Source organism: Centroberyx affinis, unplaced genomic scaffold (assembly GCF_046629955.1).
Source record: "Centroberyx affinis isolate AG114_WGS23_722 - 3 ecotype Tasmania unplaced genomic scaffold, CSIRO-AGI_Caff_v1 ptg004309l_1, whole genome shotgun sequence".
NCBI lineage: Eukaryota > Metazoa > Chordata > Actinopteri > Beryciformes > Berycidae > Centroberyx > Centroberyx affinis.
Genome location: NW_027282021.1, coordinates 14,251 through 85,721, shown reverse-complemented (window position 1 = coordinate 85,721; position 71,471 = coordinate 14,251). Strand labels below are relative to the sequence as shown.

Genomic DNA, 71,471 nt, shown 5'->3' with positions numbered 1-71,471 from the left:
TGAACCCCTTTCAGTTTGCCAACAGGGTAAAACAGTCAGTGGATGATGCTTTCAACATTTCAACATGCTTTCATACACTTGAAATGAGTTGACACCCCTGGCTCTGCTACAAGAATCTGTTCATTGATTTCCAGTCACATCAGAACTGCTCTTCAGCAAACTGTCCCAGCTGAATATAGCCTCTTCAATCTGTGTGTGGATATGGGACTCTCCGACAGATAAAAGGCAGATTTTTCGGCTGGGTCTCTACCTGTCTGACCCCCATGCTGCTGTTATGTGTGGGATGTGTGTGTTCTCCACTCCTCTCCTCCCTGTACACCTCCTCCTGCTATCCATCTGTCCGCCTGTCTGAGATAAACACACTTTAAAGTGTGACAATGAGGATTTTCTTCTGATAGAACCGGCCTGCTCATCACTCCATCACCAGCACTTTCTAATGCGCTGAAAACATCTACTGTTCTTCCTGCAGCAACCAAAGAAGCTTGATGTCTCACAAATCAATTTTACAAGTCAATAATCGAAAGCCTCCTCACATCACAGCCTGGTTTTCCTCCGCATCGTCCTATTTCAAGCTCCAACGCGTCGTCCCCGCTGATGAGTGGGTGTTTGGCTGTCAGATGCTGTTGATGAAGGACCCGTATAAAGTCAGGGCGGAGAAAAGGACCAGACGGGCTGCCACCGATCCCGCACACCCAGGCAACCATCTGTTCCCCAAAAACACCCGCCACCTCAACAGCTTCTTCCCAAGAAGAATAACACTCAGCACACAGCTGAAACCATATTGTCTGCCACGCTGTGTGAGTCCACATCGTGATTGAATGCTGTATGGATATTTGCGGAGTGATATATAGTCTACTCTCTATCATAAACGTCCGCTTCCGCTGTTTGTGAAGTCCCATTGACCCCTGCAGCATGTGTGTCAGCACGTAATGCGGCGCTTGATATTTCGTCAATATGTCCTTGCACCGCTCTTATCAGGACAAATTCATGTATTTATTGTGCTTGCCAAATAAATGTATTCTCATCCTGATTGAATTTTGTTTTATTGCATATTCCACAGTTATTATGTCATGTTCAGTAATGTTATTGGCTGCTACAAGGCTGGTTGAACCCATTCAGAAGTACTAAGATGACTGAAAGTGTTATTCAAATGCCTTATTCTAGGAAAGCATAAAATCTTTAGTATGCTGCAAATTTTCATTATGTATTTGGGGGAAAAAACACTTAGTTTGCCCATTGGAGAGTTCAATGGGCTGGAAAGAGATTGGTGTATATACAGTTGTCCTCTCTGTGGCTCATGCCTGTGACTGTAAGCTGTTGTCTTTATTCTGCTGTGCGTGGCAGCAGGGAGGCGAGGGAGCGGAGCGTCATGGTCTCCCTGTAGGCTCAGCTCTGACTAACTGTAACTGAGTGGCACTTCTCCTAGTTTTTTTTTTTTTATATCTGTGCCGTTTTATATTTCAACTCGTTACACTTGCATGGATTCAAATTCCAAAGCTAATAACATTACTGCAAAGCTTAGCGTACTTTAGCGTTTTCCTTAAACATTAATACATACTTAATCATGCACACACATTTGCATTTGCCTTTCCTTTTCTTGATCCCTCCTGCAGCGCTTGTTTTTTCAACCTAATCTGAGTAGCTCGCTTTGTTAAATTTGTCATATACTCTGTGGCTGTATGCCTCAGTTCCTCTGAAAGGCTGTCATAACATTATGAGAGTACACATTTCACTGTTATTTTATATTGTATACATGATAGATGTATATGTAATCTAGAGTATTGATGTTGGTTGACTGACTTTTAATTCTTGTAATGCAATTATGCACTCAATACTTAGTTGTTATTGTTATAAAGGAACACATGCAGGTTTAGGTGTTAATTACTGTGCCAATAAACTCACTACACTATGGAATCATTTACAGAGTTCGACATTAAAGATTGCCCGATGGCCCATGGCCAGTAAAACACTGACTGACAAGAGTTTCTGGTCCAACTATTTCTCAGCAGGTGATGAGCCTGTTACCTTTGTGTCTCTGCTCTGCCACTGTCCCAGTCTTCTCTCTGTTGTGTTTTTTTCTGATCAGTCAGATTGGACGCCGCCTCACACTCACAGCGAGTCAGAGATCCAGCAACTCAAAGAGTTGTGTGGAGCGAACATGGGGTTGAATTACAAAAAACTGTCAAAACAAAGTGAAAAGAAAAAATCTGTTTCTTTCATCGTGCAAGCAACAGTGTCCTGAATTGAAAATGATAAATCAGTCCCATACACTTTGTACTGTTTGGCAGCAATTTTCAAGTAAAACAGATTGAGCTGGCTCATTTTTAAAAGCACCGGCATTTACTGCAAACACACACTTGATGCCCGTGACAAGAGCCAACAGCACCCAGCCTATATGTTGGCAAAGCAGGTAGCTGACAGCCCTTTATCAGGTCCTGTTGTATTAGAAAGACAGATGAATCCAGACTAACCAGCCTCATGAATTTCACATAAACATGAAATTACACAAAAAGTACTCCTGTACACGGATTGCAAGCACTGAACCTCCTAATCCATCGACTCACACACCCATTTACTGTCTTATTCTTACAAGTGAATCCTTGAACTAACCGCTCTGGGGCAGCAGTCCGCCGTCTGGTCCAGAGACCAAATTCACAAAGATGACAAGAGATTTTAATTCTTTACAATCTTTGCCTTGTCCCATAACATTTTTATCTTATCTTGAGCCAACAGCCCAACAGAAGCAGTCAGACTTCTACTCTTGAGATAACCCAAACGATTCAGGATGCAAGAGATATTCACTTTACTTTTCCTCTAAATGTGCCTTGATATTGCAGTTTGGCACAGAGATTGTTGCTTGTTTATGAACCAGATAAGCACCTGAAATCTCTCTCAATTTAAGAATATAGGCTTCAAAAGTGAGGCGAGATAACATTTTAAGAAATTTGCAGATGGTCCTACACACGATCTACTGTTCCGCTGACAGATGACTGACTGCTTCCTAGTGCTCCTGCAGAGCCATCACATTTGGTTAGTTGGAAATCATCAAAATTCTGACACATGATTTTCTATTCTCACGCACCAGACTCATTTACCTCATGTATCACAGTCAAATGTTATCTTGGCTGTACATACTGCAGCCCTGTTAAGCTGCTTTCTATCATTAGATTTCATTTCATGTCCGCTTTGTTGCTTTTGACGCGTCACTTACAACACTTACCAGTGTACAGGAAATTAATTGTGAAGACTCAAACCTCGCTAAAGTCGCGAATGAAAGGTCAAAGCAGATAACTGTAATATGTGTCTTTTTTGTTGGAATTTAAATCTTTCTTCTGCTGATTTCACCCTATATTGTAATGAGAAAATTCAACATGTGCTACAAAACCTTTGTTGAACAGACTCTGTGCTTTGCTCCTGTTTTATTCTAGATTATAACTCTCAAATGGGATATTCTTATTGTAGAAATGCTTGTACGAATCTGTAATCGTTTTATTATGTAAACATTTAGCATTGGAATTTCAAGAGGTATCACTGCAATTATTGACTTTAGTGTTTTATTGCACCAACTGAGCCTCTTAGTGACCGCTAAAGCTATGACTGAGTGAATGAAAAGGCCACTAGCCTGGCCGCAGTTTACAGTGTGTGAGCGAAAAGTGATCAGAGTCATAGTGACTTCTACCATGATAAAACTGGGTCAATGTAACCCCCACCCCCTCCACCACAGGCAAGGCTGAAAAAGGAAAAAAGATGAGGATACCATCACCAGACTCTGTGCGTGGATATAGGCATGGGGACGCTCGAGCATGGTTTGCTTTTTCTATGGGTCGGTATCCGTGTTGTGTGGGACTGAACTCGACGTTGACGTTTGACGTTTCCTCCTCCCCCACAGTCTGTGATATATGGTTTACTGTGTTATGTCACAATCTGTCTCCCTCTATTTTCTATCTCCCAACTCTGTTTCTGTCTGCCAGTCTCTCTGTGGTCCACAGTATCTATTCCTTCCTCTCCCCCTTTTAACTTTCTGCTGCTCCACTGCCTGACAGATTCTTCATAAATACAGCGAGGCTTGAAGGAAAAATCCACCCTAAAACACTTCAACACTGTTAAAAATAGACGGCTATTGGCGATGTACCTTACATTTCTAGGACAATTTCGTTGTTTGGTGGTGTATTATTAATATTCCTGCAGATAACTGGCTAAAGATATTTCCAGCGCAGCTACAATGGAGTTTGATAGAATAAAATCTAAAACATCAACGTTAAGCATCAGGTTTTGGTGTCAGTCCCTCAGAAACAAAGAGAGAAATTCAACAATCATACAGGGAGAAATCCATCGTAGAAGACCAATTTCTCAATAGACCAGAATGCAATGCAGCCACAAGACATGTTTCGTGTTAAGTAAAGGCTGTGACTCATGCCTTTTCTCAACTGGACAAACTCGCTGTCTTGCTCATGCTATGCCACATGTATAACCCACAGCTGAGTTCACCCCCGTTCTCTGGGGGTTGGTGAACGTCATTCTGGGAAACGTAGGAAATCACTAACTGAACTAGAAGTAGACGAAGCAGGCAAGAGGGAAAATGGGTACAAAAAAATGCATAAATTACAATGCTTCATCATAAACTAAGCCCTGGAATGCACTGAGCATCACAAATTGATGATATATAACAGTGTAAGAGCATCTGGGGGTGAATTTTTCTTTTAATGATAATCTGTGTCAAAATATGCTTAATATCTGAGAGCAGTCTTATAATGAATGCAAGGTATGAATAAATGGAAATTTAAAGTCTAAAGTCCTCTTGTAAATGTGTAATTTTATTACAAAATGTATATTTATAGGCTGTGATCAGTTAATCTCTTCTTTGCTGAGCCGTGGTGAGAAGGCTTTCTCTCCAGCTGAGATGTTTGTGTGTGTATGTGGTTTTACATGGTGTTTATACCATGGCCTTGGAAAATGCTCAATTCTGATTGGCCCGAGGGTGTCAGCTAATTTAGTTTATACCTTAGGCTGCCTGAACACTCAGAACTGATTGGCTGGGGGTGGGAGGTGTTGATTCATTTCAGATAATCATACGGCCCCCAAGCATTAAATAGTCTTCAAAATGAATGCGCTGCCACATTTTAAGCCCCCCACTGAGCCATTAGCTGACATTGAGATTGACTTTGTTGTGTTTCTGCCTAGTTTTATGTGAAACTCCACAAGCTTGGCGACAAAGCAGTGCACAGACAGCAACATGACACAATGATCACACTGTCAATATACTTTTTGTTTCACATTTTTGTGTAGTTGATACAAAATTACTTTCCACATAATATGCACAATCATACATCTAGTCCCCCCAGTTCAACAAGCCTGGCGGTACTGGCTAGGGTACTGGATAGGTGTTTTGGGATTAGAAAACCCTCTCGTTTTCCATGTTGAGATTATGTTTTGCCCTATTTGCTGAAGTACTGAAGAAACTTTACATTACATTATAATGTTAACTACGGTGTGGGAGTGACTGTGTTTCAGGTACTAGTCAAACCCTCAGGTGTTAACAGGGAAACAGAGATATAGCTTGTATTAATTTGGATGCCAAACACCCAAAAATATGGATGAGCATTTTATTACTGGCAAATGGCCATGGTATAAGCTGGTTGACAGACTATGAGGTGTATGTTTAAATGGATTTGACAAAGGAAATCACCCTTGGCTTGCATCAGGTGGTTCTTGTCCACAGCGTCATCCATTCAGATCTTTCAACATACACCTCACTGGGTTTTATCCTTACATAATTTCTCCTTTCATTTGCAGCAAATGTGAAAGGAATTATGTCTGACGTGTTAACGGTCAAAACTGAGATGCAACATTGTTGGTCTTTTGGTTTTGTACAGTATGTTCTTTGTATGTTTTTGATATGCAGAAGACACCTTAAGGATGACTTACAGACATATGCAAAACATAAGAACCCATTGTTGTTGTCTATGTGTTTCTATGTATTGTTATTACTCTGGAATTTGGGTTTTACTTTACATTACATGTAGAATAATTAACATCATCCTGTTGACTTTCATAATCACATTACCTAATATACATATATATAATAATATATCAGTGCTCAAAACAATGGGTTTGCACTGTATTATGTAAATATTTTATAATTGTAAGGCAATATTCAACATGTGTGTTTGAATCAATGGAATGTAAAGTGTGCCCCACTAAATGTTTGTCATGTTTGTGACAGTAATAATTACCTGACTTCTTTCTCTCTGTCTCTCTCTCCCTCTTCACTGCACAGCTTTGCATAGACCCAGATGCCTCCCCTCCCTCTTGACGAGCGCATAGTGGTTATTCAGCGCCCTAAAAACTTGGCCCTGTGTGGGGGCTCCCCGCAAACCATCCCACAGCCCCCCAATCAGATATCAACCTCCTCAAATGGACAAGTTGCCCACCCTCCTCATCTCCACCCCTCCCAGTCCCACCCCTTTTCCCCCTCCTGTAACTCTCTGAGTCTGGAATGCAAGCGCCGATCTTCCCGCCTGCTGAAGTTCAAGGGCGACCCGGCTGTCGTCCCAGCGGGCGTCAGACACGTCCCTAGCCACTGCCACAGCAACGGCACAGTGACTCTCGGGCCGCGGCTGCCCTCCCACACGCATACTATTGACATCAAGGTGTCAGTGGACAAAGGAGTAAAAGGAGGAGGATTCAGCAACTCGTTGAGGCGCAGCGGAAGTGTCAAAGGTGGCAGAGGGAAGCGCGTCTCTTTGCATTTGGACCCAGGACAAGGTGAGAAAAAAACTGGCACCGCGGGGAGGCCGGGTGGAGCCGAGCACAACTCACAGAGGAGTCAGCTGTCAGCTTCCCCCGGTGGAATCCTACAGTTTGTCCCCGCCCAGCCGCAGCAGTACAAGTCCAGGAAAGAGAAGGAGAAGGAAAAAGCTGGCGTCGCCTCGAGTTTCCTGCACAAAAGCGAGCAGGAGGTTCCCTGTGTGGGCGGTAAGAAGAATTCCAAACTGGGAACTGTCCATCAAAACCATAATCCTCACAGCCTGTCCTACCACCACAGCTCAGTCCCCGTGCCCCATGCCGCCATCCTAAACTCCAGCTACCCCTCGCCCCCTCCCTCCCACCCCGCCCATGCCCCGGCCCCGGCCCCGTTCCAGCAGCTCAGCCAGCCTCGCCCGTCCCGCAGCAGGGATCACCGCCCTCACATCCTTCATGGTCTACCCCTCTCACCCTGCTCCTCCCACGCCGGAGGCTTCCCCAGCCCGGACCACACCTGCACCATAGATTTCACGCACCCCTTCAGTTGCGGCTGCTGGAAGCTGGTGAGATGCAGAGGGTGTAGGGGGCATTCTGCCAGCTGCCAGGGTGGCGGAGGAAGTCCGTCCTCCTCGTTTTCCTGCGTTCACAATGTCGGAGCGGTGAACAGAGGAGGCAAAACGATGGGCCTGAAAACTCTGGGCGGGTGTCTCTCCACCGCCTCCACCTCCAACACCTCGTCCTCCAACAGCACTGCGTCCGACTGCAGAGCGAGCCTATTCAAACCCCTCAGCTGCCCCTCCTGCTCCGGCGAGGCCGGCAACTTTGAGAGTCCCGCCATCCTTCGTAAAAAGCTGGTGGGGGGATGCCTGCCTTGCGCCCCGCTGTCCTCCTCCGCCCCTCTCCGAGCGTTGCAGAGCTGCGTGACCGGCTGCAACCCCAAAGCCAGTCAGACCGGCAGCTCTACCTGCAGCTACTGCAGCAGCGACCCCATAGTGGTGACTTTTAACCCGCGCCGAGGCAAGCCCCCGGGGAGAGGCGTCGGAGCAGCTCACCAAATGGGTGTATTCCAGTCCGATGACGACGACTACAGTGTGCGTACTATCTGGCCCGAGGAGCTGGCCAAAAAGATGACCCATTCTAAAGCCCAAAAGAATCACTGTGCCGGGATGGGAGTCGGAGTGGGTAAAACCTGCATGAGCAAGGGCCAAAACGGTAGCAACGGAGCGGGTCTCGTCCTCCTGGACTGTCAAAACCTCCGGGAGTTCACGCAGTCTCAGCTAACAGACCACGCAGGCCGACGCCGGCTTCAGCAAGGCAAGATGGCCGCCCTTGATTTTCTCGGTTCCGGGTCGGGGTTCGGGCGCGACGACGGCCGAAACTCCCTGAAGAGGCTCCTGAATAAAGCCGGAGATGCAGCCATGGGGGACGCCGCAGAGCAAGATGGAGATGCAGCATATCCTCACTCCCCCTCGCCCCGCTCCGCCTCGCCCCAGTCACCTATTTCCTTTTCGCCGCCGCCGTCCGCCCCCGGCACGCTCATCAAACCCAAACCCAGGCAGAGAGACAGGGAGGGAGGCCATTCTCTCCCGTCCGCTCAGTCGCTTCACCTGGTCCTAAACTCGCTCAACAGAGAGCAAGACGAGGAGAACAGCAGAGGTAAGAATCTCTTACGCTACATCACACTGAGGAAGCAAGATGCCCTCAATATGCAGTTTCAATGTGACTTTCAGTTGAATGTTATTTATTTATGATGAGCCTTATTTTTTTTAATAAACTGAATATGAGACCCTTGGTACAGCAAAAGATTTTCAGTGCTTGTAATTGGGAAAAGAAATCCTCACCCTGTGTTAAAATGTTGAAAGTTTGAATTTGCTTTCAACATAACACAATTGAGAGGATTTTTTTCCAATTTCAAGCACTGAAAAACTTGACACTTATCCCTCCCAAATGAGTCTTTTCTCCTTCCCACCCTACCAAAATATTATTTCTACACACTACCTCTATTATTTCTCTTCCATCTCAGTTCTCTACTACCTTTCAAATATAACTCAACCGGCTTCACACCATGCAGAAGACTTTTCTCACCACACTTCATCCGCATCTTGTCTTCTTCTCAGTTCACCTTTCGTTGCCGCTTTCCTCTTCGCTGCCGGCGTCTCTGTCTGACGAGAGCGTGATGACTCCTGACGCGGAGAACGCTGTGGTCAGTCCCATCCTGCCCTTCCTGTTTCTGGGGAACGAGCGAGACGCCCAGGACCTGGACCTGCTGCTGCGGCTCAACATCGGCTACGTGGTCAACGTGACCACGCACCTGCCGCTCTACCACCTCAACTCCGGACTGGTGCGCTACAAGCGGCTGCCCGCCACCGATAACAGCAAGCAGAACCTACGCCAGTATTTTGAGGAGGTTTTTGAATTCATTGGTGAGAGTCCCACCCTCACTCCCACCCCCAACTGGTGTGTGTGTGTGTGTGTGTGTGTGTGTGTGTGTGTGTGTGCGTGCGCGTGTATGTGTGTGTGTTTGATAGAGAGAAACATAAGGCCCTCCATCAGATGTGATTCAGGACAGAGGGAACAAACAGGAAATAATACACAGATCTGCAACCAGATCTGGATATATTGCATATTGCATATGGATATACTGCATATTTACAAGAAAATCTAACTAGTTTTAACTGTATAAACCTATATATTTAGCCACTGGTTTGTCTTGTGTTCTGTGAATATCAACTAGCAAAGATGTATGTCAGCGCCGGTAAAAGTAATGGCCGGATTTAAAGAGGCTGAGATTCATACATCAGGCAGTTTAGATAGCATGAGTCCTCAGCAGCAGCGTTACAAGTCTCTGGCAACAGACCTGATGGAAGTTCAATCATACTGTTTCTGGCCAAAATCTAGTTGTTGTTTCCTTTCAAAGCTGCTGAGTATTGTGTTGTGTAAAGCGAGCTGGCAGCTGAGGTGAATTCCTGCCCCTCCTCATGTTACTCTAGTAGAAGAGAGTCAGCTGTGGACAAGCTTCATTAGTGATCGGCAATTAAATGGAGTTTAAGTGCCAGCCTAACTGTAAACTAAGTAATATGTCAGCAATAGGACTTGTATTGTGTTAAAAGGGTATGCTTTCCTGAATAATACATTTTTTGTATCAACTTTGATGTTTGACTTTATTTTTCATATTTTTTCATTGGTTTTCAGAGGGAAAATTAGTTTGTGTATTACTGGCATATGAAAAGCTGAAAAGAATTCTATATTGATTTGTATTCCTGCAAATGAATAGTTTAGAAGAAGAAACTTCCAGATATGTTTTATTGACCCTTGAATGAAATAAGCGACTGTAGGTGGACACCCTACATATTGTTTGTTGAATCCTTGTATGAGGATGTAACTTTACTGTAAGAGGCCTTACTGAGTGTATGTTAGTAGTAACATGAGATGTTATGTTGTAGTAGTGACCACTTATTGATGAATTGCTTTTCTTCTCACTGTTATATTTTCATTTTCCTAGATGCTCACAGCTGGCAGGAATGCAACAGCGCTAAGCTTGTTCTCACTTGTTTACTTCAGCAAAATGAGATAAGCTGTGTAGGCAAATATATAATAATGCTTTTCTTGACGTGTTTCCTCACCCACAGAGGAGGCACATCAGAGTGGACAGGGGGTGTTGGTGCACTGCCAGGCAGGCGTGTCCCGTTCTGCCACGATCGTCATCGCCTACCTTATGAAGCACACCCTCATGACCATGACAGATGCCTACAAATACGTGCGGAGCCGTCGCCCTGTGGTGTCTCCGAACCTCAACTTCATGGGCCAGCTGCTGGAGTTTGAGAGGGACCTCAATTCTGGCGTCACTCCTCGTATCCTGATGCCTAAACTTAGCGGCCTGGAGACACAGGTGTGAGTGAGGGAGGTAAGGAGTGAAAGAGAAGAAGAGGGGTTAAGGTCACGGCGGTTCAAGGAGGAAGAAACTGACACTAAAGCTGGATTAACAGGAGTGAAATAACCCAGAAGGGGTGCAACACACATTAGAAGGGAACAAATGATGAGAAATGCTATACTGTCATTTGGAAAATGGTGGTGTATTCGGCATCTAGTGCACTTTTATTACTGTGAAACATTAAACAAATTACTGGATGGTCCAGTTGTTGAAGTAGTCTCCGTAACTCCTAGACAACTTGATCATCATCCAATATACTGTTTATAAAATAATGTGCCAATATTTTGTATAGGCCTAATGTCACTCAGATATCTCCCTTCTTTTGACTCTCTGATGCCTCTTCCTTTCTGTTCCCATAGTTTACATGCACAGCCTCTGTAGAAAACCACTGACACTGTCGCCACGAACCGCAAATGCATGCAGAACAAGTACAGACACGAACACAGAAACGGTTCAGCATTAGTATCCTACTTCATCCACAGCACTACGTATACGTTTCCGCCACATGTAGCACCAGGCAGGACATCACAATGCACTTTACTGCACATGTATTTTTTTTTAAGTTTGTTTTTGCCAATTCTCTGTCAGTTGAGGTAATGCAGTTTATTTGTTTGATCATCACTAACTAAAATGTCACATGGATGAGGAAAGTTTGTCACAAAGACCTCAGTTGCTGTTTTTGATTTAGTTTATCCTGCTGCTTTGTCGGTTGTTTTTTTTTTTTTTCATCCTCTGGGAAACGTGCAATAGAGCAGCATGGACCTAGTAGGGATGTGAGTAGCATTAACCTGGGAAAACTAATGATGAAGGGGAAAACAATGCATGGTAATGCTTTACTTTACAGTGGCCTTATTCCAGTGTAGCAACATTAGCAGATAGAAATGTATTGTAATTATACAATAATACTGTGTACGGACATAATGAAAACCTCTATATACTTTGTCCATACTTTAATAAGCAGGTAAACACACTGGAATAAGGCCATTATAAAGTGTTACCCAACTCATTTACTAAAGTGAACTGATATAACAGATTACTACTAAACAGTATTTACAGTATTTCATCTTGGGTGTTATTATACACACGACATGATTTATATATGAGAGAAAGTGTTAGTTGGCAGGTATTGTCCTGCTGTTATAATGTGTTTTATACAATGGACCTTTTCCAACTGTGCCCTGTTTATTTCTGTGGTTACTTCATACAAAAAAAGGCATTTATTTTTATTTAAATTTTGTAATGTCTGGGGTAAGTTGCGTTTTGCTTTTATTTTAAATGTAGATGTTGTGTTCAAAGTGGGCTGTCAAGGTAAGAGAGGACAGATATTTCTTATAATCAAAGTGGGCAGGGAAACTGGAGTGAATGGAGAGGACAGAGTAACAGTAGAGAGACAATCCTTAACATCTTGCTTGGCCCTTCTGGTAACAAAATTTTACCATGCAGTCCAGTAGCCACCAAATCAAAGACTACTATCAAATCCCAAAGCCAAACTATTTATTTATGTGTCAGATTGAAAAACTGTGTGAAACTAAACTAAACTAGAGAATATTACAGAGCTGTGACAGATCTGTCTTGTCTCTCTACCCTTGTTTCTCCATATCCATCCATATACATCCCAGTTGCCTTTCATTTATTTCTCTTTGATAACTGACTTTTCTAGAGCATTTGTAACCATTTACATGTGTTTTAACAACCTATGGCAGATTCCCCATCAACTCAACAAAATCTTATTTCCCAAATGTAATTTCTTTGCCAGAATGGGATTGGCCAGCAATTTGCAAAACTTATGATTTTGTGGCTTTGTGAGGCGATCCTTTTCACAAAACTTCAGTCTGGGAACGGGCAACATTGGTGTTGCTGACCTGTCGATGCATTCTAGGGGTCAAAGAAAATACAGAGAAAGGTACCACAACAAAATCATAACCTTTGCCTCCGGTCGGCCCTGCCTGCTTTAGCTGATTCCCTCTCTTACTCCTAACCTTAACTTTATTCTTTCTCCTTGTTATCCTTACTTGACGTTGCCTGTAACAGATGTTTGTAACATTGCTGTTTCTCTTACTACTATGCATTATTTTTATTATGAAGGCATTGATTTGATTAGAGAAGGTCACTTGTTTGACAGTGAACTCTTCCTCTGTATAAGGTCTAGGCATGGGTCCTGTCCAACATTTATTTCTCACTCCTGGAGCTGAATAAATTGCAAATTGCATGTATGCATCACAAGATCCACACATGCTCACAATGTGCAAATGTGTACAGTGATGTAAGCATTCACATTATAATTTGCAAATATTGTAATTTGTAATTTGTAGTTGATCCATTTCTGTTAAGACACACAGAAGTGATTTTTGTACCTAAAGGATCATTCAATTTTGTTTTTTAAATTCTGGCCGCATGTTTAATAGCTTTGTGATTGTTTTGGTACTTTCATTCAAATTACAAATTATAACTTGTGTGTTAGCTATTCATAACATGCCTGTGAACCTCACAGTAGACATTTGAACTTTGTGATACAAAATGCAATTTATACAGCTTTCAGCTGTAGGTAGATGAAGCCATTTACTGTAGAGAATCTGTGCTGAGTTGAGAATTGATAATCTGTAATCTGATGACTGTAAGGAGGAGAATTACGTTGCACATTTTGTAAACTGATGCCATGCACATTTTGTCAGATACTCTTCCTTTTAGATCACTATGAAATACTTTTCATGCATTTACTGAAGCAACAGATTTTAACATTTGGGAAAAAATACTTATTTTTTCTGAGTACCGATGGTTAACTCGTGTAATTTGTGACGTGCTTTTGATGTAACAGTTTTGAGCCTCTGAAAAAGGGCAGTTCCTCAATGCAAGGGGGGTCCATGTTCTTACAAGAGATATTTTTGAAAACTGATGTTTAAAAATTATTTGCAGTGACTTTTGAGAGAAAGATAATGATTTCCAACCAGTACCTGAAAAAAGTTCAAAACCCAAACCTCAATCTAAATGTAAACTGACAGGTACGCCCTGCCACAGAAAACCAAATCATAAGATCAGAAAAAGAAAATGGTATAAAATTGATTGACAGATGCCTTGATGGAAATCCAGTGTTTTCAATGTATTTTGAAGTTGGATTTTCAAAGATATTTTGAAGATATTTCAAAAGCTCAGTTTTGAAAGGAGAAGCTTTTATCTTGAAGAATCTTTGAAGGTTTCCAGTTGAACTGCATATAAAAACAGACCGGGGGGGGAACTACTAAAAAGATTTGACTCAAATACAACAGATCTGTATTTTCAGTGGAATAAGTGGAGTAAAAGTGTTTAAAAACTGAGTGAAACTCCACCATAAAATAGTATTTATTCCATTTAGTTGAGCATTAGACCGCCAGGAATGGGTGACTTCATTATAATTCAGTCCAACTCATCTAAATTAAACGTTGAAATGACAAATGACAAAACCACCATGTATGCAATTGGATACGAACTTTGGTACTTGAAGGATTCACAGGATTCAGGCGCCACAAAGTTTTGCTGGAAAGGTTTTTTTTGTTTTTTTGTTTTTTTTATGATATTTTAATCGACTGCCAGTTGCCCCTTCTCTATTAAAGTCATTTGATTTAAGAAAAGCCCTGCAAGAAGTTTCTAAAACCAAAATGCCTTCAGTTTATCCTTGTATAATTTGGTCCTCTATGATTTTGTAAATTGATAGTTTCTGGATTTTGCTTCTGGGATTTATTTCCTGGCGATGTGACTTAATATAAGCTATATATTTTTCTACAGTCATATTTATTCATTGTGTGCACACAGATCTAGGTATGCACATATATCTGTCTGTGTATTTACTTTTTTTTAATGAATCTTTGTTTTGTATGAAAGGCACTGTTAGGACAGTATGGCATCTTCCAACCATGTAGCGAAAACAAGGACCTTCAGCTGTGTGTAGCATTACAGCATTTTACTTTCACTCCTATCAGACCTCAGTAAACTTGGGTCGACATGCCATACTCCACTGTTTACCTCTAGCCTTTATTTCAGCTGGGGAGCTCAACCAAACATGCTGTTCACCCTTCCAATCTCTCCAGCTCAAGTCAAAGTAGGTGTAGCGTTAACCTTTGAAGAGGGCCTGTTGCTGTTGCTCCCTGATTTTTATACAAACTTTATATGCAAAGTGGCTGTCAAAGCAATTTCTTTAACTACATATTGTATGGATCTACTGTGCAGCAGTTCACTCACAGCTGACCTCAGCGGTTTGTATTTGAGAGACGCTCATCTAGGGCTGAACTTGAACATTTTCTCTCACTTCATATGAACTGGGAGGGCCGTCGTCTTGAAAAAGAAGCGCGGTGTCAGTGTGTGTCGAGGTCTTCCGTTTGTGTTTTGCACTTGAAAAGAAGAAACAGTTGAAAGTGGTTACTTTCTGTATGATAAGTTTCAAAAACATTGTATATCTGTGCATTGCTTATTTGTGGAAACTTAATTATCCCTGTTTGTATTTCATTGCTTATTTTTTAACATTGTATTATTTCCTGTACCAAATATTGAAGTCAAGGATAACGATTAATATTTGATGATGAGAATGCTGATAGTATGATTGAGAAAAATGCAGATCACCTCCTTGGTTCCTACGGGAGGTAAGAACTCTTCAGGTATGACTATCATAGTAAAGCTGTGCTGTTCCACCCTGCTGTCCCGCCTCCTTCGGAGAGCAAAAGTTCATGTTAACTTACCTGTGATGCTCTTCTATATCGTCCTCGCTTTTCATAATGGATTGTTTCTCTTAAGCAAATGTAATATTTTCATATTGTAGCAACTGGTCCTTGTATTTAGACAATGTTTTTATCTTCATGTACTAACTACCCTTCGTAAATTCTTTGTAAAAGAGGTGCACTGTGACTAATACGATGCTGCTATATCACAAAGACGTTATTTGTACGTCACGTTCAGCTGATGCAAAGTGGTGAATATCACTAAGGGTGACTGGTACAACGCGGGCTTGCATGTGGAAGCCTTGCTTACATCGTTCCGATTTAATCCAGACTTCAGTGTACTGCCTCAGTGCGGCGGCTCGTGAGGCCAGATGCATTGATCTATCTCAGTGTGACTGTGTGCACAAGCGTATGATCTGTAGCTGTTAGGTCTTCCTTACAATCATGATAGAGGAATAGAAAATAGAGAGTGTGTATGATGGTGAATAGGCAACGTTCTTAAATCTCTGTCTTATTGCTCACTGTGGGAAAATGAAACTGTGATGTTGCTGCTTTTTCTGCAACAACAGTGTTAATTTTGTCAACATAGTTTTGTTTTGTTTCAGTCCTTGTTTTCTGACTAGATACCGATTGGTTTTAGTCATATGTTAGTAAATTCATCCAAACTAGATTTAGGAATAGAACGCTTGACATTTTGGTCTAGCTTTTGACACATGTATTTTACAAATATTTTTTGTCCTGTCCAATCTAGATTGATATCAGCTCATCTGCAACTATGATGATCATATTATTTAAAACAATATGGAGCTAAAACATCAGAAACCCTGTAACTGAAAATTGAACAAAGTGCATATTTCTATATGTATCTATAAGTTACAAATGTACATCACAATGTGCATTTTGTAGTGTTGACATAGGCTATATATTATAATTTGTGAATGCACACGTTTTAATTTATAATTTGAATGCAAATAGCAAAACATCCATTATAAGGATGAAAAACTGTTAGATTATTGCTGTGTTTGTGGCTCAAATACATTTGTGGAACCACAACCTAGTAGAACCAAATTTCAACATACATATACAACCTGCTTATCTTTCAGCTGCAGGATTTTGAGTTAATTTTAACTTAATAAGAGAAAGCTATTTATCTTGATGGTTTGTTAGCTCGCCAAACATTACTGCTAGGGAACCATTCTTGCAGCAATGCTTCCACAAATTTTGTTAACTCAGACACACATTTTTGTACAAAAACATTTTACACTTTTGTGTGCCTGCCAGCAGCTGCACCTTTGTGCACCTACAAGATTTTATGTCATTCAATTTTCCTGGGATCAAGAAAGTTCAAATCTAGCAGTAGCAGTAAGCTGCTACAAGTTGGCAAACAGCGTGATTCAATTTCTGATCTAACTCTGTCTGAGAGAGAGACAGAGAGAGAGAGAGAGAGACTGTCTGTGAGCGCTGAGGCAGGGAGGCATGACACACATACTCTCTGCTTTCATCTTGCTATTAATGCTAACAAACAAAAAACAACTCATGTAGCTTCGGGACAGCAACCGTCCATCAGTCTTAATTGTCATTTTTTCACTTTTATTCATGTAAATGACAAATCATTTTGTTTGAATTTAATGGCATCTAGTTTCTGTCATGTAAAAAAGTGTTGTTGAAGAATCATTTTTGTTGACAAAATTAATACTAAACAACAATAATGCTCAAAATTGTCGATAATACAGACACAATTACAGCTATAACATTGTATGTTATAGGCCAACCCCTAAATAAGGGGAGAATGAATGAGAGGCTGGGCCTTTTTATGTTTGCTGTTGAGGTGAACTGCCTGTGGTTGAAGCTTAGGGTGAAGTGCATTTAGAATTTGAAATGTCTCACCCGGCTTAATTTGTCTCCTTATACAACAAAATACAATGTTAGCATATACGTGTGATTTGGGCTTATTAATTTTGAGAACTTTGAATTGATCTCAAGCATAAAAGTCTAAATAACTGCATCTTTAAATCTTCTTGTAGCACAAAATAACATGCAAAAAGTCAAGTGGAGTTATACCGAAATACCTTTTTTAGCAACTGTAGCGAGCTCGTCGGCCATTACTTTGTTTCCAAAACAATGTCAAGATTATCGTCCCAAAGAGACTGAGAGTTTTCGGTACAACCTGGACTTCCAAGAGAGGAATCAAGGCATGTTGGAACGAGCAGACAGGCCGGTGTGGGAAGTAACGTAGCAAGTACAAAACGTTTTGACACCAGCAGCATGTTAACATTACTTTGCTGCTGTTGCTTGTGTGCTTTGTCGCCACCTCATGGAGTTGCAAGGATGCAGGCAACATGAAAAGTGACGTGCGTGGAAATCGATCAGTGCATTGATTAAGACGAACAGTTGAACAATACCTAGGTGCACGCTAGATGCGTAAAGGTGTTTGAAAAACAAAGTCTTTCCATGTAGAAAGTCGAAGTGCTCCAGACTGTGGCTGCTCTAAATGACAAACTCAGTTCACATACATTGTACTTTCTCTTCTGTTTCTTAGATGTTTGATTAGCAGCACTTCTGAAATATCTGGTTCCCCGTGTTGGTCACATGAATGAAGAATTTCCACCAAGTGATTTAATCAATGTCTTGTCTTCTCTTTTGTTGGTTTTAGCTGAATATGATAATGTTACCATAATAGCATCCTAAAGTGTGCAGTACAAAACCTGATGGCTGGATTGTGAAGTTGTTCTCCATGTTAAATTTCTAGTAAACACACTGGAACTGGCTCTTTTAATAATAAAAAAAAGATGAATAAGAATTTGTGGGAATATTTCTTTGTTTCTTTAAATCATGTCCTCCCTGTGCAGATATATAACAGCAACACATAGGGTTACACTGGTCCCAGTTAAGTGGAGCTGCTGTGGTTGGAGTGTGTGAACGCTGTCCTGAACTCAAACATCCTCGTCAATAGAATGGTGCGCTGTGATTGGCTAAAGTACGGTCTGCTGACTGATCACCAGCACTCTCTGAATGAAGTTATTGAACAGTTACATTACCATCAATAGAACTGGCCGATTGCAATTGATGATTCAGATTATCACCCTACCCAGATCTGCCCTGGTTACCGTTACGTAAGAGCCGGTTTGGGATGCAGTTTGTAGTGCGATCAAGCTCCTGGGGGGGGGGGGGGGGGGGGGCAGATCAATGTGGTCTTTTGGTGAGGATACAACAGAGTCAAAGTGTCTGCCCAGCAATAACTAGTACAAATAAAAAGTATGGGACAGCATGATTGTATTTGTGATGTCCAGTATCCCAGGATCCTATTGAATCCTCAGTCGCTAAAATGACAAATAAGTAAGTAAATGTGGTGATCTCAAACTGTCCAATTCAAATCTAACCTGTTGGTATCCTCATTTTATTTTCAATCAAAAGTTATATCCTAGTTATGTAAATATGTGAAATATGAAAAGAAGACTTCAAAATAGGCTGGTCCAGTACAAGTTTCACTGAATTAACTCTAATATCATTATTCTTCCATCGTAACATGCTGTTGGCAAATGAAGGCTACGCACCTGCAGCTCAACTGTGGGCAAATCTGCTGTCATCTCTACTCCTTGAGTTAAATTATTATTCAATTATTCATAGCCTACATTACATTTATAAATAGGAAATCATCATTCCACGGGACAAATAAAATACAGGCACTACATGCAATAGCTAGCAATGCTGCATGATTACCTGTCATATCACCCTATGGTTGTTACTGTGGGGATCTCACAGTGATATAATTTCCAGATGGACCTTATTGAATTCTGGAGACATTTTAGATCCAGCAAATCTGTTAAAAAGCAGTGAAAAGTCTGTCCAGTCTGGGCCTTGTGCCTCTGGCCTCTAGCGCTCATGGCCAGATAATGTATCATGCATAGTGTGTTTTAACTCAACTTTTTTTTCAATATCAGCACCACAGTTACAGCTGAGCTTGAAACCCATCCAGCATTTCAATGTCTATCAGCCATCGGGTCCCATCACTGAATCAATGGCCCAAATGGGTTGAAATGAAAATCTTTGACCGACATTGTTCCAGTCTCTATTGACACCGGCACAAAACTGTGTTATCCAGCTACTGCATGGATTCAAATCAAGATATCAGCAATGTATGGTCGAGGTGTAACTGGCCTCGGTCAGGTATTATTTGAAACAGCAGTGTGTTTGAGAGAGCAATATGAATCTGACAGCATTAGTCAGGTATCAAATCAGGTTTCAGGTCTCATTCAGATCAGGCTTCCATTCATTTGATGGGACAAATCAAGCTTTCTAAGACTTAAATGCTGTCAAATCTACCTAAATATTGATTTCTACATGCTAGACAGACTGTAAAGTGTGTTCAGTAAAATTCCAGTGAGTAATGATGTAAAACAAACTGTATTCATTGAACATTTTGAACATTCAGGAACAGGTTTGAGGTTTTTCGGGCATGGAAACCCCAGTGTGCCATGACAATAATTAAGTAAGAGTTAATTATTTTTTTATTAATTTAAAATAATAATAACTCTTTAGACAATGATTAATTAAGCATGCAAATACATCTTTCTTTGTTTGAGAAATTGTTGAATCAATGCATCAATTTGCATTTTTTTGTTTTCAAAAGGGCATTTCAAGTTTAATTTATTTTTTCCATTTACCAGTTAATTTTCCAACTTTCCAAATTTCATTTGTGTATTGCTTTACCTTTTAATTTTTTTTTTTTAATTGGATAACAACAACGTTGATGACTCTTTTTTATTAGATGCCAGGCACCCAGAGTCCCACACTAATTATAATAGAACATAACCTGCAGAGATGGAACAGAGGCTCTCATGGGCCATCTGGTGATTTGGAGACATCCATTGCAATTATGTTCTGGTTTGTTTACCTACTATCAACTTGAGGATATAAGCATTGTCACTAAAGCCCTTGGCAATGGATGTTGAATGTTGCATTTACTTGTGATTATCAATTTCCTCTTCATTTCATCTGGAGATTAAAAATATTGCCCTGGTCATGGAAAGGTCATCCATTGTAAATGGATAATAGGGTAATAGTTTCTACTGTAATGTTACCTGTCTGGCTGGTTAAGTTAACCCAGTGCTAACTAGCTCACTGTTTTGTTCAGAGTTTGTGTCAGCAGCACCCAAAGGTGGATCATTTGAGCTTGATTAGAATTGTTTCCCAAATTTCTCAGGAGCAATTGGTATCCAAAGTTACAGGCAATGTTGCCAAGGACATGCCAATTCCCTGCTGAGCAACACTGTAGGCTTATTGAAACCTAGTTAGAATTAGCTGCTAATCTGCTGTATTAGCCTGTTCATATGCACTTGCAAAATCAGTTTGGAGTTGCAAGAAAAATAATTTTTAAAAGTTCACCTAAGAAAAGGTTGAAAACCTTTGAAGGTGGGTGGTGTTGCTGCCCATAAGGAAGCTACCTGCCTCTGAAGATGAATTATTTTTAACATCAGTTTGACTCCCAACAAAAACAAGTGTCAACCACATCACAGCCAGCTGTGGCAAAATGAAAAAGCAGTCACTCCGAGTTGTTGTTTGTTTTTTCTTTCTTTTTTTGCACATTGGAGATGCTTTGGGCTTGTCGCGTGCTATGAATTTGTTCAGTGTGTTCAGTGTGTTACACCCACATTTCCCACCAGTGTGGCATGGGGATACACCAGCAGAGACAAACGACACAACAGAGTGGAGAGCTCTGTGAACAAACACCTTGTGCTGTTGTGCTGTTTTGATGCTGACCGCTGTCCATGGTGCTGAAGCTGGATTGTCTGTTTGCAGCCTCGGGATCCACTGTCACACATCCCAATTTCAACTCATAGCAGACACCTTCTTCAGTTAGTTACAGATTTAATAAATAAAACTTCACAAAGTTGTGAAAAGTTGTAAATTACATTTGAAATGTATAGTGCCCCAGCATAATAAAGGATATAAATTCAACTTGAATTGATGATTTGCCTCTTCCAATTCACAGCAATGGCTTTTTCCAGTTCTTGCATGTATAATTACAGAAAATCATCCAAATGTCAGAGATTACCATTAAAATTCAACAGTCTGTTGCAGCCTGGGATACAGGGAAGGCTCACTGATTATGAACCAGATTCTCCTGATAGTTGCCATTTTTGTCCCGCCCCTGAACCCCTCAGATGGATTGATGTTCAGCTTCAACATTAGGTTTACACTTAGTTTGCAAAAAGGTAAACTCTGAAAATGACTTACAGTGAATTACCTTTGTAAAAAAAAAAATACTTGCCTTGCACAGAATACACTGAGTTATTTTCAAACCTATTAAAAAAATATAAAACAAAACCATCCAGTTTTCTAGAGACAAATTTATCGAATAAAGTTGTTGTGTTTCAGTGAACAAAATGTTTCAGTTCTGAAATTGGTCTTAATTGCAGCACAACATACTGAGGTTGATTGAAGGCATTTTCAGCAGTGATGCAGCCAAACCTGCCAGCATCCTCCAGCAGATGGAGTCGTTACACTGCAGCCTCAGCTCATGTTCACTCTCTCCTCCCCAGGCTGCCTCACTATTTAAAATTTAAGGTAATAACCAATACAATTTTTGGATGTAAGAATCTGAAGTTCATACATCCAAAAATGAGAATATGAAAATTAATTAAGTTCATGTTGTGAAATTCATGCAAAGGAGTTCCTCACTTGTTTCCACCCACGATATTAGATGCTATCCTCAACACTGTGTGTGTCACACGATGCACATGGCGCTAACAACTGCAGTAATTTGATGCAGAAGAAGCTGCATGATGACGTGTTGGCAGACTAGCTGCGCTGATGTTGGGATTTAATAATAATAGGGATAATAAGGACACTGCACAGAAATGGTTAACAAACTGTGAGAAACACCAATCCATGTATTTGTGTGTCATTACATTACATTACATCTTGATGAGGAGAGTTGGTAAAAAACCAACACAAAGAGCAGATATAGGTGAATTATCCAGACAGATTTTTAAGATAAAAAATTGTTATTGAAGTTCAATAAGGAAAAGTCAAACAGCTGACGCTTGCAAACACAAACAGTAAGTCTGGACTGTGAAACATTACAACATTAAAACCAGAGTTCTTTGAAAGCTGAATGTACAAATAACCAAAGATGTTATTAGTATGAGAGGATGAACTAACCTCATGGAGGAAGCACCACATGATTGGCCTCCATGTCTTTACCTGCCTTGAACTTTGACCTCTCAAGTGGTCTGGAGTCGGCTCTGTGAAGGTTAATGAAATGGGAATCTTAAAAGGGGAATGACAGAAACAACTGGTCTGCAGTCTGCACACCGAGATTTAACATAACTTAAATATTTAATGGACCGGCATTCTGGGCGAGCCAAGTCAAATTTATTTATCAAGTGCTTTTAAAGGTCCCATGTCATTTAGTTTTAATGAATCTATTCTCAAATACTGTGGCTCGGGGTAAGAATAATGTGCTTCACGGGGTTTTTCAAGTAGATATAGTTTAGTTAATGGACTACGTCCTATTGAATGAATTTGAAGAACAAACAACCATTACAAAAGGCCTAGGCTAGTTGCGTTACAATACAATAGAATGAATAGATGTAGCTAATGCTGGAAGAAAGAGAACTATTTAAAAAGGGATGGGGCTAAAAAAACAAAACACACATGACCAGGGTGTGATAACAATGAGTCAGTAGAATGCACAGGACAAACTTAAACAAATAGGCCTAGTAAGAGCAACTTTGTTATTCTTACATGAATTAACGTTTCAAATAATGTCTAACTTCTAGGATAAAAACATTAAAATGGGGTTTTGAATCAGACCGTTACATCTCATGAATGTGTTTTCTAGCTATAATGACTGTAGGTCTTCAAGCCCTAGCGATGCACTTACGGCAAAAACAAAGGACATTTTAAAAAAGAAAACGCGTAAACCGAAGCAGCTTTTCTCTAAATCTGAGATAATCGAAACAGGAGAACATACGCCACCAGCGGATTATGATAGAGGGACAGCATGACGCCATTAACGCCGGAACACTAGCCTAGCAAAGATGGCGTCGGCTGAGTGGGCATGTCGCCACAAAATAACATTTTTTCTACGTAACTGCTGAATAACGTTCGATAAAACCATTGTGCGTTGCGAAGGAGAAGCTCTGAATTAGGAAACAGAAGGAAAAACAACCATAATGTATTCTGAATTTCTGTTGTCGAGATGTAAGTAGTTGTAGACGCGCCTCTTCCCCGCGACTTTCCCATGATTCCTCAAGTTTGTAGACAATAAATGCGATTTGGTGCTGAGTGAGCTCTTTCATCTAAAGGCTCTTTGGTCTCTGTGGTCTGAGCGCATCATGCGAGCCGCTAGTAAAGCCAACTGCCGGCCAAAAAATAAACAGACATGTATTAATTCTCCTTAGACACTTCTTTGTTTACCATTATTACAGCAGAAATGGCATTCGGGAATTACAAATACTACCTATCTATATCTATATTTAAAGATATTGCCTGAATAGAAGAGTTCACTCATGATGTAAACTACCAAACCAGACTGCAGCAGTCCCCATAGCAACAGAGGAGAGAGGGTGGGCATCACAAATGCACGGAGGGTCACAAACACCATATGATTCTGCTTATTATAGTTACACATCCCAAACTCTATGCAGTTTTAATGCTTCAAAAAAAAATAAAAATGCCACACAACATAATCATCTTGCTCCAAAATCAGTGATTGAAACCTGACAGATTCCACTTTCCTGCCCCCAGTTTTCCAGTAAAGATGTGGTACGATCCGCCCTCATAAGAAAATGTTTCACCAATGGCTTCCCCTCCCCTCGTCTGGCAGGTACCACTCGCTGCCGAGGGGGCGATCCCATCCATGTACCACAGATCTGCTGCTCATTGTAGCAGAATTGCAGTGCACTGGACTGTACAGAGCAGGGTGCCATCAAGGCTGTTGTCTATGAGGGGTGGGGTCCAGCTACACTGATATATCACAAACACAAGCTTATAGAGGGAGAGAGAAAGAAAAAAAGAGATACAGAGAGAAGAGGGGGGAAGATTGCACCTGAAGAGGAATATAATACGGGTAAGGAGAAAAAATAAAAAGGGGGGTTTATGGAGGGAGAGGGATAAGAAAATGGGGAGAGGTCCAGAATGGTTCAAACAGATTTGGTCCTTTGCTGGGTCTGCCTCTTTTTCTTGTTGACAATCCATCTTTCTTTATCCCCTCTCTATCTGATATACATTTTTTTTTACAAGCGTATGTATATTTATTCTTTATTTTTTAAATAATTGGATGTCTGCTGTGCCTGTATTTGTTCTAAATCTGATATTTCTGTGATTTCTTGCTCATAGTGGGGGAATCTGTGTGGGCCATGGAGAATATATGTGGGCATTCGGCCCAGTTTATAGGTTTCTTATGCATTTGAAAATATGTTTTTTTTGTTTGGGCCCTTGAAAATGACTTAATATAGCAGCCGTGCCTATTCTATGACAAAATATTGATTGATATTTATACTGTATCATTGGAGATTGGCTGGCTCGATGTTTGCTTTGCAGCAAAAACTGACAACTATTTGGCTGGAAATGCTATGAATTACACATATATTGAGCATTTTGAGCATATTATACATCATATAATGGTGTTATGCTTTGTTTTGAGATAAAACTTTGTCTCATGAACTGAACTTGTTCAGTAATTCACAGACAGTTCATATCATCAACCACCTAGAAACTAATATTGGTGTTAATAAACCTAGGATTGTGAATAGTAAATGTCAACATTGTATTTACATTAAAACCACAACTCAAGAATGATTACAACGTAAAAATATAATTTATACATTTTCATCTCCTTTGAACCACATTTTCTCATGTTGTCAAAGTAAAGTATAGTATTGCTAAGGAAAAGAGGAGTGGACCAGTTCTCCCTTGGGGACTGGGTTGTGTAGAGAGAAGAATTTAATGGTACTGATTTATAAAAATACAGAAATCTTGAATGGGTTTCCATCCAATACGAATCCACGACTTTTAAATGTTATTGTATTTGTGAATTTGTCCGTCACCCATGGGTGTAGAATGAAAGGAGACACCCCAGTGAATAGCACCATGAGCGTCGGCCAAGCCAGGAAGCTGGTGGAGCAGCTGAAGATAGAAGCCAGTTTCTGCAGGATAAAGGTAAGACAGACTGAACGCTTCAAACTCAGACATGACCCATGCTATAACAAAGCCATTATCCAGACAGATATTAACAGATATTATCCAAATGTAAACAAAGCAGTGACTGGATCGCCAAAAACAAAATTGTGGATTAGAAGAATGTTTTTCAACCTCAAACTGATTGATGGGTCTTTTGATCCAAAGGCTACACATCAAAATATGTCTGTGTGACCAAAAATGTTGTCTAGACATCAGCTAAACCTTAGCTTTCAGTGTATATAAAAGCTGTAAACGGTTTGCTTATTGGTAAAGTTTCTAAATATTGAATTGTATTATAGTATATTCTACTATTACGCAATGAGTTTCAGTGTTTTAAAAACTTCCAAAAAGCCTGTTTTCCAACTACAATTGTCCAACAGGGAAATCTTTACTATATTCATGAGGCCTCTCATGTGATGCGCTCCCATGTTGCAATAGGTCAGTTACATCTCCCTAATTATTATTCATGAGTCCTATTAACCAGTTGGCATTTAGCAAAAATCTACTTTATTTTGCAGTTGCTCTGGTCTCCAGTCTGACGCTGCTGAGTGAGCAGAGGTCAAACCTAAAGGACAGAACTGCTATTTGCTTTTGGCAAAATGTCCTCACCAGTATTGGGTTGCAGAGGTAGAAAAGCACCGGTGACTTTCTCAAATACACTTTAGGTCCAGGCTATGTCTCCTGTTGGATATTTTCCAAATGTCTTTGGCTTCCACCATGTTTCTAATGGCATCAAAAACAACTTGCGGAGGCAGATTGCCTCTTGGTTTGAAAAGCATGATCTGGCAAAAGAGAAGCAGAAGATGAAAGTATTAAACATTACTTCATAACACTATTATCATGTTTTACAGGCACTATTTTCAGCTGCTGTTACCTCTGGTGGCTCAGAGGCAAAACAAAACTTCATGGAAATAAATACCAGCTTTGGGTTGAAAGTTTTGCCCTTAACAGGTGTAAGCAAAAGTCTGAACCCGCAGCTGTGTTCACTGCCTTTACGTTTCTATTTGCGTACTCTCAGCATAGAGGAAGAGGTGCTTTCTTCAACTCAGAAATACTCTTGTGTGTAATTTCCACCAAGAGAGTCTGCTTCTCTTTGCCTACAATTGACAACCACAGGACAATTCACATGCAGAAGGACAGACAAGACATTTCAGCATACATACACATACATGTTTCCTGTAAAATGAGAACAAAATCCTCTGTTAAACTTTAGAGGAGCAGCAGACAGCCTCACTGTAACATAGTATAGCTATATGTGTATGACAGTTGCAACGTATTGAATTCCATTCACTTCATTCCATACAGCTGGTTTCTCAGACATGGATTAAGTCAAATCCTAGATCTGGCCCTTTAAGGTGGACTTCTACTAACTTAAATCAGCTTTTATAGACATCATTTAAAAAATATATAGTTCTCGATTAAATCAACTGGACTACATAAAGGAAAATTAGAGGTATTCCAGGATTAAATGTGGTACATTAGGATTTTGATTAATCTGAAAATACTAAAAACAAAACATATGCAGGGCCTTCTGTAGACTGGTTAATGTGAATATAATGCACATTTGCACATCATGTACACTGCTGTAAAGTCACATAACCTCTCATTATTACATACTGAATATAGACTGATACTTTTCATAATGGTTCCAATACTTCATACTGTATACTGTACATATTGCTATTTTTTAAAATTTTAGATATTCACATATTTCATATTTAAGTACCTAACAACTCTAAGCAATTATAAAAATGTAAGTAAATCCAAATATTCATGTAATCCATACGCTTTCCCATACTTTCCACTCATTGTCTACTTAACCAGTGCTGAAATAGTCACCTTTCTATTTTTGTTGCTTATATTCTATTTTTTTCACTACTGTATCCTATTACCTTTGCTGCTGCAATGATCCAATTTCCCCACATGGATCAATAAAGTTTCATCTTATCTTATCTTATCTTATCTTATCTGATAAAATTGTTTCTAGAGACATTCAAAATTCACACTTTTTTCCAGTTTTGGTACAGAAACATTTGATCTGTTTCACTTTTCTCATTTTAATGACATGTATATCATTCATGTTGATAAGCTGTTGAGCAAATGTTGAGAAAACATCTCAGCCTGATTAGACCTTTGTTTTCTAAGCAGTGGACTAAGCCAAACTACTGAGCAGTAACTAAGCCAAATTTGAGCTGTTGTTCCTGAAAGACACTTCAGATTTAGGCTCAGGCTTACACCTGTAGACTGTCTGTAAAATCTTCCCTGTAGGATATAAATGTCCAATCTTCAGTCACATGACCTGATGAGGGACCTTAAATCCAAACTCCCACAAAGTGATGAGGCCCAGGTCAGATGTATCGATGTCCACAAGTCCACAAGAACATTTACCTGCCCCAGGAAAGTTTCATGATCCCATCAGTTAATGGATCTTAGCTCCCCTCATGTGAACACTTATCTAATGACGTGTGTGGTCACAGATAAGTATTAAATCTAGTTTTAGACTAACATGATTTTTCAGCATTAATCTCCTTTGTAAATGAATGTAGTCTGGCATGAGGCTTGAGGCCTGTAGTGCCAAACTGATACTAGACAACTTTGGATCCTCCAATTCCTGGTTAAAAAAAAAGATTCTTAAAAAAGCAGTGATCTCAAGGGAAAAAAAGCCTTTATCACATGGGCTGCAAGACAATTAAAAATGACCAACACATTGACCAAATGGTCTTCATCAGGGTCGTATAGATTAGTCAGTAAAGCCAACGTTTAAATAAACAACACCTTTACCTCCACCTACATTCCACATGTAGGAAATTACATGACATATAGAAAAACTGGTACATAGATCTGCAAGAGAGAGAAGTTAGAAGGGAAATAAAGCATCATTTAACAGCCAAATACATGTTATAGATATAGACTATACAGACCTCCAATATGCAAGAACCTATAGGAAAAGGAGAATAACCTTAACTTCATGAAGAGGGCAAGTTGTAGCTTTTAAACTGACTATCCAAAAGGTTTCCCACTGGAAAAGTCTCTTTAATCTTTTTAAAGACTTTTTAGGTGGCAAATAAATCATTTTCTAAAAGTTTTCTAGTATCAGTTTGAATCTAACTGTCCCTCCAAAGCACCCGTCTGTTCATATCATACTCAAGCAGGACTTTCTGTAGATTAACAGAATCAAAGAACAGACTATTTAATTTGGTTATTGACCTTCCTCGTAGAATGGACAACAGATAGAAATCTTATTTCTGACTCAGTTCTTGATACAGTATGATGTTCATAATCCCTGTTGAATGTGACTCTCCTCACCCTCGTCTCCAGGTGTCGAAGGCAGCAGCCGACCTGATGGCGTACTGCGACGCACACGCCTGCGACGACCCCCTCATCACCCCGGTGCCCACCTCAGAGAACCCCTTCAGGGAGAAGAAGTTCTTCTGCGCTCTTCTTTGAGAGCAAATCAGGGATTATTGTGATGAAAGTACAACTGTACAGTATGTACATGTATGTACAGTATGTACATGTACTTCAAATCTAAATAACACATCAATGTACAATAGTAACCCTTGCATAAAAGCTGCCGATGTACAGTACATACTCGACTAGAAAATGTCTTGAGCTAAATTTCACAACTGCTAGTGTCTGTCTTGATGTTAGAGGGGGAGAAATAAAAGAATATATGGGAATTCTTGACAAAACCTGACCATTACCAATAAAGAATCATTGATTATCACTATCAAGACCCAAAACAACCATGTACATCTCATGCTCAAATGCATTACAGGTAACTGCCAAAAAGGAAACACCAGCATCAAGTGTCTTAAAAGCTTGTTGTTGACCCCGCAAGACACAAAAACAGCTGCGGCGAGATTCTGCAAGCGTCTGAAACTCTAATGGGGATGCTGTGACAGTCTTAAACAAGAAATCCCTCCGTTAGATATTTGGATTATGGTGGTGCTAAACGCTGTCAGATGCTGCTCCGATAAGAAGTCGCTGTCACTCCAATAAACAGTCCATACATTTGAGATCTGGCAACTAAGACATCATCCTGTAGTCATCCTTCTTCCATCAGGATATACAGTAAATGCTTTGCTTAAAACTAGAGGTGATCATGCATAACGGCTGTTTTATTTCCATTCACCTTGTCCACCTTGTCGAGTTAAGCTAAACCTGTTTTCAATGTATTTTGTATTCCTCATTTACCAAGGTGTTTCCTCTATTTTGGCAGTTACCTGTATCCACCGAGGACAATAGCTGATTATGAGTGGAGTATAATAATTCTTTAAAGGTTTTGTTACATTTTAACATTTCAGTCATTTCTATACTGTTGCTGTAGTGTGTGTGTGTGTGTGAGTGAATGTGTGTTGTGTGTATGTATATATGTGTGTATGTATGTATGTATGTATGTATAGGTGCTACTGTGAAACTTAAGCAACAAATCTGAGCATATGGTCACTGTTTAATCCAGATTTTATAGTTCAATAGCACACAGACCCAAAACATTCCAATGGTTATGGAAGTATAACGAATCTAAGCCATTTAAGCAAAATCAGCTATTGGGTTATTATGAGTCTGTCACATTAACAGTTTTCTATTTCTTTCAGGCAAGAATAAATGCAGCTGTTATACTGTGCTTTTACAGACAGGTGTACATTGTCATTTTAACAAATTCAGGTCTAAGCGGCACTCTGGAGCAGCGGTTCCCAAAGAACAAACGGGTTCCAGGGGAGGAATAGTTTAATTTACCTATTATTTCATTTGTTTGAAGATAAGAGTGTGAGAGAATGACACGTCTGTTTTGATTAGAGGTTTCACTTTCTCCATGGTTATTTCCCCACCAATAGTACAGTTTAATTCTGTAACAAATCATATCCATCAACAAAAAAGAATATTTTCAAATAGAGTTCCCTCAAATGGGGGTTCATGGCCTAATGTGCCTCTATTTAGGGGCATCCTTGGCATATAAAAAAGTTTGGAAACCTCTGCTCTAGAGACCATTTCAAAAGCTGACCACTGTATTTCAGATTTCTTGCAAAAATCAAATTCAGAGCTTTGGCTAAAAGATAACCATGGAATATCATGCATTGAAATAAAAGCTCCTGTCACCAAAAGTTTTCATTTTATTTGACTTTATTTAATAAAAAAATGAACCTTTTAATGAACATGTGAAAAAGAAAGTCCAAATCTGACACTTGCCCTTCATAGCTTTAATAAGAGCAATATAAAAACCAAAACGCCTTCACAGTCAAACACAAACAGATCAGCCAGTGTTTCAACAAGGAGCATCTATAGGAGCCGTTACATAATTGTTGTATCTCTTTTTTTTTTTTTTATTTATGGGTGCAAGCATCAAATTTGTATGGAGGATTATGTGACATTGGGTAACCAGCCTGGACACCTGCATGCACTACTCAACAACTCAAGGTTCATTTGACTAAAATTCTGTTAAAACTAACATGCATTAAGGCATCTCACATTTAGAAAATATTACAGTCAAAGATAATACCGAGCTATTACAGATTAAAAATCAAGAAATTTATGCTAAGACTGATTTAGGCTTGATAGCGTCTAAAATACATAGAACATTGTATTCTATTTTTCATTTAAAGCCATTAGAAACTCAGCTCTGTGATTTGTTTCAAAATGTGTCGTTTTTTTATCTTTAGAGGTACAAGAAAGAAGGCATGTTTCTGTACTGAGTGAAGTAAAATCCAGGATTGGATGGGTTTTCCTTCATTCCTGTCGCTGGGTTTTTGCTTTGGGACAAATCTATTTAAGGTAATCTCAAAAATTTCGTATTTCAGGTGCATATACATCATCTATAATACAATAAAAGAGTACAACAAATAAACTGCTTTACCCATGTAACGACAATGGACAAAAAGGGTACTTATGGTCATTAGTACGCTCAAGATGGCTGCCACAGAATTTTTATGTTTTCATGTGAATGAGCATTGTTTCATGTGTGGATAGAGCATGAGACTTAAACAAAATTCTCCACTAGTGTCACTGTAATCATAAAGCAATACACATTTCCCTTATGTTATTAAAAATCTTATGGCAGCCATTTTAAGTACACCAACCAAACAACCATTCAATGGTACTGATCTAAATGGGAATGCCCATTCTATCCATTGTATTGTAATTGTTGATCCTTTAAAAGTAACGGCTACACTCAGCAGTAAGTAGTCTGACACATTTTGGGCAGTGTTTGACTATGCTGCATCCAAGTCTTTATTTGTATACTTTTGCATTCTGTTTCAAACAAGCTGCCAAACTGAGACTTCTGCTTGCTAGACCAAGGCCACTGTGCTTCTCCTTCTGTAGAACTAAGGATCTAAATGTCCAAACTCTTTTAAATCTCAGCACCTGCGCGAGGTTTTGTTTACATATATTGTATCGGATCAGTCACATCCTATACAAGCCACCTAACATTTCACACAGGTGATCCACCTCTACAAGAAAAGGTTTAAATATAGTCAGTGGACTTTTGTCACTCCAGCATTAGTTAATTGCTAACATGATTCTAAACTGTGATATGATGTGATATAAAAATACCATTTTACATCAACTTCCCATTGGCTTTAAATGAAAGAGGCAAACAGGTTAACAGTCCAAGAGTTAATAATGAGTACAAATACTTAATATTGTCTTTTGGACTGTACTGATAAATTGTCACCTTTCACAGAAAGAAATATGTGCTGAACTAAAACACATCAAAATGCTTCTGTGAGGCTAAAATGTTTAATTGTAGAACAAGCCTGCAATAGTGAGCATCACAGAGTGATATACCCAGTGAATAACTATAACAATGAATTAACTATAAAAGGAAAATCCAACACAAAACAGAAATCACGTGTGTTATTCTGATGATCTTGGACAAGTTGAGTATGGTGAACATGAACAGCTGTCTCCCAAAGCTAGAAACTAGACAAACGATTTAAATACATCTTCAAGAGCTTCTCTGAAGCTGCTCTACTGAAAGTAAGTAGGGGACGGACTTTGTGGAATTCATAGCATTGTTGTTGAGATTACCCACCCAACCCACCTATTTTATAGCAGATCTAACCGTTCTGAACAAAGAAATGTACCTGTATCCACAGAAACCTCAGGTACTCTTACAATGTCCATGAAGTCGGTTTTACATTCATTGCTCCTCAAAGTTAATCTCATGATGATATCACTCAAAATTTAGAGTCTTTAGTCTCTAGTTTCACGTTTTGGAGGGAAAAAAAGTAAATGTTAACAATCTAGCCGCACCTGTCGAAGATCATGAGAAGGGCACAGGGAGTGAATTCTGTTTTGGGTGGATTTTTGGCAACAGTTTTAAGCATACTTCAAAACAATCTGACTTTGTTAAACCCTATTACTGTGTACAGTGTCAGTTCATATACGGTGTAGCTGAGTTGATTCAAGATCACTTAAGAGGTAATGTACATTTGGGACTTCAAAAGTAGAAAACAAAACAAACAAAAAGAAAGAACTGCTTTATAGGAAGGAGTCACACCATTCTCGAAGACAGCCATAGCAGTCACCTTGCTGTTTAACATTCGCCCCGCAAGTGTCCTTCAGCCAGTCCCGGAAAAGCTCCTCATCTTTCTTTAGCACCAGAAACTGCCCAAGGACAACATAGGCCTGTGGTGGAGAGGAGAGGGAAAAAAGAGATTAACACAGCAGAACAATGAATTAAGACAGGGGTGCAAGAATTTAAGGATTCCCTTGATTAATCACCCAGTTGTCTACTATAACGAAAGAGCCGTCGTTCATTGAGCCTTGATCAGAAATAAACGGCACAGATATGTTGATTTTTCAAAGCTCCATGATATTGATCAGCATGTAGTAGCAGAATGAGTTGACAGCATTTATTGAGAACAGATTTGTGTAAGCTTGATGTTATTTTACATGGCAATTTGTTATTGCTTGGTGCATAAGGGACACCAGTGACACAGTTTAGCCCAGTAAATCATGGAGTATGGATACTTTTGCATAAGAGACTTTTATTTTATTTGAATTTTACACCTCGACATAAATTTGTCGAATTTTCCTTTCACTTTTGATAGAGAAGAGCACTTAATGTTACTATGACAAAAAATGCATTTTATGAGGCGCTACATGTGGCAATTTAACAACGATAAATCATTAGTTTAGTCAAATTACCACAAACAAACATCATCGCTGGGAAGATATGTAGCCTGTACACTGCATTTTATATTGTGTGCTTATATGATATTGTATACGTTTGTAGTGCATAAAAATATGAAACAATCAACTTTACATCACCTTGTCAAAGCCTTTTTCCTCCAGTCTTTTGCCAAGAACCTCTCCGATGCCCGCGAGAGCCATCACAGACTTCTCCCCCATGGGCTCTGCCACAAACTCCTTGTGTTTCTGGGATGTCGACGACATGGCTGCTGTGTAGGCGGTCGCAGATCACCAAATGCTGAGCTATAATGCAAAATATGTTGGAAAGCCAAGTTTAAAAAAAATTATCAAACAATATTTTCACAGAGGATGTAAAATAGTTTCACACATTAATTAAAACAACTTTACATACAAGTAACGCAAATATGACAATAAAATAGGTAAATATAAGTTATATAAAAAGTCTGACATGTTTTAAGAAGGCGACTGAAAAGATGACATTGGCTTCAAGTTGCCCACTTTTAAGTCTCTGCATGTGAACGTCATAACTCTGTTAGAATAACCCAGTTAAGCTCATACTATTATGAGAAACCCAGTTAAGATGCCTGACTCATGGCTGGTTCATTCTTCATGGAAAAACCAAATGCAATTGACTGTGCAGGGGCAAAATGACATAATGGAGCCAAATCAGAAATTTAAACGGCTGACGGCACCACAGTGACATAAACACAACTCCATCGAGGATTGGCTGAACAAAGAGAAACTGAACCCGCTGGCTGATTCTGGTGGGGGTTTCTTCTCATTGGGGGTTTGAAGAGCTGAATTTGACTACAGTGGCACAGTGTTTTCAGGCATGAGGTCACCATGAAAGCAAGAGAAGTATGAATGCCACGGTACACGGTACAAGCCACACAGCAAGCATGAACCAGGCATTACTCTGAAATGAAATGGGTTGCTGTGGCATGTGAACATTTTAATCCTTTCACTTTTAGTTTTGGCAAAGTCAGATTCGCACAGCGTTATGGATACTTTTTGATGTCAACTAACATGGCAGAGAGCAGTAGTTGGTATTAAGGGTGGGAGGATATAAGATTTTATCTTTTATCGCGATAAAAACACTCATCAACACATTTTATGTTGGTGAATTTCCATTATCGGGATAATCGTGAATATCCTCACATGAGCGTGAATATCCTCACGAGTGACTTGAAAAAGCTGTCTAGCTCACTAACGCAGTCCTATTGATTTCCTGATTTATTTTGAATTGCCATTTGCAATATTTACAACACATAACTAATTGAACCATGTGAATGCTTGGATATCAGGTTGATAGGTAGATTCTTTTTATTAATGGATTTTTTTCTCTCATTGTGATTACCTGCTGGGTGTTTGTTTTTCACTAAAAAGGATGTTCACAAAAAAAAGATATGTGTCCTATGATGCAATAAAAATATTTGTTTCTTAACAAAATGTAAGGTAAAGTGATTCAAGTATGTTTTAGTTGCAGTTTAAGCGTTTTAAGCATATTTTGATGATTATCGGGATAATATCGTGAATCGCAATTATTTTGGCCAGGATAATCGTGACATGAAATTTCCATATAGTCCCATGCCTAGTTGGTATACAATTATTATTGGGGTGACCATTTCTTTCCCCTGTGTTAGAAGTAACCTACTATTGCTCAGTCAAAGAGGGTAGCTGGCTGCTCGTTCTGTCTGTGGGTGGGACATCACATGGACAGGAATATTCTGGTTTATTCAAGGCAACAGGGAGACTAAATCGCAGGACACCAAATGTAGGCTACATGTTAACTGCTTAATTTGACCTTAACTGCAGTATGGCCAATGGCCAGGATACTCTGGAAACGCACGTGGATGCTAAAAGAACACCGACACACCAAACCCCCAAATTCACTAAGTGTGTAACATTTAAACCTCGACAGCACTACATTAATTACATTAATTAGGGACACAACTTTTACTTTTTAATTCTGAGTGACTTACTTTCACCCACAATAATAAATAGACTATTAATTTGTCATCTGTTATAACTTGTAAAGATTTGTTAATGAACTAAATATCCATATATGTATGTGTGTATACATATATATATACACACATACATACACATATAGCTACACAAACACTTAGGATATATTGTTATTATTTGACATATTTCAATCAAAGCAGAACATTAACAAGACGGAGCAAGACAGACCAGAGCCGGACCTACTTGGACGGACCCCACACACAGAGGCACAATACCGGAAATTATGTCACGCGCGAGTTGGCGGTCCCAAGTCACAATAAAAATATAAACATTTTAATAAAACAGCTGTAACGTAAACAGTTCATTTCTCACTGGTCTCAACTCCTCACAATGAATTATTGTGAACATAAAAATCGCTAACTAGCGCGCAATGGAAACTGACAGACTGTTTATTTACTTAACTAGCGTTTGCTAACGCTACCGCTACATTCAAACTGTTACATTTCACAGTTAGTCAACACCTAGACACACTACTTTAGACACACTACTTTAAGTTATCGTCCATTTAATCACACTGGCTGGCATAACACTACCCTCCAAATGTTGAATCGCGCGCGCAATACATTTGTGCTAACGTTAGCTAGTTAACAGAGCGAGCTAACGTTTGCTAGCCTGAGCTCCATATAAAGCAAATACCTTCTGCAGTTTCATATTGGGTTGTCGCTAAGTCCTGGCAGGGGCACCATTTGCCATTTTAAACCATTACTTAATGTCCAAATAACGCTCGCCATGGCGATGTGTTTGACGCTAGCATTAGGAAGCTAGGGGATATTAGCTTAGCTTCCATGCGCCTTCAAAAGTGCTTCAAACTACAGCCTGAGTTAACTTCTCGGGATCTTTGCTGCTGGCTATACTCTATATATTTTTATTGCAAAACATTGTTATGCTGACTTTTCTTGTGACATAATTTGATTTCACTATTAAAGATAAAACCGCTGTGTATCAACTTACCTTTCTAGTATCCTGTCCCGACTAGATATTGGCGAGAGAGCCTTTCGGTTCAATTCCAAGCACCGGCGACCACAATGCAACGCGGTCGCCTCCAGCTCCAGATACCACAGACGCCGACGGGCCAAGTTTGCCCTGGAATGCTGAAATGTGATTTGTAGGTTGAACAACTAGACCAGAGAGCACATATTGCTCAATCAACCGCATTGCAACGACTTGACAATAAAGCAGTTACTTAGGATTATGAAGAACCTTCTGATATTATAAGTGGCCTTGCAATATGACGTTGCCTGTATCCCGCCCTATGCCATGAATTACTCATTTTCGTGTTACTTTTATTCCCTCGCTATAATGGACAGCTTCAATAAATTTACAGGAATTTGTCTTGATAAGATTGGTGCAGAAATACAGAGAACACAACTTTCAAAATTTTACAGTATTGAATAATACATATGGTTGCCATGTATTGATGGAGGTGCATATAAACACACGTTAACAGCATCTAGCCCACTTAAGTCCTTAGTAAAGTTCAATGCCCGTAAGCTCAAATACATCCCTGTTGCCTCCTCTCATGAACCACCAGTCCAAAACTTTGAATGATAACATGATTAATCAGCAGATTTGAGTGAAAATGAAATTATTGATGCAAGCCGTTTATAACTAACGGCAAACCATTAAAAGCACAGCCCAGATAGCTGGAGAAAAATATCCATCCTCTATAAAATAAGTCAAATCATAATGTTCAGCTAGCTAAATACAAACACTAAAACAATGTGGACTCGGTGTGCAGTGGCTGAGGAGCTCCAGTTACTGAGTATGGGCATTTAGTTTGATTTGTTAGCTGTGAAATAATTGCATGTTATTTGATTGGTTTAGACCTGCAGCTGTCCACCTGATAGGCTGGTGCATGTTACTGAAGCCTACCTACAAACATTAAAGCTAAACCTTGCACATCTGCCCCTCTGTATCATGATACTGAGAAAAGGCAAAAGTGATAATCTCAGTCTTCTCTTTAATATTAGTTATGGGCCACACAAACATCAAATCATAACAGAGGCGCTCTCAGTTCAGTCAAAAGACTTCTATTGTCTAATAAAGGTTACTGCAGTGCATTTTGACTCCTGACAAAGGCCAGCAGCCTTGGAGGTGGGGTGTGACAGCCCACAAGTGATTTTCCTAAGCAACATTAGCAATTTGTTCAGTAAGCCTAAATCAAGGACATAGTTTTTATATGCAACACTTAGTCATAAAAGTGTTACCAGTTTAGTCTTTTCGGTTTGATCTTTACTATCATTTTCTTGCTTGCTTACATTGCTACTTTGAGACAAAAATATCTTAAATAGTAAGTTTATGTAGCCTAACATGGTAAACATCAATGCACAATGAGTGTTTGTCCTCTAGCACCATTCATTATATTGGTCACTGAGCTGCAGTAAGTAAGATGAACACGTAAATATGCAATATAAGACAACTAAGTGATTATTGCTTACAGGGTGAATTTTATTTACTTACACCTGACAGTATACAGAAGAGGACGTACAGTCAGCTGGAGTGCCATTCATGTCACAATTGTGCGCATTAACTACTTTTTTGTTCGTTTTCTGTTTTGACATTTGCATCCATCTGACATTTGCACCCATCTTTGGGATGAGGAGGAAGCTTGTAGGGGGCTGTGGTGGGGGTTGATAGTGCAAGAGGAGTAGAAGTAACAGTAACTCAAGGTTTGCAAGTGAGGCGTCAGTAAGCTCTGAGTAAGCCTAAAGCTCAGACAGGATGTTGGAGGCCAGGCTGCAGGTCAGGCCGGTACCATCAGGCTCCACGTTGATCTTCTTCACAACTCCATCCTCCACCAACATGGAATATCTGAAATACAGGATGAATTACACATTGATTTATAGCCATGCTCTTAGAAGTAGTTATAAAAGCCAGAAACTGAATTGATCCAGTCTGCAACTACTTTAGATAATAATATTAAAAACAATAATATTTATTTGCGGAGCACTATACTAAATACAGAATAAAACTTAAACAGATGCAAAATTGAAAGAGGCAGAAGATTTCTTTACCTCTTGGATCGCATGTTCCCAAGTACCTGCACAATCTGATCACTGTCAAGCAACAGATCGACCGCCTAAGAAGCAGAGAAAAGGAGAAGGATGTGCACACACAGCCACAACACATAAAAAAAAGGGAACTTGAATAAGTCAGATGATTCTGGTTTACCTTTGTAAATGCTCCAGTAGGATCAGCCAGCATTCGAACCTGCAAAAGAGGCAGTAAGCTCAATACTCTTGAATGATTAGTGAAATGTGATTGTGGAGATTCTCTTGGAGCCCAAAAGAGTCCAGGGTCCAGAGTCCAGTCCTCAAGTGTTTGATGAAAACAACCATCTCATTTCAACCTGTTGATCTGGTTTTTGCTGCGTCACCACAGTCTCTCAACTGTTAAGCAAGGCTACTTAGAGACTCTATGTCGCACAGAAACCAACATCCTGAGTTAATCTACTGATTATTCTCCTTTGTTGGCAGTGAAGTACTGCATTGGGTCGCCATGGCTATGTAGGCAGCGACAAAGACAACAAGAGCAGAGGAGAAACTGTGGCTCTTCTTTTGCAGGCTGGGGTGTGCCAGATTTTCATATCAGAAGCAATCACTAAGGGAGTTCAATAGATAGATAGGATAGGCAGATTAGATAGATAGGATGATAGGCAGATTAATAATACAATCAAAAACGGGGGTCCATGGACCCCTAAACCCCTTTTTTTGTATATGCCTACCACTAAGGCTGGAGACACACTACAGGATTATATAATTTCCACCAGATTTGTCTATCCTGACAATCAGGGAGGAAATCCCGATTGGAGGCTTGGGCAAAACTGATGGCCAGACAAAATGGTTTGGTAGTGTGAAGGATTTACAGATTCAGTCTTATCCACACCCACTGACTTGCAGATTGATCTGCGTTGCCCTGATAATATCAAACATGTTTGAAATGTATAACCCAACATCTGCAGGGCCATGAACAAATGTCCTGTAGTCTGCAGGGATCACAGATTCATTCTAAGAGCGGAGACAGCCAACAGCCAATAAGAGTAGAGTTTACATTGAAGTGAGATGGAAGTGTTATATTAAAGGTGTGGCATCAGTGACATTTCAGCAGTCAGCAGTATAATCTCAGTTATATTATATTGCCCGTTTGTCAAAGGATATATTGATGCTTACAAAATCTCAGACGGGGCTACCCTGCAGCACTTGAACATCTAAGATGTATGTTAAGTGTGTTTTATCCTAAGAATCTGAATTATGTGTGTGCCCTATGGCCACTGGCCATTTGTTTAGGCAAACTCATCTAATTTTTCACACGTGATGCTGATAGTCACAGAGACAGCTCATCATATGTAAACTACATTCGATACCTTGCCATCTGTTCCATGCTCCTTTCCCCAGGCAGCCATGACAAATGCGTCATTGACAGAAATGCAGGCAACCTCCTGCATACCTTTACTCCTCAAGATCTCAGCCTCCTGCACAAAACCTGGGAGATGAGTCTGAAAAACAAATGCGGGGTCAAAAGGTGCATAGAGTCATGTGCACATGACGTGGCGTGCAGGGAGATTGAACTGATTCATTAATTAAAGTTAGTGTGGACCTACCTTGGAGCAGCCAGGGGTAAAAGCCCCTGGTACAGCAAAGAGGACTCCTTTTTTCCCCTTGAACAGCTGATCCATAGCCACCTTATTCCCTGGCTCCCCCTCCTGGACCTCCACCGCTGGGAGACTTTCACCAACCTGATGTGCATTGGAATGAGAACAACATAGAGCTATAACAGAAAATACAAAAACAAAAAAGTGTCCACAGGGAATCACAGCATCAATCAGCAGCATGCATGATGCATGATTTCTGTCTGTCCCTGCTGATCTATGAATGCAGCAAACTTTCTCATTGTTTAATTCTTACGTCGAAGGTGTCAGGATACTTACAGGGCATCTGTCTACATATAGGCCGGTGCAAATATTATTTTCAAAAGAAAATGTTTTCTGCTTTGGGCTACCTTTACGGCTTGCTGTTAACAGTTAAAAGCCAAATGCTGGCTAATTCTGCATGTGCACAACAGCAACCCCACCAAGCAATATGTGATTGTGGACACAACATAATAACAGAGGCTTGAGAGAAGGTTTAAAATATCCAAAACAAACATTTTATAATTTTACATTTACCCAATTTCCTCTCAGGTATCATTAAACTTTCATCAAAACGAATCAGTCTCCAATTAATTGATGACATCACTTATTAGATCCGAGCCTATTGATTCTCTGGTTTGCAAAGAGAGAAAGATGTTTATATTCACAATATCTGGTTGAACTTCGTATGATAATGGGAACACACACAAACAAACATAAAGTGGGAAATAATAATAATGTGTACGCTTGGGCTATTGGTCACTGGAGGGCGCTGTGAACCATTGCAGATAGAAGCAGGAGGACGGCCCTCTGTATTTAAAATGGCTGAATCGCTTATCTAAATTTGAAACTGACATTGACCCGAGTTTCTCCGACAAGGTGTACGGTGTGCTGGGACGCTGTGATCCTGTTAAGTGTTTGCAAGTGACACACTGAATCACTTTGACAGCGTGAAAACTGTGTCAACTCGCGCTAATAAACAAAGACTAACCGTCACACTAAGCAGTGTCACGTCATAGAAGATTCTTTTTTTTAATACAAAATTGTAAGAATTGTAATTGTAGACGGCGACTCGTAAAGCTAAGCATGCTTATGGATGTGCGTTTTGACTATATCAACGTTATATACAGGGAGACAGTATGATGCAAATTTATTACAGGCCTCTAAAGTACTGAGATTATTTGCAACTAGTTACTGATATGGGTCAGCCAGTCGACAGCCAGTACACTCAGTACCTCATTTTGACAATTTGCCATATGTCCAAAATAGACTGAACTGCGTGTCTACCCGGTACAACGGCTGTAATAAAACAAACGCATACAACGTTAGCCAGCGGATGTCATGGCGACGGGGTCCATGGCATCGTGATAACAGTTAGCTAACACCGTAAAAACACGGATGTTATTTAATTCACAAACAACGTCAAGAAGAGCCTTAAATGCCCTTTAAACCATGTAAGCATTGTTGCGAGACATATAGAGGCATGCAGGTCTTACCGTAATGGGCATGTTTGCGACAGGAGTGGTGTGTAGCAGCCTCACGCACTGGATGACACGGGTGTTTTTGAGAGTCGCTGTGATGGAAAGCATAATAATATCTTACGTGAGTTTGTTACATGTGCCCCCTTTCGCCCTTTCGTGAGAGACAGCGAGCGAGCGAGCGACCGAGACCCGACGACACACACCGAATCTGCTCTCGCCGACTAGCAAGTGTCCCACATCGAGTTTGGTCCGACACACACCAAGTAGTTGCCTCTAACACTAACTAAGTAGCGTCCCACATTGAGTTTAGTGTCCGGTTAGGATTTAGCTTCCAGATTTGGTCCTAACGTTACTAAAGCTTTATTCATTGCGCCATCTGCTAGTAATAACCTGTGTCCGCTGCCTAGAATGACCGATATTGTTTGCAGGACATTAAACCGTTCACACTAAAATATAACATAGAGCCCTGACAGTTTGGTAAGATAAGATATAAGATAAACTGTATTGCCCCGAGAGAGAAATTTGTCTTGGACGATATAAAGTTTATGCAATATATATTTTTTTTTTTTAGCGTGAGGTCGTGCAATTACAGGGATTTCATTATGATATACGTAATCGGAGAAAAATGTAAGTTTATATTATTATTGTTGTTGTTGTTGGCTGTAATTCTGTATTTAATCCAATTACAGCTCAAGTATAAACTCATTGTCAGTTTTTGCACACAGACACTCTGGACACCCAACCGGACAAAAGCAATGACATCATTTAACCACTGAGGGGCGCTATAATAAAGCCTCAAATTTAAACCCTCTTTGACTGTGAGGGCTGCAAATTGGAACAAATTTTTATGTCCATCTGCTTGACAAATTGTCAATTAGAGATATAGTCAGAGAAGAGGGGGATAAGCAAAACTAAATAAAACTAGAAATAACCGCCTCGCGGTTGTATGCCTCCGCCAATAAACTTTGCTTTATCATTGCAAGGACAGCCGTTTTTGTAGAATGACCCAAGATCGTTTGTCAGCTACAGTGGTAAGCAAAACATTATGATGTCACAGTGAAGTTGACCTTTGAACTTTTGGATATAAAATGTCATCACTTCATCATTTTATCCTATTAGACATTTGTGTGAAATTTTGTCATAATTAGCGTAAGAATTCTTGAGTTATGGCCAAAAACGTCTTTTGTGAGGTCACAGTGACCTTGACCTTTGACCACCAAATTCTAATCAGTTCATCCTTGAGTCCAAGTGGATGTTTGTGCCAGATGTACCTAATGAAATTCCCTCCAGGCGTTTCTGAGATATAGCGTTCATGAGGCCACGGTTGTCGCCGGCGCGGAGGCATAAAAATACAATTGATACAATTAAAAAGCCAATAAAAACAGTGGGGTACACACCCATCTACCACTCCCAACACATCCACACCACATATTTTTTAATACTAACATAATCCTAACAAACTATTTGTGTTAGTTTAATCAGTGATTTAGCTGTTTGTTGTCATGTGCACTGGATGGTCAAAATATGAATCACTAGATGTATTTTTTTTATGTAAAAGATGAGATGGAAATGAAAAGATATTAAGGAGATGTACCTAGATATCAAACTTTCCACATTTATTAAGGACATTTGTAAGCCAAGACCCACCACGTTTTGAAGTTTGACGATGAGGAGACGTCTATCTATCCCCCTCCAACACACACACTCACACACACACACACACACACACACACACACATACATACACACACGGAGACATAATGAGACCAATGATATGTGGTGGTGGTGTGTCCATTTATTACACAGCACAAAGCACCTACAATAATCCACTACCTGTTGCTTCAGAGTGGAAGATTTCACTTTTTTCACAGTGATTTTTATGTGGACATGTTTAGACATGGACATTAAACTGTTTTATCTAAATGAAAAAAAGTAGCCTATACACAGAAATTCACAGCCATTATCACACACAAAAATAAAGCAAGTGTCAATAAACAACAGTAAATTGAGTAAAAAATAGAATTTAATCATTTAAATAGTCTTTCAAAATACAAACATTGATTTTAACTTCTAAATAATATAACATTTAGTACAGCTATTCTTCATTATAACTGGCAATGTTAAATTTACACTGTGGCTATACAAGGAAATGTGAGAGAGGTTTGGTAATTTCTTGTATTGCTCATTTATATTAATGCGCACATACGTAATAGAAACTACAAATGACTGTATAATTTAAACAGTGACACTGCAAATGACCCAGCCGCTCACCCCACCGTACCTACAACATATTGGTATGTTTATGAAAAATCTAGCTTTGTGTAAATGACCAAGGAGACAAACTTTTTTTTAAACAACTCTTTAACTGGACCCAGCATCTATGTTTGTGTACATATTTTTCCAGAACTCTAATTGTTAATTGAGAAATAAAAGTTAGTAAACAACAAATCAGAAACAAAGGAGAAAAAAAATCAAAACATTTTTACAAGACGGGAAGCTGTAACCAATGAAATCTTGTATTATTTCACACTTTCGGGACCCATGAAGAGTTGAACAGGATAGGTGAAAACAAAACCAAACACATTTGAACACAGGTGAACATGAAAGTCAACTTGAGCTGAAGATAGCAGTCACTTCCCCAGAGTGCTAGCTGCTGAACAGCCGACTTAACAATTGCCGCTAATACTATTAAAAGAGAATCTGGCCAAAGAGCTGTGTGTTAAAAGTTGAAACTGTTTTGGAAATTTGAAATGCTGTGAATTGCCTCCAGAAGGCCTCCAGTGCTTTTGGGGTGCACCAATAATGCTGTGAAACCATATAAAATGTCGGCTTGCCCTTCAGCTTATCAGTGTGTGCCACCTTGTACCGAGTACTGGGGGGTATTTCAAGAAGCACAATTAATCAGCCAGATACCTCGAAAAGTTAGGAAAAACCAAAAAAAAAGTTCTCAGGTGGTATTCAGTTGATACAACTGCACATCGATAAGATCCAATATCCAAGTTTAACTTCACAAATTATTCAAAACATCAAAAATTACATATTTTGTCTCCACAGTTATCTGGCTAACCGGCCAACTCTGCCTCTTGTGGTATCCCTCTGTAGCCTCACCATGCACACCATCTATATAGCAGAGTAAATTGATCCCTAAAATGACAATCAATTTCAGAAAATACACAACTTATTACGTTTTTAAAAACAAGTAGCATTCATAATATTCTCAACGGATCGCTTTATTTCAATTCCAAACCCACAGCTGAGTGTCACAATCTAAATAAGGTAGCTTGAAATCCTAGAAAGTAAAATGTATGAAAAAGCAAGAGTTTCAAGTTTTTACAAATTTCAATAAATTGTAAGCTGCACAAATAGAATTGTATCTGGGAATTTCTGTCACATTTTGCTGGCTTTATTATGTTTGTTATAAATTGCATGTTTCTGCAGATTATTTAACTGGAATTCTACATGGCTGTAAGATTAATGGCCCTTTTGCCACTTCAACTTGCAAAATGTTAAAATATTACTTTTAGGGATCCGATTCTGACATCAGATAGTTGTGCATGGCATGTGAAGCTTATTATATTGAAATAATCATTTACATCATAAGTATACAAACCAGCCAAACAATGAAAAGGACTTTCAGAATGGTCTTACACAAGGTTGTAACTTCCAAAATGAGGATAATATGTTGCATTTCTCGTTGCCCTGAGCCCATTATGGGCACTAATAACTTTCAACAGATGTACATAACAGAGAGATCTCATATTGAAAACAATTAAGATCCTTTATGCAACGCTCTTCACCTACTGCAAAAAAACGCAGCGAAATCTTATGACAACTATCAATCGTATGAGTTAGTGTTACACATTATAATCCACAAATCAAATAGGTCACGAAGGACACCATCATTTTTGAACATCACATTCTGTTAGAGTCAAAAATGTCGGTTAGATCTGGTGAAGGAGGATAATATAAAAAAAGCAAATCAGGCATTTGCGTTCCTCTTCTCTTATAACCACTGCTCCAGCCACACTGGCTTTAATGTCAAAGAGTAGTGTTTTTCCCTGATCTCGGTGTATCTCATTGGTTTTTGATTGCACACGCACGCACACACATGCATGCCTGTATGGAAGCCAGTTTGTTGTGTGTCTATAGGATTTACATACAACATTGAATATATTAACTTCCAAGTAGAGCATTTTCTGAGTACACAATCTTTATATTCGCTTTTCTTGGACTAAAGATCAATTGCACAGCCTTTTATAAAGCATTCTCCACATCACCTGCTGTGTGCACCGGTGGTTCCAAACTCCGGCCCTCGGGACCCAGAATGCTGATGGTTTTCTATCCTACCAGGTAGTTAATTGCATTCACCTGGCGTCCTGGGCCTAAATCAGTCTCTATTAGACAGCTAGAATGAAAACCAACCACACTCTGGGTCTTGAGGACCGGAGTTGAGAACCACTGATGTACACACAACTGCTTGCCTCACCATTTTATCCACATTTTAAATGTGACAGACTGACAATCGAGTCATTGTATTGCTTTTAACATATTGCAAGTAATTCCTATGAATTTGCCTATAAAAGGCACACTAAACTATAGTAAATACAAGCACTCCTCGGTGCGTGTCAATCTGACCCTACACTGGACCCTTTGTCAATGGCCGTTTGCCAGATATTTCATTATGGCTTTCGTGAGTAGATATTGCATTATTTGCAAAAAGGTCAAAAGCCACATGGTTGCAGTCTGGTCTTGGGTACCTCAACGTCGTTCTTCAGTGGTTATGCAACTGCAGATAAATGCTGTGATGGAACACACCAGAAGGATGGTAGAAACTGAATGGTATTCTGGCATTCACGTTCAATGTTTTCACTTCAGGTTTTTTCCCACATTTGGATTGATGTGGATCTCGGAGCCTTTCACTGAAGTTTGGCAGTTATGACTTAAATAACTGACTCCCGCTTGGGGACATGAATACATGAGGTTTTTCTTTCCTCATATTCTTATTCTTTCTTCACGTAGCCTCAATAGAAAAGGGATTATCTTCCTCATTATTAATTCCCTAATAAAATCTTTCCATTCACACTAACTCATTCACTCTCGTAGACTAAGATCTGTGTTAAGTCTTTCCCTGCGTCCTCTTTGCTCTCGCTGCTTCTCCCTCTAGGGGGAATCCATCATGGCCTCCAGCATCTCCAGGAAGAGTTTGTGCATGGGTACGCCACCGCGGGTCTTGATGCTGTAGAAGGTGGTGAGAGCACGACCGGCAGTCTGTCGGAGGAGAGGCAACGTAAGGAGGAGGCGTCCTGCCCGCTGGGGGTCCTCGGGGCGCCGCTGGCACTCCAGCTCCAACAGCGCCTGGTGGAGGAGGTCCCGTAGCTTCTGCACAGCCTCCATGTCCTCGATGTAAACAGAGTCTGGAAGAAAGGTGAGGCTGTGTGTTAGGGTGCTGCTATTTACTCAGTTTTTGCCACAGGAAAAGAGTTCAAGCCTGTCTGACTAGGTCATTTAACACAGGTACAAACTAATGGCAGCCTTTATTTACAAAACAAATAGTGAATCTGTAGTGCAAGCAAGCCATGGTGGATGATCTGTTGTTGACAGTAATCGTGAGTGGACCTCATGACACTCCTCTGTTCTATATTCATCTCTGTTCTGTATGTCTCTGCCATAGTAGACCTGCCTGCCGAAGACCAAAAGACCTTCAGAAATTAAACTGATTTTTTTTGTTTCTTGTTTTGTTTTTTTCACTAGTCTTCACCTCAAACCTGAAACAAAACCATATAGTCCATTAAAAGACGCTGGACCTAGAAGATCTTCATGTTGTCAGGCTGACATGCGCATAATCACATCTAGTGGGTGTGCAGTAGATACTAAGTAATGCAGCACTTCCAACTAAAAACTGAACAACAGATGTTGTCTGCCCCCCGCCCCTCCCGATCTATTCTCTTTGCCGCCACCCACGCCAAATTTACCAATTAGACGATTGATAACATCCTTGATTTACTAGCTCATTCCATATGGCAAGAGGTATACAGTCCCACAGTTGTAGTTGCTGATACAACAACTCGTTTGTACTAATCACAAAAAAGGTCTAGAGCCCAAATAGTAATTCTCAGTGTGTGTCACTATGATGGGGGTGGAGAGCCATGTTTTGTGTTATGTATATTCCATTTAGTTTTGTGATCAATACCACCACTAAGGTTCACTTTTAGGTCTCAGGTTGGTTTAATCATGGTTAGTGATGTGAAAAACTACAATTTACATACATGAAAATAAGAATTCTGTAAGATGTAAGCAAAAGTAGGTTAGAAAAACTGTTTTCCCACTGGGTATACACAAGATTACTACTGAGTATATGGTATATGCCCTGTATAAATGCTCAACTACACTGGTGATGTACACCAAAATTACCTGAGTTGGTGAGTGCGATGGCTTTTAGCATGACAAATTCCTCACGGTCCACGTTTAGGGCACGGAAACGGCGAGCAAGTTGACTAATGGCTGCATTTAGCTCCGTCAGTCCTGCGACACGTGACATCTCCTCATCCAGAACAAAATCCTCTGCGAACACCACCTCATCCTCACAGCCGAGGGAGCGGTACGCTACACCCAGCACCAGCACCTCCAGCCACACGGACTGCAGCACAGACATCTGGTCTGCTAGGGACAGCGACAGGAAGCCTGCGGGGGAACAGTATATGTTTCAATCAACTGATGTAAGAAATCTGGATGGTTACAATCTAGCGAGCGGTGGTCCGGTGTCTTTACAGTGACCAACTAGTGAGCTATGTAGGTAGCTACTGGCCCATCTGAAGCTTGTACAACAGCTAACCACCCACTAGCTGTTAACTGGTTGAACTTGGTTTGTCAGCACAACTAGAGTGATGGCTAGCTGATCAGATGCTATGATTTGCTAACTAACCAGCTGATATCATGTAAGCACAAAATTAATCAGATTTATCAGTGGTGAAATGATCAGTTCCCAGTCAATGCAGCACAGACATTAACCACGTCTTTTCAGTTCTGTTTAGAAATGCAATCAGCTGTTCACAGCCATTGTTGCCCAAGAGGAGTAGACCTCCAATATGGCCATAACCTGAAAGCCGTCTACTCAGAATGGGCCCAATACCAGGTTAAAATACTCCAACTTGGTATTTAACTGAAGAACTGAGAGCTAATCCAATGCTCAAATGAGTTTATCTTACCTCTATCAATTACACCTTTCAGCCATCAGAATCAAGTTCACCCAGGCCATTTTATAATGGTCAGTATTCTAATTCTCTGAAAATAGACCCTGAAGTCACGGCCCATGTGAAACATGATACGGTGAGTTTCCTCCCAGTCACTGAGATCAGATCACTGCATCTCTCTACCGCTGCTACCCTGCTGTCGCTATCTCAGCTCCCCTATTTCACCCTTCCTGCATCCCTTACCAGGAATGTGTTTGGCCCAACCGATGATGACAACCAGCTCGCGGTCAGCAAGGTCACAGAGGGTGGTGAGCGTGCGCTGGGCTGTATCAGGCTGCAGGGGGTCGGGCATGGCAAACAACTTTTCTGGCTCTGCCACTAGTAGGTGGGATACAATGATGTTGGAGGAACCTGTCACAAAACACACAGAAAATGATGTGTTAATGTGATGCACAGATTAAAAAATAGTAATATACATTCACAGATGTGGTAGTGCACAAAATATCAACACTGTCATTATCTAAATGCATAGATTAAAGGTTTTCATTATACAACATGCAGGTCTGTATGTAACTGGGACTACTGTATTCACATTGCAAGTATCTATATTCCAATTTCAATCATAGGCTTGAGACCGCTCTGCTGCAACTGCTTTACCAATCTATCTCACACACACACACACACATAAACAGACACAGGGTATTCTTGTTTCTACATGGTTCACAGTTTTTGTTTTAAACTTACTCAAATCCTAAGATGGAGTAAAATGAATCAGGAATCATTAAATTAGCACTGTGAGGTACTCCTATAAATGGTACAACTACAAATGGAGCAACTTGCAGAACATAATTTAGCTTTGGCTGATAGTAGGCAGTGTGACAACTGATCAAGTCAAGTAAACCTAAACCAAAAACATGCTCTCTTATATTGTTACAATGTCGCCTGTTGTAGAATAAAAATTGAACAAGATTGTTGCACTATGTTGCCTGTCGTAGAATACAAATCTAATAAGAACCTAAAAACCACCTTTTTCACCCTCCTTTCTCAGGGGTAGAGGGGCACTCTGGTATGTTGCATTCTCCACTTCGGGACGCCTTTTGTACTTCTGTCTTCCTCCTCTGACCCGGTCAAGACGAACTCCTACATCATAAAACACGGAAGAATGAGGATTTATGGCTGGGAAACACAGCATGTCTCAAATTTAAATATGATATCAAAGCCTGACTAAAACAGTTGCTGGTTTTGTTAACGCAACAAAATTTGCATACTATCATCACCACTCACCCTCTTTCAGCATGCCTACTTTGAGGCACTTGGTGAAGCGGCATGCCTGGCAAGCCTTTCTGCGCCTTTTGGTGATCTCACACTCATTTGATGCCGGACAGCTGTATTCAATGTTACCTTTTGGGGATTACACAAAATGTTAGTTTAGAGTTAAGAAGATGAAGAAAGAATAAAAATTTGGTTGGGAATTCAATATGAATCCCAACCCCCTTCAATTTTCTTGACCATCCTCTTTCTGATCTTTTAAACACACAATTTACTCACAGTGGAAATCACAAACCTCTATCTGAAAATTAGATGCCAAGTTGCAGTTTCTCTCAGTTTTTGGCCTATCCACCTGACCTTCTTTGACATACGGATAGAGAACTATACAAACCAACATGCATACACAATTACAGAGTGGGATCTTGTGTTTTTTGTTTAACGTACCATTATATATGGTATCATATGGGGTTGGTTGTGGTTAAATTGTTTGTAATGAGGCATGTTAAAGAATAACACCATTAGTATGTGGGTCCTTTGTCATTCCTGCAGTAGGAACATCCTTAGTTCTTCTAACAGTCCTAACAAGTTCATCAACCCTGTTCACACTCTCCATATTTCTGAGCAAATGTGATAATAGTAGTATTTTAGAGATGGTAAATTTAGCTCTGACATACCACATTTTCTATGGGCATACATTTGAGTGGATATAGTTTTAAAAAAAATGACCAAAGTAAAAATGTAGATTTGACATACTTATATCTATCTTTGATTGATTTTTAAAAAGATAAAGTTATAGTTCTTGAAAATGATCCTTATTGTGGAACAAGCAGCTGTGATTATAATGACACCACGATCCAGCTGCCAAATTTTCTTAATGATAATTTGTGATAATGTTTTTCAAAAGCAATGAAAGAGTCCTTCCTCCATGGGAATTTGTGTGTTTTAAAAGATGAAAAGGCTCTGACAAGTGAAGAAAGGTGGTCAGAGTCATGCAGCCGGCCCCACTGATGAAGGAGCATTAAACACAATAAATATACACTCCAAACATCAAACAAGTCAGCTTTTTCCATTACATAAATTGTCAGAGGAATGCATTCATTGTGCCACTATAGAAACATTCAGCTTCGACCCGGCACACACCTTGGATGGTTCTCTTGAAGAAGGCTTTGCAGGCCTCGCATGACGCCACACCGTAGTGGTAGCCTGAAGCCACGTCCCCGCACACCAAGCACAGCCTCTTGGGTAGTGTACTCAGGGCGTACTTGCACCGCCCTCCTCCGCTGCCGGTAGAGCCCTCCTCTGCCCCGTCGCCACCCTCCTCCTTGAAGTGGCAGCGCAGAGCGGGCGTGTAGAGCGGTGGGGAGTAACGCCTGGCACCGTCTCCTCTGGTCCCACCGCCACCGCTTTGGGACGAGTCTGAGGACGCCCCGCCCGGGCTGATCCGACCTCCCCCGCCTCCTTCTGGACTGCTTGGTTCTGCCTTTATGTAGAGATCTGACCGACGCTCCCTGGAAGACATGACGTCTAGAGGGGAAGGAAAGGAAGAAAAACGACAAAGAGGGATCAGAGAAAAAAGTGTTTGAGGAATGCGATCTGTTTTTGTTATTTGAAGCTACCCTTGCACTTCACATCTCTACTGTCTTTTAAATCCAGTAATATGGTACCAGATCACAAGACTCCACCCACAAAATCTGATCTGGCCAAGACTGGTTTCTGGTACTACGCACCTTATAAAACAAACGGACTGCAAAGCAGTTTGAAAGAATTAGAATTCCCCTAGATGATTTCCTAAAAATATTGCATTCCTGCCTACTATGCCAAAAACTCCTAACAGCCATCAATTATTTATCATGTTATCTTTTTTTATAAGATAGAAAATTATCAAAGGCACAAAGAATAAGGGCAGGACACACAAAAATCTATGCCTGCCTATACAATAATCGACTGTACACATAAAAAAAAACAAAGAACAATGTGGCATCAACCCCACAGTTTAGGACATGCTGTGAACAAGATGACGCCTTTGCAAAGTTAGCCTGAATCATGTAGTGATTTAAAATATTATAAATTACTACTGGGTTGTGCACCATTATTTTACAATAAGCATAAGGCAAAAACTACCTAGAGGACTGAGTCAGTGTGAAGGCTGTGAGTACAAAACCCAACAGATCTTTGCACTCTGAATGAGCACAGCAAGCGCACTGCAAATGAAGCAGGGTTTGAGTCAGATTGTCTGCCAAATATTTGCAGCTGTAGCCTCTTTTTAGTGAAATTGTTCTGGTCAAGTAATTCCTGAATCTGAAAACTCATTCAGAATTAGTGAAACTCTCAGTGTCTCAATCTCACAATGCCAAAGATGAGTAGCTTTAATATACATACATACATACACACACACTTCTTATATTGTCTAATGAGCCTAAAATAGCAGAATAAGAGCCACCTAACAAAAGAAGAACCAAATATGTCGTTCTTACACCTGATCTGAAACATCACATCCTCTAAATGTCCCCCCAGTGTGAATTCTTTGTCTGTGACATTTCTAGAGGTCAAAGTAGGCAAGGTGACTGGATGAAGGTCACTACGATCAGACAGAGTGACCACTGTGCTCTTCAAACAGACGCATAACTTATGTTCAAATATGGCAGCCAGAATGCTGCAACATCCTGCTTGCCTGCTAATGCCTAGGTACTTGCAATTCATAATTGCCTCTCAGTGATCACAATCAGTACAGAGTGGCTCTCTATCCTACAGTGGATAAACACAGACAAAAAAAAAACCTGACATAAATACATAAATATATCTTCTTGTGTATGAAATGTAATAAGATAGGTGTATTATAACAAATACAAGCACACTGGAGGCTCACGAGTCTCCAAATTGTGGTTAATATCATTCTGTGTTGGCACCTATAACTTAATAAATGAGAAAAAAAATGACATTGGGGCAAAATTTAAGGGGTGCAGTGGTCAGATGCAGTCTGCAGGTTGCCAGTTGCCGATCACTGCAATAGATGTTTAGCATTTATACTTGCCAGTAAAACATTAGAATTTGTCTTTCTAATCTCCATATTATTCAGAATGACAGAATTCTATCCAACAAGCATCAAAGCTATATTCTTCATAATACATGGAAGACAGGCGATTCTCTGAGGGTGAGGTTGCCACAAAGACGCAAACTGAATTCTCAAGAACTGAAATCTAATTGTAATCTAATTGTCTAATCTAAAAGCACTTTTTCAGACTGCATGATAGTGACTCACATCCTTTAGTGAGTCAATAGCTCTAAGTTTAGACAATAGACAAGTTTTTGTTTTGCTCTTGCAACATGCAAAAATGCTGCCCAAAGTTATGCTAAGGAAGAAATAAAACTTCCTTTGGATAAAAAAGGAAAATTAAAATTAAGAAGAAGATTAAATTTATTAAGAGTATAGAGTTATGACTATGCTGCATCAAATGCGAACTCGGCCATGAGTAATGTGAATGGTTAGACCACTATGAGTAATACTGTTGAATGCTTTTTAGCTGTGATTCAATTGCAAATAGATTTGTCCAAATGCCAAACACTGATGTCTGGATTCTTAATGCCAATCAGACAATGCAGCCATTACATATATGAGACAATTAGTCTAAAAGTAGCCTAATCTCTTTGGCACAAAGATATCTTAATATAAAATGTGTGTGCGTGTGTGTGTGTGCGTGTGTGTGCGCGTGTGTGTGTGTGTATGTAAGGAGGTGTGTTTCTTGCATGCAAGTGGGTGAATTTTTGTGTTTGGGAGAGTGCAAGGACACTATGGGCAGAGAAGAGAAAGTGACCGCAATCCCAGCTTCAACCTTCTCTGTGCTCCGCAGATTAGGGTCATTAATCCAGAACACAGCCACGCCACTCCTGTAATTAAACCCCCATAAGGACTCCCAGTAAGGAGACAGCCAAACACTGACTGTGTTCCTGAGGCTGCTTAGCAAATGAAGATAAGGGTGCAACCTGCACAGAATGGGTGAAAATGAGGGATAGAAGGTGAAACGGGGTGGGTGCATGTACTCTAGTCTGCACCATGTCTGTCTCTTTTCGTAATACTTCAACTCATCACTGACTACATTAACGTGGAGCCGAAGAATCCATTACTCAGACTAATGCACTCTTGTTCCAGCTTAATTGATCTCTATGTGAGGACCATATCGGGACCAGTGCAACCCAAATGGCCTCAACCCAGTTGACACATGAAAGTGACTTGTGATTTTCTCCTGCATATAAAACTGGCAATCCAATGCAATGACCCGGCATTTTTTTTCCCTAATCAGTTGGATAGATAATCCAGTTGCAACCTGCATGTTTACGTAGTGTTGCAATACTGGAAATGCATTGCTTATGGTCGGTCCAATGTTCCAATGCCTCGACCGCAGTGAGTAGCCTACATTTCCATGCAGTAGGATTTCCTATACATATAGGTGGTTGGGGTCATTTTGGGTTTAAGCCCCAGGTTCGCTCCTGGGCCCATTTCAGGATCAGTTCTAGTAGGTGTTGCAGTTTAAAAATGGCTCTTATTTGGGTATTTACTTAATGATATACAGTTGTGCTGAAATAGGCTATCAATTGTAATTGATTGATTAACTGGGGGCTGGCTGAGCAATAAGGCCAGATGATGAATTTTCAGTCCTCTGCTTGTCTCTGTCTAAGTCATTCTGCAGATTATGAAGAATTGTTACATGATAGCTATTTATTCACAAGGGCATCAAGAGTGCATTACTTAAAAAAGTCAGACTCTTCTTGGTGTTGTGTAAGAATAATACCAACTGAAACCAAACACTCTTGTTTTAACTAACCTGTGGCCTACTTTTGCCTCTGTTGTGTGGATGAATACTTTAAGTCTGAGCATGTGTATTAAAATACAATTTTAAAAGCGACCAAGGGTGTACAATTTCAATATCAGGCCTATCATCTGACGCTGTGAGGAGAACCGAAACAGTTCCTGGATGTCAAAGTGTCAAAGAAAATAAAAGACCAGTAGATCAAGATCAAATCAAAGAGAACAAAGATGCCATACTGTATATGTTTCGAGCATTTTTTTGGATATTGGGGACACAGCAAAGCAAACGAAAATATACATAACATTTAGGGGTAGCGGGGTGTGCTAATGGTTAGGGAGACCATCTTTCTCTCGGACATCCTGTGTTCAAGCTACTGAGCCAGACACTGGATCCCTACCAGCTCCAGGGTCAATGTTCTGCAGCTGACCCTGACCTCTGACCTCCCCTGGGGGGAGCACACAAAAATAAATCTGCCTCCCAAGACAAACAAAGTATCACATATTATTATTATTATTATTATAACTACTGTTGTGGTAGGTAACACAATAATCTCAGGTCCAAGGGTCTGAGTGATGTAATTAGTCTGAAAAATAAGAGTAAGATGTGGGATGTTTCCCCTTTTGTCTTGGTTCTTGAAAATAAAGCAATTAATGATAAATCCAGTAGTTGGCAGTAATGCACTGTGTCTGGAGTTTGCCCCCTCTTGGACTTGTCTATAAGGTAGCACTTTTGCAGGCAGCCAGAGGGGTGACAGCAAATCTCGACTGTTTTTAAATTCAGCCTCTTTGGACTGCGTTTACAAGTTCAATGAATGGATCAGACAAGACCATGAGGACTAGTCCATGAGTCCTGAATACCAGCAATGGGATTCAGTTTGTCTCAGGCTTTGAGCAGTGCAGAGCATCAATACCATGTGCAACTCTGCCTTGGCAAAGGGAGAAACGTCTATTTTAGTAGAAAATAGAAAAAGAAGGACTTGATAGCTCATTGGTCACTTATTCGACTGGATAAATCTGAGATAACAGTATGTACTACAAGCATAACGTTAGCTAAATACGTACAGTTTCAGATTATGGATAACGTGAGTAATGCACTCTAAACTGATCCACCAACATGCTGGGGTAACGTTAGCATTAGCTACCACTGCAGGTTAGCTAACGTTCGCTAGCTAGCTAACTCTAATCCTGACTGACCAGCTCTCTCTTCCTGGGGCCGAGGCTTATTCTCCAGCCCAGGCTGTACTGCAGCTTACCTGGCAACGGTGACTACTGTGCTTTCGTCTCCCCACGTTATAACATCGCACAAGTTTGAAAAAATTGTTGTCCCCAAACGTAATTTACCGGCTCAACTTGTTTAAAACGCCTCAAAAGAGTAGCTAACGCTTGCTAGCTCGTGTTGACTGTTGAGATGGGAGGTCTTAATACATATGGCTGGGCCGGGCTACAAAGAGGCTTTCTCACTAATGATAAATGGGTCTCGTTAAATAAAAAGGATGGATATACAGTAGCTACTTCATCATACACACCTCTTAGTGTTTGCAGCTGGAGAACAAACAATCTGTAACGCCGTTTGACAGGATTACCCGAAATGAGGAGAGTTTTCACCCTTATCTACCTGACAACAGGACGACTGAACATTTATTCTGCTAAAACGTCCTCACTTATTTACACAAACTCTCACACACACACACACACACACTAGAGCTCATGGGTAAAATTCACAAAAAGATAAATCCTGAGAGGGTGTGGGGACATAAAAACATCCAAAAAAAAAAAGGTGGTTGTAAAGCTGTTGTGTGGTCTTGGAGACATTTGTTCAGCTCTAAACTGGCAGCTTCATACAAGCTAACTGACAGTAAATGAACTATCAGCACATAATGGTAATGAAATCAAAGGCTCAAGTTATTTTACCAAGAAGAATACAAAAGAGCACCCAAATGATGGGTGGCTGTCTGCCAAGATTTACTAGCATTTGACTGGTGATTGGTGGTTATTTCATGAAAGGTGATAATGAGTTTTGCATGCATTTGGAAGCAGATTTCTGAACATTTTGCTTTACATTATGTTGGATGAGTTCAGTTCTATTACATTGAAATAACATTAAAATAATATTAATACTGCTGAAACGAAAATGGTGCAGAAAGCCTTTTTGCAACATTGGCCTGTATAAAATGTAAAAAGCAGCGCCCTAAGGCCTCCTCATAAATTAAAAAAACAATGTCCCAAAAGTGTGATCTTCAGGCAAAGTTAAAACATCAATGTGCCCTTCAGACTGATGCCTTTCTCCTCACTTTAGGTTTTTGGAAATTCTCAGATACCCTCCGGTCATTTTTTACCATTTCAGTGCAATCTTATCTTCCCCTCCCTTTACTACTTGAAGGGTTTCACTCCAAAACACTATATATCCATTTTTGCTTCCTAAATTTCATCAGTCAATACATCAAAACCGCAGATGATTAAATCCTCAAACACATATCTGTTTCCTAACTTCAGCAGTTACCCATAATGGACTTTAATATCAGCTGTCATTTTGTTAGAGGAGGCGTTTTCAAATGGTGGATATCTCATTTTGGAATGAAACTCTTCACCATCATTAATCCTTTGTTGCTTCTGTGTCATAACTGCCTTCATTCATAGGGAAATCACTGCCTGCTATTTCAGGCTCCCATCCTTTTCAGTGAAACCAAGTAAGAAAAAAACAACTCAGTAGTGTCAGTATAATACACTCAAAGGTGCAACTGTGTTGGAGCCACTGGCTCTGCTTTCATGAAACAAGCAGCTCTTTTGTCCTCAGAATTACAGCAGAATCCTCAAAACGACAGCAACACATTATTTTGGTTTAGCTTCACCCCCTTAGTATTTTGGATGACAAATAAGTAAGATTTAGAAGATTTATGTACATAAGTTTGATGGGATTTTCAGCTGTATTGGATAATAATAGAGTCTCCCCCCATCCCGCCCAAATGATCCTATACAATTTTCATAATTCATGCCAACATTTTCAAGATCATTCTCCATTCTTTTTGCTTATCTTTCCTCTTCCATGTCTCCATCCTTCCTCTTGTCTATTAGTCAGGTCCTTTTAGTCAGCACTAAATTTGCCACCTCCAAGTACAACATAGTCTTACATTGCAGTCTACTAATCAGCATCACACTGGTTTATCTACCTTGCTCAAGGCAACATCATATATGGTTATTTATGGAGAGGAAAAGCCAACATTTGTCTGCTTTCCCAGAAGGTCTGAGGATTCAAACCAGCAGCTTTCCAGTCACAGGTTACTGCTGTTGCCATCTGTAGGAGGTTAGCCGTCTTAGTGTGTAATGTTAGGCATAGTAAGCTTCATATCTGGAGCTGCCTTGAAAACAACTGCATGGTCAAAACAAGGATGACTGTAAGTAGGTCTGGACGATGTGGCTGAAATCAATATCACCAATATCATCATTTTTCTTTATATTGATACACATCACAATATGGCTCACAAAATCACATGTTAAATAATCAAATTAATGTTCATCCCATTGAACATGTAATGGTAATGTTAGGTGTCGTGTGATTTTCAAATAATAGCCTAGTAGTAGTAGCCATAGTTTTTTAATAACATTTGCTTGTTATCATCAATTTAGACACCAGAATTGTGTGCCACGATATCCCAAATTCACGATATGATTCCACTGAAAGATGATAAACGATAATATAGAATTACCGCCCAGCCCTAACTGTAAGGGAGGTTTTGTGCTACACTACACTACACAAATAACACACTGGATCCTAACTGAAGCATAGCATAGTAAGATAATGTTTGCATCAGCAATAAAAGAGAGCCGAAAAGACTCATTACCTGTTTACCAAACTGCAGTTCGGAGCCTATTTATCCGTCTCTTCCGGTGGCAGCTCACTGAAGTGCTATTGGTTTGGAGTATAGGCCAAGAAAATGGGGTGAACTCTCCAGTTATCAGGACACCTGCAAAAGAGGCAAAAAAGTTTTTTTGAGTGCAGTCACAGAATTTAGTTATTCAGTCATTTTCCATTTTGACCTCCCATCTGTGATTTTAACTTTCAAAAACACAGAATTATACAGTGTACAATTAGGTTTCACGATGGTTACCATGACGTCCAAGTTGGAAGTATTCTCTTATCATCAATAAAACAATGAATCAGGTCCTGCTGACCAGTGCCAGTTTTCAAATGTACAGCAGAGAACCTTTATAGTGACAATATCTTAATTTCCTCTGTGGCAGTATGGTACCTACATGCCCTTAGCACTGACTTTCCCCTTCCTAAAATACATAGCCCACTGTATCTTTACACATTTCTGCTCACTCCTCTCTCTCCTCCCCTCCCCCTTATGTTCGGTGACACACTCCAAAGGTCACAGTCACTGGAATGCTTGAAGGACAGACAGAGTAAAACCAACACCTTGTCTCTCGCACTCTCCTTGCTTACTTTCTCTGTATTCTCTGTAAATAATTAAAGAGACTGGTTAAAAAGAAAAGGTAAAATGAAACATACATTTAGACATATAAAATGTAAATATGACTAGTAGCTTTGGACATTTTAAAAAGAAGACAACATTAAATAAAGCAATCAAATAGGAGCTCAGATGTTTTTTTTCATGCAAGTTTAACCTTGAGCTGCAAGACTGCAATATGTAGAGACAAATTCGTATGGAAGCACTATAGTTTCTTGGAAATTAGGCCTACCATAAAACATGACAATTAGAACCTTTATTTTGAACTTTATTTTGAAAAGTTCACCATGCATTTAAGATTTCATTCACTCACTATTACAGCAACATTATAGGGAAAGTGTATAACAAACTATTAATTGGCATAAACTCAACTGATTGCTTGGGCTACATGTTTTCTCTGCACACACTTTTTTTTCTCTCCTCACAATTGAAACGTCAAACTTCCCAGCATGGCGTGGCTCTGCACTCCTAATTCGTTTCTCTTGAATTGCTTTAAAGGTTTCTTATCTCTGATATTAAGGAGGCTGCTCCAGCGGTGTTAGTCAGCGTGTGATAGGTCACTGATAGTGCAACATACTGTACATTAAACTCATTTGAGGGCTTTACATGCGGCACACCGTGGAGGCGGCGAGAACAGCAGTCAGGGGTGACCTTGCCTACTGATCTCGGACCGGTGAAAGGTTAATTGCAAAAGTGGATTATGTCTTTAAAATCAGAAATCCCAATCCTGGTCCAGTAGGGTCGGTGACTTGCACAGGTCACCGTGTTAAGATAGAGAATAGATACAGAATAGAATAACGCAGGGGGGTCCAAATGCAAAGCCGGGTTGTTATAGCCTAGTTGGAGAAGTGTGGGTGCAATTTGCCCAGGATCGAGGACAGAGAACCAGACGAGGACAGTCCTGATTCCTGCATCTGATTCCTCCGGATGGCCTGCATCCGTCATTCACTCCATACATTGCCGACATATCCCATTTTATTGCGGATTATTGGGACATTCCCTGGGATTTTATTGGCGATTAGAGGATAGTCCATTGCACAGATTGCTGCAGCACTGTACCTTGCCGTGTGGATTAGTCGAGGGTCAGTTTATAAGAATGAGATGTATGCTGCTTGACAGTAGGTTTAGTGGCAAATTGTTACAGCTATAGTTATTTATCGCTGCTGCCCCCACCCCCAATAACGTGCTCACGCAAACTTAGCTTTGCCAGGCGAACCGTGCATGCAAATTAAACAGACTATGCTATATCGTTTAGGCAGATGACAGTTTCTCCAACAAAATGGATTAATAAACATGCTGTGCTCCGTCTCGGCAGTGTGAGGCTACTTACTGGGAAATGCAAAAACATCGCAGGCTTGTCTTTTAAGTCAAGTCAGCCAAGTCGCTGCGGCCGGTAAATCCACCGCCTGCACCGGTTGAACTGCGCCGTAAAAGCCTCGCAGGTTTGCTAACATGGCATCAGTACCGTGTAATAACCGTAACCAGCCGGACGACCACTCTCTTATTTGCCTGTCCGGTTCCGTACACTGGTGTTATAAATTCTCGTCTTTAGCTGCCACAACTGAGGTTGTAGTTACGTACCAGCGTCAAGCCCGACCGAAGAAAAACAACGTCCGGTCAAGCGTTTCAACGTAAAACCGTTAGTGACGAACATAGCGTTGCACCTTTTCTTGAGTCGTGCAAAGCACCAAAGTGACAATGAAAACATATGTGACGATTAATATACACTAAATGAAAATATCATATACACCACGGAATTGACCTACTCCTTGATTTTTTCAAAAGTGACACATTCTACGCTCTTATTTTGAAGGCGACACCTCCGGTCTCGTTCTCGCTTTCTCCGGCTGGCTTGACGCAGCCCAGTGACGTCAGCCTCTATCCCGTGCCTACTCTCCTCCCTCTTCCCAATTGCGTCTGCTGTGTCTCCGTTACGTCCGTACGCAGCTTCCACTAGCGTCATCAGCATTAAGGCCTGTAACAAATGTAAAAAAAATATGACCTAGTCCACTCTAATCCTGCTGCTGCATTCAATCCTGGCCCGCTGCTGCTGTAGCGGAAGAGCCCAACTAGCCATGTGAGTTTCGGGGAATTGTCTTTACTAATTAGTTATGTCGTGCAACTCGATGGAAATCTGGATATGTTCTTCCAGCAGCATCCCATCCCCCCATTCATATGATATTCCTACAGGGATTTATAGTATGTCAGTGATATTCAGTTGTGTGTTTATATTATCATAGCCTACTTTATGGTATATATCTCCTATGGTTTCACAATAATAATATTTCCACTTAGTTTTGCTGTGATATTTCTAACCCATAATATCTTAAAATTCATTAAAGGATTAGTTCAGCCCCTTTTCATAAGAGATATTAAAATGGCTTTTAGGGAGATTTGCAGTCTATCTATAGGCCTATTTCCACGCGCTTTAGGGGACTGCGGAAGGAATAAATGTCCCCATCAATGCCACAGGCGCGCACACACACACATTCAAGAGGCACACACATCCCTCTTCTGATAGCATGGAAAATGTGGTCATGCAGTCAACTCGGTCTTGTGACACTGACCCGGCTCCCTCCACTACTACAGCAGGCGCTTTCTGGACAGAAGCCAAGGAAGTGGAGATCAGCGGATCACTGCAATGGGATGAGAAAAGGAGATAATCAGGGAGTACTTTGAAAAGCAGTAGTAGATACAAACAAGGAGATTCAGATACAACCAAGCAACGACTCTGAGAGATCTCCTATGTAGACATCCATGAAAAAATAAAATATACGGTGAAAGATAAAGATACGGTGTTTATGTGTAATGCATCACACCGAGAACTAAATGCAATTATTTGCAGTTATCTTTGTCCTGCTTCTTGAAATAGGCTGTATGCCCCTCCGCTCCCCTCCAGTATGCCTGGTAACTTGACCATAACAGCTGGCACAGAGGGAGGAAGCAAAGTTGTCACGCAGGAGTTGACAACCGTGTCCCGTGATTTAAAAAGAATAATAAAAAAGCAGGACGTGTAATTGATTGACAAAGAAAATGTATTAACCCAGAATTCCCTTTAGATGTATGAAAATTTCCCCACTAACATTTTGTCTTATCTGTTTCTAATTATAAGCAGAGTAGCAGTCTAGTCTGTTTGAGCCACACTTGCATTTGCCTCTCTGAAAGTGCAGGACAACACTCTGTACCCGGACCGGTATTAATTCCACAATAGTCTGTGTACGGCGGCGAGGGCTCGAGGCTGTGACAGGATTTTCGTGGCGCGCGCACGAGAGGAAAAACTGACGGCAGTGTCATTGCGACCTTGAAGCAAGGTCATTCACAGTCTCTGCAGACACTGCAATTCAGCCGGGCTGCATCATATTGGTGCAGAGTCTGCATTATCATCCTGTCGGAGGCTAAACTGGTCATGCTATGCTTATTATACTCACTCAGACCGGGATAATCTAATTTTCTGCCCGTGGTAGAAACACGTAATATTTTTTTGTTTGTGAAGATTTACTGCCTTATAATGATATAGTGATTTAAGTGGGGCTACAGTTGCCTCACGTGATAGTGCAGTAAGGAAGGCTATTCACTGATGTTGAAACCATGGAGGAGAATAGATGTGGATGAATGGTAACAGTGTGAATGCCAGAGGGGTCCCAAGGGTGCTGCTTACAGCCAGCCGTGACCTGAGACAGGTGTGGGCCGAAATACAAACACTGAGAAGTAGCCTAATTGCGCATGTGGCGCACAAAAGGCACGAGAGGGACCCCATCCACTCACGACTCATAGATAACATGAATGACAGAGAGAAGAGTCTATTATAAACACGGCTTAATGTTCCCTAATTATTTCCAGCGGTGGATTTCCTCCTCCTGTCCCAATCTCGTCATTATGAGCCAGGCGAGGACTTGGAAAAGTGACACTTGAAGCAGCTTGGTTGTCTTCAACCTGTTCTGGTCCATCTGAGGCTGAATAAACACAAGGCTTGGATAAACAAGATGAATGGGAAGAGATAGGGGAAGGAATGAAGGGAATAAATGGGAAAATATATTAGGCTATTTCTAGCATGCTCTAAATGACTGTGCATTTGTGCATTTTGAGGAGTAATGTCCATGCTTGTATTTGCTGTTACCATGATTGCACAATTTATGGTCACCTACATCAGTATCTCCCACATCAGTGACCCGCTGTTCGCCCTCTAGTGGCCGGTTGTGGAAACGATAGTAATGTGACCGGTGACGTTTCAGCAGCTGAATGTCTGTCCTCCAGTTTAAGGTCACCGACTGTCACTGCACATCATCACTGCCTGCACACTTCCTGATCACACCGCCTAATCGCAGCCCTTGTCTGGAATAGCCTTTCCGAAGAGCTGATTAACATTTACGGGCTGCTTCTCCTTTAAAAAAAAAAAACAGTTTGCCTGTTTACTATAGGCTACAGAGGAGAGTAGGATGCAGAGGAGGCTGCACGAGAGGCAACATAATCGGCATAGACATGCCTCGTTTCAAAAGCTCCAAACAATATGACAAGTCAGACTGAGCCTACATGTGTTCAGATTGCTATTGGGACGGAAAGCGTCAACTTACGCCATCTGCTGGATGCGCTCCTTAAAAAAAGAAAAAAAAAAATCAGCATTCATTTTCCCATGGGGGGATTTTTACTAATTGACAGCATGAAGTTTTATATATCTGACATTTTACAACACAAAGGCATCTGTGAATGAAATAATACATAATGTATATAAATATATTGCAAAAGGCATACCAGTGTACAGATACTTTTATAAAAGTATCTAAAGCCACAGCTCTGCTACTGCACCATAACCATAGGCGTGTGTGTGTGTGTGTGTGTGTGTGTGTGTGTGTGTGTGTGTGTGTGTGGGGGGGGGGTAAGGGATTTTCACCTGCCCTTTTTTGTCCTATAGGTGCTCTTCTCTGTTCAGATTGAAACACAGACATAGAGTTTCTAATGGCGCATCACTAACACTGATCACCTGAGGAGATAGAAGCTAAAAGCGCCACAGCTGAAGGACATTTACACTGCAGTATTTCCTCTATAAAGCTGCTCAGTCCTGGTGCACATGTCTTCCCTCTCTTCAACAGTTTACATTGGTCAGCAGTGAGCAGAGAATGTTTTCATCCTCTGCATAAGTCACTTGCCGCTTCCAATCTGTGGAAAAAATATGTGGAGCTCCTTCAGATGGAAACACGATGGTGAGATGCCAAGCTGCATTGAGAAGCAACTATTAGGGGCTGGAAATACATTTAATTACACTTAGACCTATCTGTTTTACTTGTGTTATTTCCACACTGTTAACCGTGTGAATGCTTTTGGTCTCTTTTTTAACTATCAATGAAGTGATTCTCAAAATGCCTCTTCAGTTTCAGCAGTCTGGTGCAGTTAAACCTGGAAATTTTAATGGCAAAAAGAGTTGAGCGTTGACTCTTATTGACCAAGTTGTGTTTAACTTGTGGAGGAAGGTGGAAATTTCAGTTGCTGAACACCACTAGCTATTTTGTATAAAGTGTGGTTAGTTGGTTAATCTAAAAATCCTAAAACTGGCTGAGTGCTGTCTTATCTTGCATGGAAACATATTTTTTCTTAGTTTCTGGAAAATGAAAATGGAAACTATCTTGCTAAACACTTGGATAGAGTCCTATTTGATATTTCAAAGTTGCTCAATTTCATACTTTTGTATGTGTAATTTTTAGATTGGATACTAAGTGAAAGGTCAGAAATGTCATTTTATGCCTTAAAAAGGAGATTGTACATGTCACTGTGCAAAACCCACCAGAAATTAGCTTTTAAAAGCAGATTTTCAGAATTTTCTCTCCCCATGGCATTGGACTTTTAAAGATTATTTTCATGGCATTTCAGCTTTAATAGACACAGTGAAAAGACACATTTTCAGTGAAAAGAGACAGACATGATGGGAGAGAACAGATGCAACAAGCAACAGAGGCTCCATGCTGTTTTTGAACCCAAGACGTTGCACTGACATAGGACAATGCAATGTTTCCCTTTTTGGTGATTTCACCTCTGTCTGTAGCCTACAGCCCCTGTAGCACGGTGTGATTGCGACACATTTCTAAAACAAGGGAGAGCAATAAATAGACTAGCTCTATATGCCATGACTCATACAGGTTTCAGCACGCCGGATGCTTTTTTGATCAAATCCGAAGTATTTGACAAGACAGCTCATGGATGTCTTTGCGGGACCGCGGTGACGTCATTTGTAGTCCGCTTTGAAAAATCTCAATGAAAACTAGGCTACTGCATTATAATGCCACAGATGATTTTAAACACCGTGGCAACGATCAGTTCAATAGGACATAGAGGTTTTGTGTAATTTGAAATCTATAAACCATCCGATTCATTTTGATGGCCTTCCAGGTTCTGAACGCAAACAGCAGCAGGGGGCGACATGACGACTTTCCCTCCCTGTTGATTACAGTAATATTCTTCAGGTGTTTGAGCAATGCAGGCCTGTCTGAGAAATTTACTGTCCTGGTTATGGTTTTATATTAAAAAAAAAATGCTGATGACTTTGGATTGTTTGGATAAAAATTCGCCAAGCTATACTACATAATTTTCATGATCATAAATGCAAAAATATAAATTATAATATTTGAGTTTCTATGTATTGTGTAATTCAGCATGCATTCTGTTTTTACACCCCAAATGATAGAGATCTATTGGATCCTGGTTTTATACAGAAGAGGCCCACGCTGCCACCAAGAGGCGTTGGTGGGATATTTTCTCAGCTCAATGATGTGACTCAGTGTATGAGCATGTGTTGCCCTAACCCAGAGATATCTGACATGGCCAACTGGTATAAAGATACAAATCTGGTATGCAAACATCATGGTCATTTTAAATTATAAAATTGCCAAAGGGTGTGACTTCTGATGTAGAAGTTAATAACTCAAACACTCCAATATGTTCAGTCATCATGAAACGTGACACCATACTCAATACCAGTTCATAGATTATGTTTGTGAAGTGGTGTGTTTGCTGGCCACTGTGAAAGCCACAAATTGACTTTGCTTCAATGGTGTGCCCCAATCCCAATGAATTTAGTGCACATGTTCTGCAGTATGGGCCGGGCCACTTCCTGGTTGTCAGTGAGTAAATGGTTTGGCTTGGGCTCATGGACAAACATATAAACACTTATAACTCCTAAGTGATTCAGCCCATCCTAATGCAACTTATATTTTTCCACAGCTTTGTTAGAGTTTAGTGTGATAATTAACCCTCTGAACTTCAACAGCATTTTTAAGTTACAATTCAAGAACTTGTATAGACGCTACATGATAAACATGCAAAACTCAGTGCTGCTTTCATTCCAAAAATGTTTATTACATATATGCAATACATTAAGACTAATACATTTTTTGTCTCAAAATGTTAATATTATAGTTGTACACAGTGCTAAAAAAAGTCATGTCAGTATTCTAATACATATACTGGATATGTACAAGACCTTGTTTAACTGTTGGCAGGATTCAAGAGTAACTGTCTCAGACCAAAACGTTTTCTCCTTATGGCTCTACTTGTCTGACCAAAATGACTTCAGGTTGATCCTTCCTACTTTCATCTTTATACTATATGGATTGGTGAAATGCCAAAAGCCAGTGGGTAGGAACTCTCATGTCAAGAGGAGAGTGGTAGGTAGTGCAGTTCAATATTGGCCCAGTAGAGACCACTAACTCCACAGAAATTAATCAGTTGAGAACAAGGGCATAAAAATCACTTCATCATCTTTGGATTGAGGCATACACACTCTCATGCTTGGAGCATCAAATGCAAACCGCAAGTGGTTAGGTTTCCACAACATCTTTTCAATTAAGGTGCCTGGAAGTAAGCAGTAAACACAAATAAATTGCTACACCGAGAACTCCTCTGTCAGATTTTGAATACATCTCATATCTCTCACGGGGATATTTGTGCAAGCAGAGGAGTTCCTGTAATCAGCCTGAATCTTAACATTTGAGCGGTACATCTGGAAGGGGCTTTGGATTTCCGTTGGGCTCCTTCTTGCCGGGGTGGGAGCCGTTGGTTTTCGGGTTCTTGTGCGGCAGAGGTTTTCTTTGGCGTCTCCTCCTAGGGTGACGAGAGCGCGCAGAGTTGGGTTGTGCTGGATCCAGCAGAGGATCCAAATGTAGTTTTCCACTCTGTGCGTCTGAAGACTCATCAATGAACGCCAGGTTCTCCCCAAAGTAGTCCAGAGGCTGAGAAAACAGGGGATCTGGCAAAGCGTTCTTCTTTTCGGCCTCAACACTTTTTGCCTCAGGCACGCGGTCCGTCTGAGTGGCCTGAGATCCCGTTTCTGAGCCGGACTCAGATTCATTCGAGGAGGAAGAGGAGGAGGAGCAGGAAGATCCAGACTCTGTTTGACTCTCATGCTGCTGCTCTTTCCCCTCCGGCTCGCCAGTGGCTGGCACACTGTGCCCATGGTTGCGAGGACCGTGGCGGCGCTTTCGCCGACGGCGCTTGAAGGGGTCGTCGATTTTTCCTGGAATGCGGAAATCGACCGACATGTTCTGGATGTTCTGGGTCCAGTCGGTGGCGTGGGCTCGCAGTTCCTCCATCTAAGAGGAGACGGTGAAACAAGACATGATGAAAAGGGAAGAATAGAAACAAGGCATGATAAACAGAGAGAAGAGAAGAGAAGAGATGTGAAGAGAGGACAGGAGAAGAGAGAAGAGAAGAGAAAGAAGAGAAGAGATGAAATAGAGAGGAGGAGAGAAGAGAAAAGAAGATAAGAGATGTGAAGAGAGGAGAGGAGAGGGAAGAGAGAAGAGCGAAGAGAGAAGAGAAGAGGAGAAGGAGAGCGATGAGAGGAGAAAAGAGAGGAGAAGAGAAGAGGAGAGTGATGAGAGAAGAGAAGAGGAGAGGAGAGGAGAGGAGAGGAGAGGGGAGAAGAGGAGAGTGATGAGAGAAGAGGAGAGGAGAGAAGAGGAGAGGAGAGAAGAGGAGAGTGATGAGAGAAGAGAAGAGATGAGAGGAGAGGAGAGCAGAGGAGAGGACAGGAGAGGAGAGAAGAGGAGAGCGAAGAGAGAAGAGAGAAGATAGGAGAGGAGAGGAGAGGAGAGGAGAGGAGAGGAGAGGAGAGGAGAGGAGAGGAGAGGATAGGAGAGGGGAGGAGAGGAGAGGAGAGGAGTGGAGTGGTACCTCAGCTCGGGTCTTCTTTGACAGAACCCGCAGCCAGTTACCAATCATGGTCAGGATAGATGCAAAGTAGGCGAGACCCAGCAGGATCCAGAACCACACCAAAGGCTTGTACCAGTGGTCACTCCCTGCATGTCCAGAATCACCTTAGGAAAGACACATGGGCATAAGTGTAGGCAGTACATGCAAACATGCAACTGGAGTAAAAAAAATGATATATGTCAGGAGATATATCAGATGAGAGAATCAATAATTCATCTCTTACTAGAAAATGATCATGAATAACTCAAGAGGTAAATGAAAATTGTCTGTGCTAAGTGAACTTAATGCATTACACCTGACAGATAAATTTATGGATGACTGGTGAAGTCGCTAGATTCAACCAGCATATCCAAATTATCTATAGAGAGAAATTCAACATAATTACTAAAGGTCAAAATTCGCAAAGTTAAATGCACATGAAATGGATGCATAAATTAGACTGCAGTAGAAACCATGTTTTCTCTGTTACCACTGACTTGAACAAACAAGTAAATGTCGAGAATAAAATTTTAATGATTAGTAGAGTAGAATGCCACACGTCTGCAGTGATGACAGGTGTCTACAAGCTATGTTTAGAAACTTGTGGGTGACTGATTTACTGTACATACCTGCAACATAGTCTCCGAACCCCACTGTTGTCAGGGTGATGACTACAAAGTAGGCCGACTCCAGGAGAGTCCAGCCCTCCACCTCTTGGAAAATCAGAATAGGTAATGCAACGAAGAGCAGGCACCCCAGCAGGATGGAGAGGACGGCTGAGATGACACGCACGATGGTGGGACTGACCCGCCACTTCTATAGAGGAGGAGGAAACAACACAGTGGTGAAAGACGGGTCAAATGGGCGGACAAAGAAGGGGTAAAATGCAAGTAAATGACACATTAAGCCTCCATTGAGGGTCTCACCAGGAAGAGAGTCTCTATTTTGGCAATGGCTTTCCTCAGCCCGGTACCCAGATGGTCCCCAACTCCAGCAAGCAGGATACCAAACATGGGGATCCCCACCAGAGCATAGAAGATGCAGAACAGCTGCCCACCTTCTGTCTTAGGGGAAATGTTTCCAAAACCTCCATAGAGTAGAGTAGATGGGGAGGCAGTTGATTTGAAAACACAAAGTCAGAAATCAGGCAGTCTCCAGTATGAATATTAGGCTTGGACCGAATATCACAATATTTTTTCGTGAATAGCATGATATTTTCCACGGTATTGAATATCGCAAATATTTAATGAACGTATTATTATTTTGGTAAGGCTTTATTTTACAGCCCACTAATTACGGTGTAACTAGTTTGTAATTATGGGGTACTAATAAAATAACAATGTTGTAGTTACAGGGTAACAAAACAAGAGGCTCGGGAATTAAGGGGTAACAATTTTGTAATTGTGAGAGATTTTTAAGGTAGTTGAGGTAACTATTTTTGTGATTACTGCATAATTACAGGGTTAGGGGGGACAAAACAAATGTTATTGGTGTTTGTTCCCTGGTACTATATATCTATATATACATATATAGATATATATATATTTTACAGAAAACAAGTGGTATATAAAGCAAAATGGACTCTCGGTGAAAAAAGAGCAACATTTAGAATACATATTGATTATATTGTTAGTAATAGAGGTATAGAAAATGTTAAAAGCCACATGTATTTACTTATTCCATTACACTTTCACTGCATTAGGCTACAGGTTACCCATAACTGCAGAAATAAAGGTGTGTTTTGAAGAAATGGGCAAAGACACTGTAACAGTAGTTTGCAAATAAATGTATTCAAATAAAATGATTCAGTTGTTCAATTCTGTAAAGTGGATAGGAAGATGACAGCAGTTCAGAAGTGGACTACAGATGAGAAGGTGTTCAAGCAGGACTTTGGCTCATCTCCTTCTGTCTGGCAGGTCTGTTGGAGCGGCGTCTCTGCTATTGCAGCCATGTTGTCAGCAGATTTCTTGTTCTTCCTCCGGAATATGCGGGATAGCCAAGAAAAGAAGTCACGCTTCTTCTTCTTTGGTTTTGTCAACAGGCTGTCTTTGGCACTTGAACTCTGAGGTTTGACCAGTTGGATGGGTGGAAGTGTCTTTTCAAGGGTCAGACCAGACAGGTGCTTGGTGTCCTTTACAGTTTCAACCACAAGGCTTGGTGGAGCTTTGACCTCAACCTGGATGGCTGGAGCCTGGGTCTCCTGAAGCAGGTCGCTTGATCCTTCCTTAAGCAGGTGAATCAGGGTGTATTCAGTAGGAGAGACAGGGAGAGCCTCCTCTGCAGTGGAGTTATTGTCAGGTCCAGCAGAGAGGACAGTGACTTTTGTTCCCTCACTACATTCAGGTTGATGCAGGACGGTGACTGAGCTTTCAGCAGAATCTGTCTGTGTACAAGAGTTGACTGTTTCCCTCTTGATGATAAAAGAACATTGTTCGTCCTCCTTCTCCAAGTCCTGAAGGAACAGCATCAGTTTAGAATCAGCTTTAACGATTGGCTCCCATTCATCAAGATGATCTTGAGTAGGGGCATGGTGTGCAGCGCAGGCAGCCATAAATGTAGAACTCGCTGATGAGGAAGCATAGATGTGCTTTTCACCAAGTTCGTCCTCCTTCAGGAGGACAGAGAGGAACTGCATCAGGTGAGAATCAGTGCTGCTGACAACAGGTTCCCATGTGTCAAGCTGGTCCAGAGTTGGCCCATGCTGTGGGGAGAAGTCAGCTA

At 40.6% G+C, this 71,471-nt stretch overlaps 5 protein-coding genes across 8 annotated transcripts in view; 1 reads left to right on the top strand and 4 right to left on the bottom strand.

Moving 5' to 3' along the window:
- Window positions 1–25,428: 25,428 nt before the first annotated feature.
- gng3 (guanine nucleotide binding protein (G protein), gamma 3) lies at window positions 25,429–28,995 on the top strand. The gene is made up of 2 exons (XM_071543381.1): window positions 25,429–25,527; window positions 28,867–28,995. Exons 1-2 carry the CDS (start codon window positions 25,429–25,431, stop codon window positions 28,993–28,995), a joined length of 228 nt encoding a protein of 75 aa, XP_071399482.1.
- A 1,699-nt stretch (window positions 28,996–30,694) lies between these two features.
- On the bottom strand, window positions 30,695–36,782 carry banf1 (barrier to autointegration nuclear assembly factor 1). The gene is made up of 3 exons (XM_071543383.1): window positions 36,685–36,782; window positions 33,823–33,987; window positions 30,695–33,177 (listed from the first exon to the last, which is right to left on the bottom strand). The coding sequence occupies exons 2-3, from the start codon at window positions 33,946–33,948 to the stop codon at window positions 33,031–33,033; spliced, it is 273 nt and encodes a 90-aa protein (XP_071399484.1). The 5' UTR covers window positions 33,949–33,987; window positions 36,685–36,782; the 3' UTR covers window positions 30,695–33,030.
- A 1,375-nt stretch (window positions 36,783–38,157) lies between these two features.
- Window positions 38,158–42,182, bottom strand: prdx5 (peroxiredoxin 5). The gene is made up of 6 exons (XM_071543379.1): window positions 41,857–42,182; window positions 40,334–40,468; window positions 40,097–40,228; window positions 38,905–38,943; window positions 38,748–38,812; window positions 38,158–38,544 (listed from the first exon to the last, which is right to left on the bottom strand). Exons 1-6 carry the CDS (start codon window positions 41,947–41,949, stop codon window positions 38,439–38,441), a joined length of 570 nt encoding a protein of 189 aa, XP_071399480.1. The 5' UTR covers window positions 41,950–42,182; the 3' UTR covers window positions 38,158–38,438.
- Window positions 42,183–43,628: 1,446 nt separating this feature from the next.
- Window positions 43,629–61,120, bottom strand: esrra (estrogen-related receptor alpha). 4 transcript variants are annotated; one of them, XM_071543377.1, is made up of 8 exons: window positions 60,904–61,120; window positions 58,944–59,066; window positions 51,441–51,824; window positions 50,316–50,432; window positions 50,055–50,171; window positions 49,275–49,442; window positions 48,253–48,522; window positions 43,629–47,255 (listed from the first exon to the last, which is right to left on the bottom strand). In XM_071543377.1, exons 3-8 carry the CDS (start codon window positions 51,817–51,819, stop codon window positions 47,002–47,004), a joined length of 1,305 nt encoding a protein of 434 aa, XP_071399478.1. In that variant the 5' UTR covers window positions 51,820–51,824; window positions 58,944–59,066; window positions 60,904–61,120; the 3' UTR covers window positions 43,629–47,001. The 4 variants fall into 4 exon arrangements, with proteins under 4 accessions (XP_071399478.1, XP_071399476.1, XP_071399479.1 ...); XM_071543375.1 differs by having other exon boundaries at window positions 50,058–50,171; XM_071543378.1 differs by having other exon boundaries at window positions 50,067–50,171.
- A 5,847-nt stretch (window positions 61,121–66,967) lies between these two features.
- Window positions 66,968–71,471, bottom strand: part of LOC139664524 (potassium channel subfamily K member 4) — a 14,616-nt gene continuing 10,112 nt past the window's right edge. The window contains exons 5-8 of the mRNA XM_071543382.1: window positions 69,677–69,837; window positions 69,380–69,566; window positions 68,733–68,875; window positions 66,968–68,149 (exon numbers count right to left, since the gene is read on the bottom strand). Coding sequence (XP_071399483.1) covers window positions 67,541–68,149; window positions 68,733–68,875; window positions 69,380–69,566; window positions 69,677–69,837 — 1,100 coding nt within the window. The 3' untranslated portion in view covers window positions 66,968–67,540. The remainder of the gene's footprint in view (window positions 68,150–68,732; window positions 68,876–69,379; window positions 69,567–69,676; window positions 69,838–71,471) is intronic.

What these genes read in the sequence shown, in the direction of transcription:
- banf1 (XM_071543383.1), bottom strand. Translation starts at nt 33,948, where the DNA reads ATGTCGTCGACATCCCAGAAACACAAGGAGTTTGTGGCAGAGCCCATG. An exon ending in AGGAAAAAGGCTTTGACAAG is followed by an intron (nt 33,178 to 33,822) that starts GTGATGTAAAGT and finishes TCTCCACCACAG; the next exon opens with GCCTATGTTGTCCTTGGGCA.
- prdx5 (XM_071543379.1), bottom strand. Translation starts at nt 41,949, where the DNA reads ATGCTTTCCATCACAGCGACTCTCAAAAACACCCGTGTCATCCAGTGC. An exon ending in TTACCCCTGGCTGCTCCAAG is followed by an intron (nt 40,229 to 40,333) that starts GTAGGTCCACAC and finishes TTTGTTTTTCAG; the next exon opens with ACTCATCTCCCAGGTTTTGT. An exon ending in CTACTGGAGCATTTACAAAG is followed by an intron (nt 38,813 to 38,904) that starts GTAAACCAGAAT and finishes TCTGCTTCTTAG; the next exon opens with GCGGTCGATCTGTTGCTTGA.
- esrra (XM_071543377.1), bottom strand. Translation starts at nt 51,819, where the DNA reads ATGTCTTCCAGGGAGCGTCGGTCAGATCTCTACATAAAGGCAGAACCA. An exon ending in AAAGGAGGGTGAAAAAGGTG is followed by an intron (nt 49,443 to 50,054) that starts GTTTTTAGGTTC and finishes GTTTTGTGACAG; the next exon opens with GTTCCTCCAACATCATTGTA. An exon ending in TTGGGCCAAACACATTCCTG is followed by an intron (nt 48,523 to 49,274) that starts GTAAGGGATGCA and finishes GTTCCCCCGCAG; the next exon opens with GCTTCCTGTCGCTGTCCCTA.
- gng3 (XM_071543381.1), top strand. Translation starts at nt 25,429, where the DNA reads ATGAAAGGAGACACCCCAGTGAATAGCACCATGAGCGTCGGCCAAGCC. An exon ending in CCAGTTTCTGCAGGATAAAG is followed by an intron (nt 25,528 to 28,866) that starts GTAAGACAGACT and finishes CCTCGTCTCCAG; the next exon opens with GTGTCGAAGGCAGCAGCCGA.